A 72,089-nucleotide genomic window follows, 5' to 3' on the forward strand; every position below is an offset into this window, starting at 1 on the left:
GTTCTTTTTGTGCCCTCTTCCTGTCTGTGGCCTCATCATTACCAAGTTTATTCAGTCTAGTACAGAGATTCGTGGAAGGAAGAAACTTGAGCTTGAAGCCAGAAAACCTAGGATCTTGCACCTACCAGCCGTTTTGACCAAGTTCCCTGAGGTTAGGCAGTGCCCTGAATGACCCTGGGCTGCCCCCTTGTGTGATAAACTGGGTGAATTCAGAGCCCTGCACACTCCAGTTCCTTCTTTTGTTCTAGAGCACTGCTAATGTCATGGAGACCCTCGCTGAGGAGTTGCTTAAATGACACACACACACACACACACACACACACACACACAGTTCTTACAGAGTAAAGGTGGGGAGTGGGCTCAACCTGAGAAGCCAATGTGCATCTTACAAATACAGAAATCAGAGCTAAAAGAGACTTGGAGATCTCTCTACACTGAAATAGGAGGAAACTGTGACCCCGAGAAAGAAAGTGACTTGTATTTTGAAGGTAATGGATTTACAACCAGTTTCCCCAACTCTCTCCTCAATAACTTGACTCCTTTCCTTAACGTTGAGTTGACATACTTAATGGAGCCACAAGAGGGAGACAGAGGGCAAGGAAATGTGCTCCGCACGCCCACATTAGCCCCAGGGTCTTGGGGAGGCTCCTGGAGGCTCTCTGGGAAGGCAGACCTACAGCTGTGGTACCTGTGCTAGATCTGGTTGGATCCCATTTCTATCCCATATTACCTGTGGGCTTAGTGGATAAATTAATTCATCTGAGCCTCTGTTTACTCATCTGCTAAGAGGAGACACTGTTCTATAGAAAGATGTTTGTAAGGATAATTGAGATTGCTGACAAAAAATGCAGCACAAAGTTGAATCTTGAGATGGGTGTTAATGATGCTGACAGGTAGAGCGATAATGCTCTCATTTCAAAGAGTGGTTTTTGTCCCTCCATCCCATCTCATCCCCTACACTGTGGGTAAGATGAAAGCACTCATTCGGACTTGGTCTAATTATTATGTGCTCTAGTCTCCTCTTTTCTCCATCTTCACAGTCTGGGAAGTCTGAGCACCTGCCAGATGGAGGAGGGCATGGATTAAGGTAGAGGGAGAGACCAAGATGAAAATCTCACCTGATCTCCTATTCTATATGATTTAGGTTGTGGGTGGAACACCTGAGCCCTTGTCATGTCCTGTTTTCTGTTTTGTGGAAAGGGGACCTTGCTGAAGAAGGTGAGAGTTGGGGAAGGCCCCAGGATGAGTGGCCCGGTGGCACCACCAACGTCTGGCTTCCTTTCGTCCTGGTGGAGACCACTGGCCTCTGGTGTAGATAACAGCCTGACCCAGACCTGGAGGCTCTTGCATACTAGGACTTGAGGATCTGGAACACATATCATGGAAATATGTCAAGGGCAGACATTGGAATAACTCATGATCTCTGGGGCTAGGAATGTCTTGCGGGGGGGTGGATGGAGCCAACCTGGTCATTTCCAGTGAAGCCGACAGATGAGAACAGATGCTCGATGCCGTAGAGTGGATCAGTGGAAGAGCTGAGAGGAACATTAAAAAGGTGAAATGAAACCAGTTCCATCACAGCTGGGCCATTTACCACTATTGGAGACTTTGGTTTGGTTTTGATTCTCTCACTGTGTCACACAGGACAGAGCTTCACTGGTTTGTTCTAACACTTCTCCAGCCCTGTCTCCCCCACAAGAATTTTAAATTACACCCCATCCTAGGCCAGCAATTAAATAACCACCTTGGGTCCCTGTGTACCTCTCAGCGTTCTCACTCTCTATTCAATATGGCTAATAAAGGAATTTTTTTCAGGAGGAATTGAGGTGAATACAGTTTAATCTAACATAATACATAAGTACTATTATTTTTCTGACTAATAATGTTGAACGTGGTGAGTGGAATTGAGCAATTTTCTGGAATTGGATACTACAGATCCCTAGAGCTCACCAGCAATTCTTGGGGCAGAGGAAATGGAAAGAACAAAGTTCTTCAGGCGAGGAAGAGCCTGGCGCTCCTGAGGAGGCATGTGTGTGACACGGAGGGCCGGGGGTGGGAGAGGACCAGACAATGCTGTCTGCCCTGCCTGGGAACTGGATCACAAAAGGGCTTGAGGCCACGCTGCGGACTTGAGCTTTTATTCTGAGTGAGGTGGGCTGCGTTGGGGGATCCTGAACGAAGGAGAGAAAGGATCCGACTTGTGTTTTCTCAGGGTCACTCTGCCACCATGCTGTGTTGAAAAGAGACCACAGGAGGGCAAGGGCAGAAGCGGGGAGAACCGTGAGGAGGCCATGCCCAGGACCGAGGATGGTGGTTCACATCACTGTGAGGGGGCATCACTGCTTTTCAAAACAAACCCCCAGGGGTGGGGTAGGCACTTCCCTGTCCTTCACTCCATCACGTTCAGTCTTGTTGAAGCCCCAGTTATCAGCCAGGATCTCCCCAGGGAACATAACTCACCCCACAGGATTCATTTGAAGGGACTTTAATGAAGGCCTAAGAAGGGATGGAAAGAAGCAAAGATGAGAACCGGCAGGATGCTGCACCCCTTCTAGGTCTAGAGGCATGAGAAGAAGAAAGCGTTCCTTCCTGGAGTCCAACAAGAGCAGGAGTCGGTCAAGGAGCTGCTTTGCTGGCTAGCCGTGAAGGAAGGAGTTCCAGCAGGGGCTGTGCCCATGCAGGGAGAGCATAGGGGAAGGAATACTTTGCTCTTAATCCTCCAAACAACTGCACACGGTTTGCTTTCTGATTCCAAATTTACTGGAGATTTGAGGTTTTCCTTGAGGCACAGCTGGTGAGTGGCCAGATTACATCTAGAGCTCACGTCTGCTGCCCTGGGATCTCTCCATCATGCCACAGGGACACCCCCCTCCCCCATCCTGGGAGAAACGATGAAATGAAACTTGGCTTTGGCTCACAGGCATAGTAAATGTGGAAACTCAAAGTACAGGTGGGTGAGAAGACAAAGTATCTGCTCACTCCCTTCCCTCTCCTCCAGGGAGGAGAAAGAGGTGACAGTGAGTCTACATCCAGTTTTGGATTGAGCAGCTTTCTGGGTCTGCTGGGGTCTCCATGGCTCACCCTGACATTTTAAGTAGCTTTGATACCTAGAGTCACCTTCTAAGAGGATGAAGGCTGCAGCTCACTTAGAGTGGAGGAAGGGGGCGCACGTTCATGACCCTTACCTCCAGGAGCCCCGCCAGGTTCTCAGGGTAAAGACGGGAGAATATTGCCCTGGTGCTTCTGGCCTATCTCAGGCACCATCTGTTCTTGGTGACAGGACACACTGTGACTGGGGCAGACGCTGACCTTGCAGCATGGAGTCCGGCCTGCGTGTGCCACTGCTTGCACGCAGCTCAGGTGAAGGGTGAAGAGCCTGTTCGGTGGCCCCAGCATGGATCAAGGCCTGGGCTTTACGGATCAAGGTGGTCAGGTCTGCAGAAAGAGCAAGCACGAGACACACGTGGAAGGTGGCATTGCCGGCGGGGGAGGAGGTTCAGATCAGCGGGTCCACACTGACAAGGAGGCAGTCAGATAGAGCGAGAAGCCATGGTGGCAGCTAACCAGATGTGGAACCACGGGGGCTCAGGTCAGCTGGTCATTAGAATATGTCTCTTTTGGTTCCTCTCTTGGAGGATGAAGGAAAAAACCTCACTGACGTTGCTTTGAGCTTAGCAGCTGAGCAGAAATGAAAATTTGGGCCACCTCCCTGCGAAGTCCTGTAGCTTCTCGTCTTTGGCCCCGTTGCTCCTGAGTCTTCACAGCAACGAGCTCTGGGACAGAGTCCAGCGGGCGCTTTGCTGGTTTTCCCTTGTTACCCCTGGCCATCTCCGTTTCCTGTTTGCTCCCGCTTGTAGGGTTTTCATACTCTTTTCCTAAAATTCATAGCTAGAGCTCAAATCTTACTGAATCAGTCTTCATGGGCCCATCAAAACGTTCCTATATAGAGCGGATCTTAAAAGTTCCCATCATGAGAAAAAAAATGTTTGTGACTATGTGTGGTGGTGGACATTAACCAGACACCGTGGTGATCATTTTGCAATACATACAGGTGTCAGATCATTCTGCTGTACACCTGGAACTGATATAATGTGGTATGTCAACTATGTCTCAAAAAAAAGGAAGTATTAAACATAGAAATACAACCTCATAATTCACTGGGAGAGCTCTTGTCCTGGGGTGGGGTAGGGAACAAGTTGCAATCAGCTGGCATTTCCATAGCACTTGACAGTGTACTAAATACTTTCACGTCCTTTGTCTCACTTTACCACAGACACCAGAGCCCAGGAGGGCAGACAGATAGATTCCTGATGCTGGGGCTGTGAAGAACTCTTGGGGCTCACCCTGTAAGCTCGGCATAGAAGCAGAGGTCCCTACAGATGAAGCATGAGGGCTCTTCAAAGACCCATCTCTCTAGTTCCAAATCTGGACTTAGCCCTTCTTTGCTGTGTGATCTTAGCTTTGTGTCCCAGCTTCTCTGAGCCTCAGCTGCAACTTGGTGCTAATGATACCTTCCTTGTAGAGTTGTTGTGAGAATTAAAGGAGATATATCTAAAGCATCTTGTCCAGCACCCTGCTCAGAATAGACCCTTAATTCACAGCAGCCAGTCCCAGATTCAGGTACCCCCAGAGTCCGCCTCTCTGTTACTGCAATGGCTCATTCAGCCCCCAGCCCCAGACCCCTTGGCTTAAAGGGAAAAAAAAAAGTGTGTATATAGTTTTAAGTCACCTGCTATTTTATTTATTAAAACAAGTGATAATGAATGGCTGCTGGGAAAGAGCATTTGCTTGGATTAGTGAATATATTAGGGGAAACTTGAGATAACTGATCATTGAAGGTTCAGAATTTAGAGGAAATGACACTGTGAGAAATGTCCTATCAAGCCAGTGAAGTTGGATTTGGAGAAATGCTAAGATCTCGTATTTAGCTCTTTGTGGAATTTATTCTTCCTGCTCCAAGGTTATAAGATAACATCCAGTGTACCAAAAATATGTCTTTAAACTCCTGATAAAACTGAAGTGTTGGGAGAATTACTTACCGCAGATTGTTGGTGTTTATTATTTGCTGGGAAACTCGGTGTTCAAAACAAATGAGATTAGATGTCCCTGAAATTGTAGCCTTTAGAATTCACCTTTGGAAAAAAAAAATAAGAAGCATTGCTTTCGTCTGAAAAACATTTTCTAAGAAGTTCAGGGAAAAACCCAAATTTACTTAGTTGGCAAAATGATTGCAGAGCAGTAAATGAGCAGAGTTGAGGGAGCTGACAATGGTAAAGAAGGGAAGACTAGGGGTACCTGGGTGGCTCAGTGGGTTAAAGCCTCTGCCTTCGGCTCAGGTCATGATCCCAGGGTCCTGGGATTGAGCCCCACATCGGGGTCTCTGCTTGCAGGGAGCCTGCTTCCTCCTCTCTCTCTCTTCCCATCTCTCTGCCTACTTGTGATCTCTGTCTGTCAAATAAATAAATAAAATCTTAAAAAAAAAAGAAGGGAAGACTATAACATGTGTGCCTTGCTTTCATGCTGGGGCAGGTTGATTGAACTACTGTCACGGAACAGACTCTGTGTGTATGGATCTCTAACAGTTACGTATTAGTCACGTACAGGCACAAGTGACTGAGGTTACATAGTAAGCATTTTCAGAGTGATTTCTTAAGAATAATACTTTTCTTTCCTGTGTATTTACTATTTGCAGAATCATTTTGTTCATAATCGTAGAGGAAGCCCACACAGGACAATATGTTATGTTTGTGTTTCCAATTTGGAATTCTACAAACACTAGAAAAAAACCTTTTTTTAAAATTTTGCTTTATTAAAGCAAAGCAATATCCTTCCTAAATTCAACATAATGAAGAACAGTTCATAAATATATCACCTCAACTTTATATGACCCTCAGTTTCTAATATATTTGTCCTCACATTTTTTCCTCTGCTCTAATCTTTAATACCAGATGTCTCAATCTTTTCCTTTGTCTTTTGCTGAAGTTGGAATTTAATTTCCTCTGATGATCTATCTCAATTCCCTCCTAAGGCATCACCTACAGCCACTCCCTCCTTTGACCCAATAACATTCAATAGAAATGTCCCTGTGTGGTATCAGATACCATTAAGTGAAATCAAGAAAAATAAATAAGACACTTTCCCATCCTCACAGGTATAATAGACTGGTAAGAAAACACATCATTTTTAACTGATGGCTAATTTGGTGGATTAAACTAATCTGATTCTGTTGCTTCATGAAACCTAACAAAAATAACAGTAAGAGGTAGGAAGAACGTTATAAACGTACAAATTCAAAAAATAGGAGAGAAAGGGGTGTCACGTTTTTTCCAAATGTTAGTAAGCAAACGGATAAATAGTAAATACCTTAGCAGCCCACAGAAAGTGTGAATCTGACCGGTAGAGCTAGAAGTCTGGAAAAAGGCTGATCCTCATTGGTAGAAGTCAGTAAGTCTCGAGAATTGCAAGTGCCTCTGGCTGGATGTATCACGGGATACGGTGAAGGGCTGGTTCTGACTGAGAAGCTAGTGAATTAGTAAATCAAGTAAATTCACTAAGAAGGGTGAACTAAGATCTCAGAAGGTCTAGAGGGTAATCATTTCTAAGTGGAACAACAGAATACGCAGTTCCAGAAGGAATGTCTCCAGAAAAATTAAATGAAATATTGTCCTCTGAATCTGCAAAGATTGAGGGATTTGCGTTCATGGTGGGGTACTTGGGAAATAATTGCCAAGGTGTAGGAAAAGCTAAGCATATGAAATGTGAGGCAGTTTTAAGTCCTGGAAAAGAAGTGGTTGAAAGAAGATACAATCATAACATGCATAGTAATTTACCTATTCATGACTAAAACACCATATATTGATCCATCTAAAAATTATGATAGAACTCTATTGGGAGAATGAGGGAAAAGAAAGTGTTATTACGGGGAGGGGTATCCAGAGTAAGGGAGGAGGATGTAGGGGTGAGTCTGTTGTCTTCAATAATGGGAAGTTAGTTATAAAAGCCCTGAATTAAAAATAATGTTAAATACATTGTCTTAGGGGCACCTGGGTGGCTCAGTCTGTTAAGCATCTGACTTTAGCTCAGGTCGTGATCTCAGGGTCCTGAGATCCAGCTGCCCCCTTGGGCTCCACGCTTGGCAGGAAATCTGCTTCTCCCTCTTCCTCTGCCTCCCCCATCTCACTTGTGCTCTCTCTTTCTTTCTCTTCCAAATAAATAAAATCTTAAAAATAAATAAATGCATTGGCTTAGAAATATGGAAGTAAACACAAAATGAAACAACTAAAAATTTAAATGCTTGCTTCTAGAGAAAGGAAATTAGTTGAGACGCTGGTAACGGGAGACTAATGGTCTCCTTCAGGCTAAATCTAATGAACATTTTTTTGTTAATGTCTTGCTTCTCTGAACTTTCTGGTATTACTCAGAATATTTCTTTCTGTTGAAATACTGCTGTGTACAGTTTATGTGTATTACCTAAGATAATCCTCTCAATAACCATATGACATATTACCTACATTTTTAAAAAGATTTTATTTATTTATCTATTTTTTTTGACAGAGAGAGACACAGTGAGAGAGGGAACAGAAGCAGGGGGAGTGGGAGAGGGAGAAGCAGGCCTCCTGCTGAGAAGGGAGCCTGATGCAGGGCTCCATCCCAGGACACTGGGATCATGACCTGATCCGAAGGCAGACACTTAATGACTGAGCCACCCAGGCGCCCTGACATATCTACATTTTACAGGTCAATAAACTGAAGCTCAGAGAGCTTATTGGTATCATGCAAGGAATGGGACCCAAACCTAGCTCTGTCTGATTCCGGAATCTACACTCAAGATTACTAGTACTGTGGCCTCTTCTCTTCCTCTAAAGATAATTTGATCTTCAAAATTGCCACATACTATATGTTAGCTAACTTGAACATAACAAATCAGAAAAATGATTGCCATGTGAATTTATTTCAGTTACTATTTTTTGATAGTGCTAATGCAGCTACCTTCTACAGCATCCTCTTGATCCATACGAATTCCATGCATCCAAATGTAGCTCGCCCGACTCTTTAGCTTCCTCTGCCAAGGGCAAGTTCGTCAGTGTCCTGTCTTCAGACTTCTTTGGGGCCAAGTTAGACGAGAATCTTAAGCCATTGCAAACTTAAAGGGTCATCCGCTGGTTAACACATGACCTTGCTTATTCTTTGCTCTAGTGGCAACTTGGGGTTTGCCTATGGTTTTCTAAAGCTCAGCAAGTAAAATTCCAGACTTGCCTTCTAACGATTGCTTCCCCCGAAACCTCCAGAGAGTTCCTTTGCTGACCATGCACTTGTCTGTTTATGAGGACTAATGTGGGAAATGCCAAAAATTTCTGTAGTCCTATAAATTCCCTTCAAAAATCCTCCTTTTTGATGATGAATCTGTAGGCTTTTCTGTAAAGGGCTGCTGGGTTTGATGATCACTGAGTAGTTTTACTAACTTTTTTTAAGTTCTTGAGAAATGGATCCAAAAACTGTCTTTCATTTGGGGGTACTTGTTGGCTATTACTTTCCGAATTGTGTTTCAAATAAACTCCAGGGCCTATAGGAAAAATCACAACCTACCTCCTATTATTTTCATTTTTCTCTTCCGTTCTTCTATGATAGGTGGAATGTGTTAAGATAATGAAATTTACCGTTAGGTAAGAATAAAGAGACTGGGTGCAGTAATGAGTCTATCTGTGCTTTATTCTCCCCCTGGGGGGGGGACAAGTGCATTTTTGTCTCTGGGGGGGTAGTTACATTACATTAGATGTACACATTTAAAAAAAAGAATAGATAATAAATGATGGATAAAGATTTTGATAGATGGTTGTTAAGTTTGTGAACTCGATATTCAAGGAATGGAAGAGTAGACATATGGTCATGACTTGACCAGCCTCTTTTCTAATTTTTCTGAACCGTATTCAGACTTTTTTCCTTTAAGAAATACCCTCAATTATTGCAAAGGATATTAGGATACCTGTATTTTTCCTCCTGTTTCTCATGTGGGAGTCATGTCATTTTTGAGTTCCAGTTGTTATATTTTACATGAAAAATCACTCAGCCTTTAATCTCTTACTGCTTTATCTGTTCAATGCTATTTTGTGTTTTACTCATTATTTCACATTGGCTTTTTGTTTTGCTGGGTTCTATCCTTTAATAATTCAAAACAGCTCTGAGGAGGCCTCCTGTGTCCAGTTGTTCCTTCGATAATACTTTTTTTGCCCTTATTTTTGAGTGTTACTATTCTGTAGGACTTCTCATAGTTGCCGTTCATCATGTCCTTCCAGAAGATAGTGAAGTTTCTGTCCCTTCTCAACTTAATGATCCATGGAATCTACCTATTCCTGTTTTAACCCTTTAGAGTATCTCAAGGGACTAGTTTTCAACTGAAGCACTTTGAGAAACACCAGAATAACCCGTTTTGGAACCAAGTGGTAGTAGTAGAGGTGACCTTTGTGGGTTGGGCTTGGCCAACGGCAGGAATTAGAGAACAGGAAGAGAGACAGGTTGAAGACTTTGTATAGCCAAGAGCAGCTCGCCGTCTTGGGGAATTTTTCCTTAATTATTGAAAATGATAAGGAAACTCAGAGAAGTGAACCCGGTATGGGGGATTCTTTTTATTTAAGAATATTTGCTGATTCTGTTGGGTGTCCATTGGTACCGAAATATGGCTTTAATTTCCATTTCATTTATTTCTAATGAAATTAAACATGTTTTCATATCTTTTTTGACGATTTGGGTGTTCTGTTTTTGTGAAATGCCTGGACGAGTCTCTTAAACAATTTTCTCCTGAGTTGTCTCTTCTTTAGCTAATACTTGTAAGAGTTCTTTGTATTTTCAGGATACATATCCTTTCTTGATTATATATATTTAAAATGCCATCTAAAATTCAGTGGATTTTCAATTTTTGTTGTTATTAGAGGTTTCCTTTTTTTGCATTAAGGACAGCACATGATGTGATGAGCTCTGGGTATTGTATCCAACTGATAAATTATTAAATTCTATATCTGAAATGAATGATGTACTGTATATCGGCTAACTAAATTCAAATTAAAAAAAGAAAATGCTTTCAACACACACAAAATGTATACACACATTTAAAATTGTTCCATCTTAATAAATAAATAAATAAATAAAATTGTTCCATCTTCCTGGAGATTTTGACTGTAATAATAATTTTTAAGTATGTAATGTTCCTCTTTTGTATAAGTAACACTTTCTGCTCTAAGGTTAACTTTGTCTGATATTAATAAGCCTTAGCTTTAGAGTTTGCCTGATACATCTTTTCTCATTCTTTTACTTTAAATTGTGTTATATTTATTAAGATTTGTCTCTTTTAAATAGTAAGTAATGGGTTTTGGCTTTTTTTAATCTAGTCTAAAATCTTTTTCATGTATTACACATAATATATTTACTCGTATATTTGGAATTAAATCTACCATCTTAAGATTGACTTTCCTGGAAGAAATTAAAGTTCTAATTCTTATTAGAATCTGATAAGTCAATTATACGTGCTGTGATTTTTAGAGGTATAAGTAAACACATAGTAAAAGACTGTATAATTAGTAGACTAATTGAAGAGAGAACTATAATAATAAAAAAACTCATTGAAAAAATACTCATATTGAAAATTAAGCAATAAAGGGGAAATAAGAGAATAAAGAGCAGTTGCCAAAAAAAAGAAAACATTTTTTGTTTGTTCATTTGTTTAAGCTGGTTACTCTATTTTATGGTATTGGTTTCCCTAAATGCTCTGTTTCCATTCACACTGCAACTTGGCAGTAGCTTTTTTCATGTCAGTGAATATACATTCTGCTCACCACAGCCTACATCTGATGATTTTGAGGGAGAAGTAAGCATGAAGGCAGGTCATATGTGCAGGAAGATGGTGACGTAGGTGAGGAGAGCACCCACTTCTCTAGACAAAAGTGTCCTCTGACTCTCCATCATCAGAATCCTAGTTCTTGAGGGGATAGTCAGGACTTTTGAGTACCAATTCCATAATACCCTTCTTCCTACTTTTTCTTCTTCTCCTGTTATTTTGAAGGCTTGACATTATTCCTGCCTCTGTTCTGCTTCTTACTGAGATCTGGTACTCACCTATGTATTTGCCTAAAGCAGAAAGGTAATTTTGCTAGAAAAAAGTTCCCAAACCTTGGCTTGGGACTACACCACACTGCTGTGTGGTACCTGGGTGAGGGAGAAATGGACGACTGACCTAGATGTTTCCAACATAATTTTAAAAATGATTTAGCTAAATAGCTGCCCCAGGCTCTGCCCTACTCTCCTATTATTTACAGCTTCTGACACTGAAGCTGAACTCTCTGTGTTTGCTCTTACGTCTGTGGTGGTCCTATCTGCTTTCTTTGGGGTAGAGAGATTCTATTCATGCTTCTCTGTCAAGTCCCATTTCTACTCTTCACTCTGTTTCCGTAATTCTTCAATATCACTTGCCAGTTATGCTGTGTCTAACTTTTTTGTCATTCCATGCAATCTGGAGGAGATGGACACCTGTCCTTAGTCCAGTCTCTCAGCCTCTCCCGTGACATCATGAACTCTCTGTAGCCTTTGGCATTTGTGAGGGCACTTTTTCCTAATACTTTCCATAGCTCTCTTTTTATATCCTTCTGGGAACTCCTACTCCAGCTAATACTGGTTTTATCTTCTCTCAAAGTTTGGTATTCCCTGCCTTCACCTGCAACCCTGGGTGGTCTTATCCTTCCGCTTGTGACAATGGCCTGCTCTCACTCCCTGGCTCCTGACAGGTATCCAATTCCTGACTGCCAACCCTATTTGAAGGTCCTGACACAATCCAAACATGCTTTTAAGCATTTAAACATGCTTAAGATTTTATTATTTGTCCCCGTCATTCTGTCCCTGGCCATGTCTGTTACCCTGGAGAATGGTCCTATCACTCATTCAGTTCCCTGAAGCAGAATCTGAGTGTCATCCTTTCGTGTCCTTGCTGTTTGTCCTACACGTCCATTCTACCACCAAGTACAACCGTTTCTACTTCCTAAACATCTTTCAAACTCATTCACTTCTCTTCACCCTCATTAGCACCAGTGGCCCTTCAAGTAACCATCATCTATTCTGTGTATAACTGTAGCTTCCATGAGCCTAACTCTGTGACTTCTCTCCTTCCTGTTGTTTCTCTACATGGCACCCATGACAATATTTCTGAAAATTTTATTGTTCATTTTGAGAATGATAATTCCAGAGGATTCCAAACAACACAGTCTTTTGAGTAGGCAAAATTGGATTTCAGTCTTACCTACATCAACTCTGCACATCTCTGAGCTTCAATTCCAGCTTTTGTGAAAACCGAAGTAGACATACATCTTAAGTGTATGGACTGACACATAGTAAACATCTAATCAGATTTAGATATAGATACAATTACATTCACTAACGTGAAGACTTTATAAATTCTCACTACTAAAATAAAATCCGAAATCCTGAAGGTCATGGATGCAAAGCCCTGAATTGTCTGAGTGTTTTACAACTTCTTCAAGTGATTCTGAAGCTCTTTGAGTTTCTTGAATGCACCCTGATATCTCTTGCCCTTTGGCTTTTCTTTGTTTTACTGATTCTTTGGAACCCCTCCAACCCCCAACTCTCCTTTCATTGTCCTGGCCGATCATCAGGCCCCCGGTTAGAGGCTCCTTTGGGAAGTTTCTTCTACATCTCCAGAGTTGGATTAACATATCCTTGCATTAGCTCTCTTAGACTACTCTACTTTTCAGGGTGCTGATTGTCCTGGATTATGGTGGTATATTTACTTGTTCGTGTGCCTGGCCGTCTGTAAGCTCCTCAGGGACAGGCCTGTGTATCATTTTTCACCATTTTATCTGCAGAACAGAACACACTGATGGCTCAAAGTAATTTTTCTTTAAGAAAATGTTTACTGAATGAGAACTGAACACCACTTGCTTTCTCCTCCATATAAAGTATTGATTTCATATTACAAATGAGGAATCTTATGTTCAGAGAAAGAATAAGGCCATGAATGAGTGGTTGGAATTGGCTTTGTCTTAGTCAAATCACAGGCTCTTTCTAGGATACCAGATGCCTCTTTGATTTAGAAACGTGTCTTATTAATTATTGCCATGCAATCAACTTGTTGCCACTTTACAGGCCTTCATCCCTAATGCTGGATTTTCATGTAAATAATATGTTTAAATTTTGTATAGAACGGTAACATGTAGTTCTCCAGGGAGATGAAGAGAGCAGGTGAAAATGTGTGAAGCTGTGAAGAGAAGCTTTTCAAATGAGGTTTAAATGTCATTAATTAGTTTGTGTATATAAAGGCCTTTGAGCAGAGTCTGGCCCACAGTAAGTCCTCAACCACTGACTTCCACCGATACACACAGTAATGGCACATTAGAGACTATATACACGGTAATACACATGCTATTATTTTCCTATAAAAGACTGTATGAGGCAGTCACTGCTCGTTCAGCAAATTTCACAACAGACACCCACACCCGTATTAAGGACACTAAATCAGTTAGCACTTCCGACATAAAAAAGGAAGCAGCTGTGTATCTCAGAAATACTCAGCACTGCCTTTGGAGTTCAGAAAAACTGCAGGAGAGGAATGCAGAATTGACCTGAGTGAGGTGTGGAGTGGGGGCAAGTGTTTTATCTGGACTGAAGGCACTTGCCCAGAGTCTCCGGCACTCATAGGACGCACTGCAGACATTGCAGGCCTGAAGAAAGGTAGGGGCATGCCTTCCTAGGCTCTGGGGCTGGTGAGTTTTTCATCCACTGGTTCTAGGGTAACTGGGAGTGGAATGAGAGAGGATCTAGTTACTTCTCACAGCAGGAGCTGGTATTCTGGGTTGGGGGTGGGTCTAGTGCACCTTTAAGTGTATGTTGTGGGTGGGGTGGCTTGGAGAACATTCTTTTTGCAGAGGATGGTGGTAAGGATGGGCTCCTAGAGGCTGAGCCTGGGTGCGGTGGTCATAGTTATGTTTGATCCCTACATCCCTAGGCTCTTAGGAAACCGAAAGCAATATTCTATGTTTTTTCACTAAGTATTTCATGTACTCTTGAGTCTCCTTCTTTCATGGTCTTTATTCTCTGTCTCTGACATCATTTTTATAATTCAGCAGTCAGAAAAGGCCTGCCACGTGAAGAATTTGGTGGAGATGCTGTCAGATGAACATGGGATCCCCAGTCTTATGCAGGCCCTGGGGTACACTGTGGTCTGACCTAGTTCTCCAACCATTCCAGGGCAGGATTCACGAGATGCCAAGCCACAGACTGAAGATACCTGTAAAGAAGTCCAATGAGGAGAGGGATTTTGTAGATTCTTGGCATCTTTGAGATCAGAAAGCTTGAGGCAACTGTGCCTAACGCACTCTTTCCTCAGATGAGGTCAGTGAAACCCACAGAAAAGAAATAACTTACCCAGAGTCACATAGTCAGTAAGAGAACCAGGACTAGAAACCAGACATCTCAATTCCTAGTCCAGACCTTTTCCTTGCCCAGGTCCCTGTTTCTACTGTCTCATCATCATCCTCAACCAACTGTCCAAGGTCAGGCCTCCTTTGGGCCTCTATTCTATTTTTTAAGTTTGACAAAGACCATTGTCATGCTCCCTCATTGGCAGTTGGGACTCAGGAGGGAGCTGGTGATAAAACAGTAGGAAACAAGAGATGGGTGGCAGTACTCACCCCCAAGAAGATTTGACATCAGTAGAAGAAAAGTGGGATGCTTTCTAGGTTTCTCCACATTTGTAGCAGGAACAACAATAACAGGAAGACACTGTACTTGTCAACAGCCCAACACATGTCACAAATAATACGGTAATACTACAGTTCAGAGTCTCCCCTAATCTAGAGGAAATGCTCCTCATACCTATCCAAACTTTTTTGTTGTTTTGGTTTCCTTTGTATTTAAAAACAGGGAAGTCCAGGCCTAGAGGATAAACACGTATTTATCCTTGAGGAATTTATCTTCCCTAGGCAATTAACACATGAATTTCTGTGGTAAGAAAGAAGGAGGCAGTTAAGTAAATTTATAGTCAGAGCTCATTAGAAGGACCAGAGCATCAGCCCCAAATGACCAGGACCAGATATATGTCACCACAGAATATGGAAAGACCATTAGAGACATTTGGAAGTGTTATTTTAATATAGTGTTTGCTTGTGGGAAACTCAAAGTCTTATTAAATATAGAGGACGAACCACCAGGGATGTTTGACAAGATAGGGCCTACATCACCTAAATCCTCAGTCTGAAGATAAGTTGGAGAGGTGAACACAGAAATTTATTTGCATTAAAAAAGAAGTACACTAAAGTACACCTTTATTTGGACTCAGAATTACTAGTAGTTACTTTTACATTACTTTTGGCTTCTATGGTGCAAGAAGGAAATAACCGAGTTTTTTTTTCTTTCTTTTCTAGGTTTATTAAAAAATAATTGGCATATATCATTGTGTAAGTTTAAGGAGTACAGCATGATCATTTCATTTATATATTGTGAAACGATGATCAGTCAGTTAGGCTAACGTCCATCTTCTCCTATTGACACAATAAAAAGAAAAAGACAAAAAGGGGAAAAATTTCTCCTTGTGATGAGAATTACAGGATTTACTCTCTTAACAGCTTTCCTATACATTACATAGCCATGTTCACTATAGTCATCACATTGTACATTGCATCACTAGTACTTAGGGATCTTATAACTGGAAGTTTGCATCTTTTTACCAGCTTCTGCCATTTCTGCCCACCCCGACTCTTCACCTCTAGTGACCATAGTTCTGATCTCTTTCTATGAGTTTGGGATTTTTTAAAAAATAAGATTCGACATGTAAGTGATATTATACAATATTTGTCTTGTCTGACATATTCCACTTAGCATAATGTCTCCAAGGTCCGTCTATGTTGTTGCAAATGGTAGCATTTCCTTGTTGCTGTTTTTATTTTTTCATGGCTGAATAATAAACACAGTGTGTTTGTGTGTTTGTGTGTGTGTGTGTGTGTGTGTGTGTGTGTGTATGTAATGCTGCCATGAATGTGGGGGGATAGATACCTTTTCAAATTAGTGTTTTCATTTCCTTTGCACATATTCTCAAAAGTGTGATTGCTGGATCATATGGTCATTCTATTTTTAATTTCTTGAGGACCCTCCATACTATTTCCCACAGTTACTGCACCAGTCTACATTCCCACCAACTGTGTACAAGGGTTTCTTTTTCTCCACATCCTCTCCAGCATTTGTTCTATCCCTTCTTTTTGAGGATGGCTATTCTAACCAGTGTAAGGTGATTTCTCGTTGTGATTTTGACTTGCATTTCCCTAAGGGCTAGTGATGTTGAGCATCTTTTCATGTATCTATTGGGTTTTTGTATATCTTATTTGGAGAAATTTCTTTTCAAATCCTTTGCCCATTTTTTTCCCTATTGAGTTGTATGAATTCTTTATGTATTTTGGACATTAACCCCTTATCAGATATATGATTTGCAAATATCTTTTTCCCGCTCCATAGGTTGTCTTTTCCCTTTCTTGATGGTTTCTTTTGATATATAGAAGCTTTTTGGTTTAATGCAGTCCTGTTTGTTTATTGTAGAGTTTTTGTTGCTTGTGCTCTAGATGTTGTATCGAAAAATTCATCATCCAGACCCATGTCAAAAGCTTCACTCCTATGTTTCCTTGTAGGAGTTTATGGTTCCAGGTCTTACACTGAAGTCTTTATCCATTTTGAGTTAGTTTTTGTGAGTGGTGTAAGATTCATGTCCAGTGTAATTCTTCAACTTGTGTTCACCCAAATTTCCCAGCACCATTTGTGGAAGAGACTATCTTCTCCATGGAGTGTTCTTGGCTCTCTTGTCAAATAGTAGTTGATCATGTGTGCTTGGGTTTAGTTCTGGGCTCTGAATTCTGTTGTTGGTCTGTCTGTCTTTTTTTTTTTTTTCTTTTAAAGATTTTTTTAATTTATTTGTCAGAGAGAGTGAGCACAAGCAGACAGAGTGGCAGGCAGGGCAGAGGGAGAAGCAGGATCCCTGCTGAGCAAGGAGCCCGATGCAGGACTCGATCCCAGGACGCTGGGATCATGACCTGAGCTGAAGGCAGCCACTTAACCAACTGAGCCACCCAGGCGTCCCTGTCTTGTCTGTTTTTATGGCAGCACCACACTGTTTGGATGACTAAATCCTAATAGTATAACTTGAAATCAGGAAATGTGATGCCTTCTGTTTGTTCTCCTTTTTCAGTTTTTCTTTGGCTAGTTGGAATCTTCTGTGCTTCCATATAAATTTTAGGAGTGTTTTTCTACTTCTATAAAAAATGCCATTAATATCTTGATAAACAATGCATTGCATCTATAGATGGCTTTCAGTAGTATTGACATTTTAACAGGATTAATTTTTCCAATCTCTGAACAGGGAATACTTTTCCATTTATATGTGCTTACAATTTCTTTCATTAATGTCTTGCAGTTTTCAGCATAGATCATTTACCTTCTTAGTTAAATTTATTCATAAGTGTTTTATTGTTTTTCGTGTTATTATAAATGAGATCAATTTTTTCATTTCTTTTTTAAAAATTACATAGTTAGTGTGTAGAAATGCTGCTGATTTTTGTATATATTAATTTTGTATCCTGCAACTTCCCTGAATTCATTGATTAGATCTAATAGGTTTTTAGTTGAGTCTTTAGGATTTTTTAAATATAAAAATCATATCATCTGCAAATAGAGACAATATTACAGCTTCCTTTCCAATTCTGGTATCTTTTATTTCTGTTTCTTGACTGACTGGTCTAGCTAGGACTTCTAGTACCATATTGAATGGAAGTGCTGAGAGTAGACAACCTAGTCTTGTCCCTGATCTTAGAAGAAAAGCCTTCAACCTTTCACCTTTGAGTATGATGTTAGCTGTGGGCTTTTTGTATATGACCTTTATTAAGTTGAGTATGTTCTTCTATGTCTACCAGGTTAACAGTTTTTATCATGAGTGGATGTTGAATTTTGTCAAATACTTTTTCTGTATCTATTGAGATGATCATATGGTTCTTTTCTTTCATTCTGTTACTGTGATATATCATTGATTTGCATATGTTGAACGATTTTTGGTTTCAGGAATAAATTACACTTGATCACAGTGAACAATCCTTTCAATGTGTTGTTGAATTCAGTTTCCTAGTATTTTACTGAGAATTTTAGCATGCATCAGGGATACATTCCTCCAGTATCCCTATTAGTAGTGCCCTTCCTGGTTTTGGTATCAGACTAATGCTGGCCTCATAAAATGAGGTTTGAAATTTCCCCCTTTTTGATTCCTCACAAGAGTTTGAGAAGGATTGGTGTTAATTCTTCAAGTGTTTCTTCAAGGTAAAACCTACCAGTGAATTGATTCGGTGCTGGGCTTTTCTATGTTGGAAGATTTTTTCATTACTGATTCTCTCTCCTTACTACTAGTGGGTCTTTTCAGAGTTTCTGTTTCTTCCTGATTCAGTCTTGGTAAGTTGTAGGTTTCCAAGAATTTTTCCATGTCTTTCCAGGTTGCCCAGTTTTTTAGTGTATAGGTGTTCATAGTAGTCTCTTATGGTCCTTTCAATCTGTGGTATCAGTTGTAGCGTCTCCTTTTTCATGCATAACCTTGATGATTTGGGTTCTCTCTCTTTTTTCCTTGGTTAGCCTAGATAAGGGTTTGTCAGTTTTGTTAGTGTTTTCAAAAAGCCAACTCTTAGTTTGGTTAATCTCTTCTATCACTTTTAGTTTTCTATGTCATTTATTTCTGCTCTAATCTTTATTATTTCCTTTCTTCTGCTAACTTGGGACTCGGTTTATTCTTCCTTTTCTTGTCCTTAACGAGTAGATTTAGCTTGTTTATTTGGGATCTTTCTTACTTCTTAATGTAGGTGTTTATTGTTGTGAAATTCCCTCAGAATTGCTTTTGCTGCATCCCACAAGTTCTGGTAAGCTGTGTTCCCACTTTTGTTTGTCTCAGGAAATTTTAAAATTTCCCCTTTAATTTCTTTATTTGACCCACTTGTTGTTCAGGAATGTTGTTTAATTTCCATATGTTCATGAATTTTCCTGTTTTCTTCTTGTTATTGATTTCTAGCTTCATGCCATTGATGTCAGAGAAGATACTTAGTGTGATTTTAATTTTCTTGAATTTTCTAAGACTTCTTTGTATCCACACCTATGGTCTATCCTAGAATGTGCACTTGAGAAGAACGTTCGTTCTGCTGTTGCTCTAATGTCTTTCTCATCTACAGAATGGGCTGGGGAACACTCAGACCAGGGGACTGAGTGAGATCCATATCTGCCTGAATTGGATCCTTAAACAAGTTTTGTGTCTTTGTTCATAAAGGACATTCATCTGTGGTTTACTTTTTTTATGATGTCTTTTCTTGATTTTGATATCAAGGTAACACTAGCCTTGAACAATAAATTGGGAAGTGTCCTTCCTCTTCCAGTTTTTTTAAAGAGTTTTTGAAGAAAAGTTATTGAATCTTTTGTCTTCCTCTTCCAGTTTTTTTTAAAGAGTTTTTGAAGAGGAGTTATTGAATCTTTTTAAAATGCTTAATATAATCACCAGTGAAACCATATGGGCATGGGCTTTTCTTTATAGGAAATTTTTAATTTCCTAATTTAAATTCCTGTAATAGATCTATACAGCTTTCATGTTTCTTCTTCCATCAGTTTCATTAGTGTCTCTACAAGAATTTAACTGTGTCATCTAAGTTATCTCATTTATTGGCATATAGTTATTCATAGTAGTCTTTTACAATTTTTTTTTTCTGTAAGGTTGGTTATCATGTTGACTTCATTCCTGATTTTGGTAATTTCTTCTTACAATTCTTCTTGTTCAGTCTAGCTAATGATTTTCCAGTTTTGTTGATCTTTTCAAAGAATACCCCATTCCAAGTATTCATTGTTGTTGTGGCTATTGGTCATTGCTGTGTTGTTGTAGTTGTGTAGTGACTGCCAGATCTCTTCTGTGAAATCTATATTCTGTGTAATCTGTGCACATTAGAATTTCTGTTTGATTCAGTTTAGTGGTCAGCTACTGATTTAACAGATATCTTTAAGAGCCTCCTCCCCTCAATAAGTCTCCTTGCATTTTGTCTTAAGTCATGTGTGTGTGCATGCATTGAGCAAACTTTAATTCTCTGGTAGTTTATAACTCTGTATTTCCTTTCTCTATAGCCTTTCCTTCTTCCTTGCACAGAGTCCTGAGATAAGCCATAGTTGAGGAATTAGGAACTTCTCAGGTCTTTCCTGGGCACACATACAACATGCACATATATGGCTTTCTAGATTCCCAGGGATATATTAAGAATTTTTCAAGGTCCTTGCAGAAATCTCTTTCCCGTTTTTTTTCTTTCAACTATTTTTAAAATCCAGCTTTTCTTTTTTATTTAACTCTATCACTGCCTTCGGAAGCTGTGAATTAAACAATTTCTGATAATTGCTTTTGACAAACACCTTGGGGTTAAGGCTGTCATCACTGAATGAGCCTTGAGTTATACATATCAAGTAAAGACAAGATCTATGAGTAGAGCTTTTCCAGATGTTTTCCAAACAGGTCAAGTAGTGACAATTCTCTGGGGATGGGGTTTGTTAAGGATTTCCAATTTCATTTTAACCCCTTCACAGACTGATACATGGCCAGTTTCTGTAGCTTCCATGGTTCTAAGGCTTCTAGTTTTCAGGGCTGCCACAGAATTGGGAGAGGGTAATAGGAATAGGATTAAGTTAAAACAACAATAGAGAGAATTGATGAAACCAAGAGTTTGTTCTTTGAAAAGATCAACAAAATTGACAAACATTTAGCTAGATTATCTAATACAGAAAGATGAGTCAAATAACGAATTTATAAGTGAAAAGGGACATAATACTGATTTTACAGAAATAATAAAAGGATTATAAGAGAGTACTATGAACAATTGGTTCTCAAAAACTTGGATAACCTAAATGAAACAGACAAATTTATAGAAAGATGCAGCCTACCTAGACTTACTCATGAAGAAATTAGAAAGTCTCAAGAGGACTATAACAAGAAAGGATATTAAATAAATAATTGAAAACCTCCCCAAAAAGAAAAACCAAGGACCAGATAACCTCACTGGTGAAATCTACCAAATATTTAAAGAAAAATTAACACCAATTTTTATCAACTTTTCCAAAACATTCAAGATGAGGGAACACCCCATAAGTCATTCCATGAGGTGAGCATTACCTTGTTACCAAAACCAGAAAAGACATGACAAGAAAACTACAGAACACTATCCCTTATAATCATCGACACCAATATCTTCAACAAAGAACTAAAAACCAAATTTGACACCCTATTAAAAGGATTATATACCATGACCAGGTGAGAATTAAACCTAGAATGCAAGGACCGTCCAATATATAAAAATGGATTAGTTAATATGCCACATTAACAGAATGACCTAAATAGTCACACATGATAATCTGAATTGATGCAGAAAAAGCATTTGACAAAATTCAACAGCCTTTCTTGACAAAAACACTCAGAAAACTAGAAATAGAAGGAAGCTCCCTTAACATAATAAAGGCCATATGTAAAAAGTTTACAGTCAGCATTGTACTTAATGTTAAAAGAATGAAACCTTTTCCTCTAAGATTAGGAACAAACCAAGGATGTCTGCTTTTGCCACTTTTATTCAGCATAGAAACAGAAGTCCCTGTCAGAGAAATTAGGCAAGCTAAAGTAATTAGAGGCATCATCAACATTTTAAAGGAAGAAGTAAAATTATCTCTGTTCACAAAATGACATGCTTTTATATATAGAAAACCCTAAAGATCACACACACACAGCTGTTAGAACTAATAAATGAATTCAGGAAAAGTTGCAGGACGCAGAATCAACACACAAAAATCACCTGCATTTCTCTATACTAACAATGGACAACCTGAGAAGAAAATAAAGAAAATCAATTTATAATAGCATTGAAATAATAAAAGATTTCAGCTTAAACTTAATCAAGGAGATGAGACTTTCAATGCTGAAAACTACAAAATATTCCTCAAGGAAATTGAAGATAACACAAATAAATGGAAAGACATTCCATGTTCATGGACTAAAATTGCTAAGATATAAGGATTGAAGAGAATTAATGCAATACTCAGACAAAGAAAATATGGTTTTTACATATAATGGAATACTATTCAGCCTTAAAAGGAAAAGAAGTTTTGGCACCTGGCTACACATGAGTGAAATGAGGCATTTTGTTAAGTGAAATAAGCTAGTCACCAAAGAACAGTATTGCATCATTCCGCTTATATGAGTTTCCTACAGTAGTTCAGTTCATGAAGACAGAAAGTAGAATGTTTGCCAGGAGAGGTGGAAATGGGGAGTTTCAGTACAGAGTTTCAGCTGAGAAAATAGAAAAAGTTTTGGCTTTGTATAGTGGTAATGCTTGCAACAACAATGTGAATGGACTTAAAGCAACTATTACACTTAAAACTAGTTTAAATGGCAAATTATATCCTGTGAATCTTTATGACAAAGAAAAAGTGACAAAGTTCAATATGCTTATCAAAATTCAACAATTGTCTTTGAATAAATGTTTTTGATTGCTACAAGATCTTGGTTAGTGTCTAGAGTTCCAGAAAAGCTGATTTTCACCATTTTCCCAGTGTGATCTCAATGCTTTTAAAGAAGAGTAGATTTTCGGATGTCCTCAAACAACAATTCTGGAGGTGATTAGTCCTCTATGATAGTTTTTGCTTTCTGTTTGTCTCGCTTAGTTTTCTGTTCATTTTATCTCCTTTCTTGCCTTTTTGGTGGATAGATTACATTTTTTTAATCTTCATTTTCTCATAACATTTTCCCTTCTTTGTTGAAAAAAGTTACACAACTCATTTCTTTTTTTTTTATATTTTATTTATTTTATAAAGAGAAATCACAAGTAGGCAAAGAGGCAGGCAGAGAGAGTGAGAGGGAAGCAGGCTCCCTGCTGAGCAGAGAGCCCGATGTGGGACTTGATCCCAGGACCCTGAGATCATGACCTGAGCCGAAGGCAGTGGCCTAACCCACTGAGCCACCCAGGCGCCCCACACAACCCATTTCTTATCTTTATCAGTAACTCTTGGTTTTTTCACCCTTATTGAATGGGTGAGCCTGGTGGTGGGTATTAAGGAAGGCACGTATTGCATGGAGCATTGGGTGTGGTACATAAACAATGAATTTTGGAACACTGAAAAAATAAAAAAGAAAAAGAAAAAGGTTAAAAAAAATGAAAAGAAAAGAAAAGAAAGAAATCTAGTTACTATCTTTACCCATCTTCCAAAGAGCACCAGGACATTAGAAGACCAATTCTTATCATCCCAATCCCAAATTTTGCTTTTGGGGGAGTCCAGTGTTTTCTATTTTGTCCTTCTGTTTCACCTAATGAATCAGATATTGTTGGCCTTATTTTGTACAAACAACATGTATGCATATATGTTTACCAATTCTTTGCTAACCATTCCTTCTTGCATCAAAAAACAGCCTTCTGGGACTCATGTTTCTCATTTTTAAGCACATCATTTGAAAGTTCTATTTAGTGAATGTTCTATTTAATGTGGCTGTTTGCCAGTGCTTATAAACGCCATCAAGAGTTTACTTATCTGAAAATGTCCTCATGTCACCCTTGATCTCAAAGCCCAGTTTTAGTGCATAAAACAAAATTATAGGTCTATAATTGTTTCCTCTCAGGCTTTTGAAAACTATTTTTCTATGGTTTTCTGGCTTACATTGTTGTCAGTCTAATTGCTCTCACTTTGCATGGGATCGGACTTTTCGTTTTTACTATTCTTAAGATCATCTTTGCTCTTTGCTATCTTGTAAGTTTACCATGATGTGTTTGAATATAAATATTTGAAATAAAACTGCTTGGTTTATGTTACATGATCTGTGTCTGTGAGTTTCACATATTGCTAATTTCACCTATCCTCCATTTGTTGTCTCCTCTTTTTATAGGACTCTATACCTATCTCAAACTTTTAGTTCCATACTTCTAATCTTTTCACATCTCTTCTCCTATGTCCATTTCTTTGTCTATGTGACTTTTAGGTCATTTTTCCAGGTTTATCTTCCAGTTCACAGATTCCCTTTTCTGTGTCCATTGCTGTGTAACACATTAACCAATTATTTTTTTTTTAATGTCGACATTGTTTTCTTTACGTTTGAAATTTGTCATGTCAGTTTGGCACTTTACCTGTGTTTTCTCATTTTTGCAATTCGTTTTTATTTGAACACTTCGTCAATACTTATTACACATTCTGTATTTGATTATCATAATATCTGAAGCATTTGTTGTTCCTCATAACTAAATCTCTTAGTTTTTGTACACTTGGTGATCTTTGATTATGATGATATACTCAGATGATGCCAATCTTTAGGATTTCTTGGAGATTTTTGGCAAGAAGACTTGCTGCCTTCTTTGCAGACTCCAGTGTAAAAATTATTCAGAGACAGATGGCTTCCTACAAAAGTGGCTTTTTGATGTGTTTTCTCTGCTATTCCCACCTTTTATGTCTCAGAACTATACTTGTCCAGGGAAGCTGCAGCTGTCAGCTGGTGTGTTCATTCTCCGGTTTATAAATAAGAGCATGTGTTTTATACCTCAGTGAGCCTCTCGCCTTTGGGAAGTGTACTCTGAAATCTGTGGCATAGTGTCTTGCTTCTTTGATACTCCTTCTGCATTTCCCCAAAATTCTTCTTCATGCAGTCTTCATTGCTTTTAAAAATTACTTCATCTGAATTATGGTAATTTTAGTTGTGTCCCAGTTTCAAAATGGAGTTCTAATTTTCTCTGTATTACTTTTGGAAATATTCTAGAACAGAAGAAGAAACACTGACTTTTGGTTATATCCTTTTATTTACTTCCTTATCTTAATTGTTTTATTCTCCTTCATATTGTGTATTCCTTATGAATAACCAATTATATTTTTCTGCCATCTTATTTTTAAAGTTTTTGCTTTACTTATTATTTTATGATTTATTATTTTGTACTTTTCATTTTACTGCTTTCCAGAACTTTGAATACATTTGTTACTAAAATTAAATTAATGTTTTAAAATGATTAATATTTATTTTCATTTGGGTTGTTTACCCTTGCCTGTCTTTGAGATGGATTCATTTTTTTTTCTTATCTTGGTCAGGTTTTTGTTTTGTTTTGTTTTGTTTTGTTTTTGCTAGATAACTAATAATGTAGTTCTCTTAGCCTATGGAGTATAAATACAGGTTAATAATCCTTTCCTGAGAAAAATGAATTCTTTCCCAGTATCAGAAAAATGTGTGTTACTGGAACATTCTTTTTTTTTTTTTTTAAAGATTTTATTTCTTTATTTGACAGAGGGAGAGATCACAAGTAGGCAGAGAGGCAGGCAGAGAGAGGGGGGGAAGCAGGCTCCCTCTTGAGCAGAGAGCCCAATGTGGGACTCGATCCCAGGACCCTGGGATCATGACCTGAGCTGCAGGCAGAGGCTTTAATCCCCTGAGCCACCCAGGCGCCCCTGGAACATTCTTTGATCTTGTGCTACCAATGAAAGAGCACACGTCTCCAAACTGGGGGCTTTTTTTTTTAAAGATTTTATTTATTTATTTGACAGACAGAGATCACAAGTAGGCAGAGAGAGAGGAGGAAGCAGGCTCACCGCTGAGCAGAGATCCTGACCCAGGGCTTAATCCCAGGACCCTGGGTTCATGACCTGAGCCAAAGGTAGAGGCTTTAACCCGGCTGAGCCAACCAGGGGCCCCTCCAAACTGGAGGCTTTGACGGAGCCTCACCGAACCATGAATGGAATCAGAATTGATTGTGGCTTTGCAAAGTCTTAAGGTTCACTTCTCTCAAAATTTATGGATGTGAGCCATGCAACATCTGAACATGGATTCAAATGAGTAGATAAAGTGTTCCGGTGCTTTTTTAAAATTTTATTTATTTTTTATTTTTTCTTATTTTCAGCATAACAGTATTCATTGTTTTTGCACCACACCCAGTGCTCCATGCAATACGTGCCCTCCCTAATACCCACCACCTGGTTCCCCCAACCTCCCACCCTCCACCCCTTCAAAACCCTCAGGTTGTTTTTCAGAGTCCATAGTCTCTCATGGTTCACCTCCCCTTCCAATTTCCCTCAACTCCCTTCTCCTCTCCATCTACCCTTGTCCTCCATATTATTTGTTATGCTCCACAAATAAGTGAAACCATATGATACTTGACTCTCTCTGCTTGACTTATTTCACTCAGCATAATCTCTTCCAGTCCTGTCCATGTTGCTATAAAAGTTGGGTATTCATCTTTTCTGATGGAGGCATAATACTCCATAGTGTATATGGACCACATCTTCCTTATCCATTTGTCCGTGAAGGGCATCTTGGTTCTTTCCACAGTTTGGCGACCGTGGCCATTGCTGCTATAAACACTGGGGTACAGATGGCCCTTCTTTTCACTACATCAGTATCTTTGGGGTAAATACCCAGTAGTGCAATGGCAGGGTCATAGGGAAGCTCTATTTTTAATTTCTTGAGGAATCTCCACACTGTTCTCCAAAGTGGCTGAACCAACTTGCATTCCCACCAACAGTGTAAGAGGGTTCCCCTTTCTCCACATCCTCTCCAACACATGTTGTTTCCTGTCTTGCTAATTTTGGCCATTCTAACTGGTGTAAGGTGGTATCTCAATGTGGTTTTAATTTGAATCTCCCTGATAGCTAGTGATGATGAAAATTTTTCATGTGTTAGCCATTTGTATGTCTTCATTGGAGAAGTGTCTGTTCATATCTTCTGACCATTTTTTTGATATGATTATCTGTTTTGTGTGTGTTGAGTTTGAGGAGTTCTTTATAGATCCTAGATATCAACCTTTTGTCTGTACTGTCATTTGCAAATATCTTCTCCCATTCCGTGGGTTGCCTCTTTGTTTTGTTGACTGTTTCCTTTGCTGTACAGAAGCTTTTGAGCTTGAGGAAGTACCAAAAGTTCATTTTCACTTTTGTTTCCTTTGCCTTTGGAGACATATCTTGAAAGAAGTTGCTGTGGGTGATATTGAAGAGGTTACTGCCTATGTTCTCCTCTAGGATTCTGATGGGTTCCTGTCTCACGTTGAGTTCTTTTATCCATTTAGAGTTTATCTTTGTTTACAGTGTAAGAGAATGGTTGAGTTTCATTCTTCTACATATAGCTGTCCAGTTTTCCCAGCACCATTTATTAAAGAGACTGTCTTTTTCCCACTGTATATTTTATCCGGTTTTGTCGAAGATTATTTGGCCATAGAGTTGAGGGTCCATATCTGGGCTCTCTACTCTGTTCCACTGGTCTATGTGTCTGTTTTTATGCCAGTACCATGCTGTCTCGGTGATCACAGCTTTGTAGTAAAGCTTGAAATCAGGTAAGGTGATGCCGCCAGTTTTATTTTTGTTTTTCAACATTTCCTTAGCAATTCAGGGTCTCTTCTGATTCCATACAAATTTTAGGATTGTTTGCTCCAGCTCTTTGAAACATACCGGTGGAATTTTGGACCAGATGGACCTCACAGATATATACAGAACATTCCACCCTAAAACAACAGAATACTCATTCTTCTCAAGTGCACGTAGTATCTTCTCCAGAATAGACCACATACTGGGTCACAAATCAGGACTCAACTGATACCAAAAGACTGAGTTTATTCCCTACATATTCTCAGATCACAATCTTTTGAAACTGGAGCTCAATCACAAGGAAAAGTTCAGAAGGAACTCAAACACCTGGAAGCTACAGACCGCCTTGCTTAAGAATGCTTGGGTCAACCAGGAGATCAAAGAAGATCTTAAACAATTCATGGAAACCAATGAGAATGAAGACACTTCGGTCCGAAACCTATGGGATAGAGCAAAGGTGGTCCTAAGGGGGAAATACATAGCCATCCAAGCCTCCCTCAAAAAAATTGAAAAATCCAGAATACACCAGCTGTCTCTATACCTTAAAGAACTGGAGAATCAACAGCAAGTCAAACCAACTACACATGTAAAAAGGGAAATAATCAAGATTAGAGCAGAGATCAATGAGGTAGAAACCAAAGATACAGTAGAACGTATCAATGAAACTAGAAGCTGGTTTTTTGAAAGAATCAATAAGATTGATAAACCATTTGCCACACTAATCCAAAAGAAAAGAGAGAAAGCCCAAATTAATAACATTATGAATGAAAAGGGAGAGATCACAACTAACACCAAGGAAGTAGAAACAATCATCAGAAGTTATTATCAACAATTATATGCCAATGAGCTAAGCAACCTAGATGAAATGGATGCATTCCTGGAAAACTATAAACCCCCAAAATTGAACCAGGAAGAAATTGACAACCTGAATAGACCAATATCTAGTAATGAGATTGAAGCAGTGATCAAAAACCTCCCAAAAAACAAGAGCCCAGGACCTGACGGATTCCCTGGGGAATTCTACCAAACTTTCAAAGAAGGAATAACACCTATTCTCCTGAAGCTGTTTCAAAAAATTGAAGCAGAAGGAAAACTTCCAGACTCTTTTTATGAAGCCAGCATTACCCTGATGCCCAAACCAGGCAAAGACCACACCAAAAAGGAGAATTTCAGACCAATATCACTGATGAATATGGATGCTAAGATTCTCAACAAGATCCTAGCAAACAGGATCCAACAGCACATTAAAAAGATTATCCACCATGACCAGGTGGGATTCATCCCTGGGTTACAAGGATGGTTCAACATTCGCAAATCAATCAATGTGATAGAACAAATCAATAAGAGAAGAGAGAAGAACCACATGGTTCTCTTGATGCAGAAAAAGCATTTGACAAAATCCAGCATCCGTTCCTGATTAAAATGCTTCAAAGTATAGAGATAGAGGGAAAATTCCTGAACTGCATCAAATCTATCTATGAAAGATCCACAGCAAATATCATCCTCAATGGGAAAAAGCTTGCAGCCTTCCCGTTGAGATCAGGAACACGACAAGGATGCCCACTCTCACCACTCTTGTTCAAGATAGTATTAGAAGTCCTAGCAACAGCAATCAGACAACAAAGAGAAATAAAAGGTACCCAAATTGGCAAGGAAGAAATCAAACTCTCTCTCTTCACAGATGACATGATTCTTTATACGGAAAACCCAAAAGACTCCACCCCCAAACTACTAGAACTCATGCAGCAATTCAGTAACGCAGCAGGATACAAAGTCAATGTCCAGAAATCAGTGGCTTTCTTATACACTAACAATGAAAATACAGAAAGAGAAATTAGAGAATTGATTCCATTTACTATAGCACCAAGAACCATAAGATACATGGGAATAAACCTAACCAAAGAGGTAAAGGATCTGTACTTGAGGAACTACAGAACACTCATGAAAGAAATTGAAGAAGACACAAAAAGATGGAAGACCATTCCATGCTCTTGGATCGGAAGAATAAACATTGTTAAAATGTCTATACTGCCTAGAGCAACCTATACTTTCAATGCCATTCCGATCAAAATTCCACCGGTATTGTTCCGGTGCTTTAAACTCACTTCCACATAACCTGACTGGGGTTATAAGACTGACAAGAGAAAGTGGCACAAGAGTATTATGTTTGTGCTTTGAGCCTCAGAAAAATAATTTATGTGTCCTTGCCATGCATTGGCAAGTCAGGTTTTAAAATATTTAAATGGGACAAGAGATTTAAATTCTCAGTGCCAGGACTATGACTCAGGATCATAAATTTCATCCACAAAGTCCAAAGTTTATAGGATAAAATCCAAGATTAAAAGAATTTATTAAGATGAGCCCGGAGGAAATTTCCAGCTCTGAGAATATAACTCTGCTCCAACTAGAAAAGGGAGACCATAAAACACTTTTATGATCAATGGGAAGACAGAGGATTCTGTGTAGTTTATTCCTATTATAAAAGTTATCTTTCAAAGGGGAAATGGTGGGATACCTAGGTGGCTCAGTGGGTTAAGCGTAAGCTCAGGTCATAATCCCAGCATCTTGGGATCGAGTCTCTCATGGGGTTCCTTGCTCAGCAGGGAACCTGTTTCTCTCTTCCTCTCCCCCTGCTTGTGCTCTCTCTGGCAAATAAATAAATAAAATCTTAAAAAAAAAAAAACAAACAAAGGGGAAATGTCTATAATCAGAGAGATAAAATCTGAGTACAAACTTCGTATATTTGATGGGCCCAGCATATTCACCTCAATTCTATCTAGATTCCTCTCTCTTCAGTACTTTCTAGCATCTTGATGACACATGGCATTTCTCTCTCTGCTTCTCTCCTTAAGGTGTTTCTTCCACTTTCCTGGCTGATGTCTACAATAACTACATTTTGCAAAGATGTTCTAATAGCTGTTCTAATAAAGCAAGGAAATGTAAACCACAGTTTGTCCTGTCATCCTAAATTACATTTCTTATTGTAGCTCCTTTTCTGCTGCCATGGCAACCACACAAGAACTAGAAGGGACCACAGGGGCTGGCCCTGGTGTGTGCCAGCCAGAGAAGTCTGCTGTTCCATACCCACATCAGTGGAAAGGGATGCCAGAGAAGTTCTTGAAGGGGGAACCTAAAGCCCTCGGGGTAAGTCAGTTGCAGATCCAGAAGTAGACCAGTTGTGTTGTAAACTCACAGCTGATCAGTTTTAATGACCAATACTCTGTCCCATTAACCTTATAACACATCAGCCTGCCCAAGGGACATTGGTATCTGACGCTCAGGCCCATTAGTCAAAAATGGTACAATATTCTATTACATCATGCTTCTAATCTCATTGTATTTAAAACATAGTGACTTGGGATCTATTCTAAGGTTGTGGGTCATCCATGATAACTTTAACTTCAGCAGGGAATAGCAGCAAAAGAAAAGGCCGCATGTACCCTAGCTGGTGTCCATCCAACAGATTTTTCTGAAAGCTGATTACCCCACATTGTTACTGTCTCTGGGAAATTTTCTCAGACTGCTCCTTAGAGGATGAAATTCTTTTATTCTCTGTGCATTTCTGTCAAGAGTCTCAGGTGAGTGTGCCTAAAAGAAAGGGACAGTTTAAAGAAAGACAGATTAGTGCAGGTGGAAGGAGAGTGAATACAGAGGTTGATCTCTAGCCCAACATTTAAACCAATGGGAACAAATCATTATGATTTGTATCCTTATTTGTATCCTTTGTATCCTTTTTATGCCATGGGATAACTATACTCTAATGCCTCTATTTTTAGACCCTAGATGCCAAGAAAAGCTCATATTGCTCTTTTCTTTTTCTTCACCTATACACATGCTCCTTCCTTCACATTATTTTTCCTTGCTTCCTAATTTCTGAGTCACTCCTATCTGAGCAAAGGAGAGCAAGAGCTGTGGTAGAAGTAACACCACAGGGGTCAGTAAAGCACCTCTGGGTAAGTCCTGGTTCATTCTTTTTACCTTGAAAACAACTGGGATATTTGGGATGGATATCCCAAGAGATAATTTTAGTAAGCTAATATACCCATAGTTCTTTATATGAAAGAAAACGACAGGAGAATATCAAGACCATCTATCATATCAGAAGAAGGAGAAGAGGGGTAACTTAGTGGTTGGAAAGGGGGTGGTAGATAATCAGTTTTTACTTTCCTCATCATTTCTAGGTTGTGCAGATCCTGATTGCCCTGATGATCCTCAGCCTGGGAATAATAAACATTATTGTCATGTTTCCATTCAATGAGTATCATTATTTGTTAGAGCATGAGATGTACAAAATTGTGGGGTCACTGATGGTGAGTAGAATACCTTCTTTTTTTTTATTTATTTATTTGACAGAGAGAGATCACAGTAGACAGAGAGGCAGGCAGAGAGAGAGGGAGAGAGGGAAGCAGGCTCCCCGCTGAGCAGAGAGCCCGATGCGGGACTCGATCCCAGGACCCTGAGATCATGACCTGAGCCGAAGGCAGCGGCTTAACCCACTGAGCCACCCAGGCGCCCCAAGTAGAATACCTTCTGATATCGTTGGAGACAACATAACTTCGTTGTTAATATCTTGAGCTTTAGAATCATATCTAACCCTCTTTTGTAGTTCTATAACTTTGGGAAAGGTATCTAATCTCCTTTTGACTCCATTTTCTCACATTTAAAATGGGAATAATAATAAAAGACTCATAGAAAGCTAGGAAGATTAAATATTTAGTATGGTATATTAGACCCAAACAGAATGTATTAAACATTGAAAGCACTGATTGTTTCACAACTAGGAACCCAGTGGCTAGTCATTTCTAGGGTTGGTTAGTTCAGGAGTGCAAGGACTTCAATGAGGATGGCTGGCATATCGTGTCAGACTGGATACATCTCATTGTTCATAAATGTTTTGTGTGCATAAATCCTTTATATTCCCAAACCAAATCTGGGCAATGGATTTGCCATTGTTGGCTTGGACTAATTGAAATTCACTTCTCAGTTAGGCTGGGAAGGGCTCACTGACCTCATGAACAAAATGAGGATTTCATTAACAAGAAAGAAGAGTCATGGCTGGTATGCAGACAATTTATAATCAGCTATCAAATCTTAACAAATGGAGCTGCTATTAGATAAATTTTGTTTCATAAATTTAACAAAAATAACTATAAGATTAAGTGAAACTTTAAGAAAGTTAAATTTTTTCCCTTAACATAAAATGCAAGGGAGTTTCTCTGCAAATTAAGAGTGTAAACAGAATGCAAAGTATCAAGTGACAAGAAGAAAGTAAGTTTATGTTAGAACCAGAAAACCCTATTCAAGTACTGTAGGGTTTCCATTCATCTACAACGTTGAGAATGAGAGAGTTTAGAATTTTATTACAGAGTTGGCTTTTTGTTCCCCTTTGCCTGTTTATAGAAGAAGTGCAAGATTTGAAGAACCGCATACACTGTGTTACTCCTGGGCATTTGCACCATGCTTTACACGTGTGATGATACTAATGTCAATAATGGCTTTTATTCAACACTTACCATAGTCTGGGCACTGTTTTAAGTGATTTATGTATTCAGTTCCATTTGTGCAACCATCACAGACTTCTGAGAAAGGATTTATCATTGTCCTCATTTTGTGGATGAAGAAACTGGGACTTGGAGAAATTAAGTGATTTGCTCAAGATCATGCTTTTATTTGGTACAGGAATCAGGGCCCAAACAGGGTTGTTCTGATTTCAGTCTTGCAGACATCAGCCACTCACAAGTTCTGCTTCCCCTTTACTTTCCTTTTTTTTTTTTTTTAAAGATTTTATTTACTTATTTGACACAGAGAGAGAAATCACAAGTAGGCAGAGAAGCAGGAGCAGGGTTGGGGGGAAGCAGGCTCTCTGCTCAGCAGAGAGCCTGATGTAGGGTTCAGTCCCAGGACCCTGAGATCATGACCTGAGCCAAAGGCAGAGGCTTAACCCACTGAGCCACCCAGGTGCCCCTAATTTCCTTTTCAACACTACTTTGGAAACCAGTTCTCATAATTTATGTCCTCTACAGGTTCCATAGATTTCCAGGAGCTGCAGGAGCTATGTTTGTCAATTGAACTATCACTCAAACCATCATAGGAATCCCACTAGATCAGTCTTTATTTAATTGGTGGAACATTTTTGCTGCAACCTTACGTTATTCTTTCAACCTTATTTCCAAACTTCACCTGTGAAGTGCTTCCCTTTACTCTCTTATACAGTACAACAACCAATACCAAGAACTAATCACAAATATCTCTTATCTTTGACAATCTAGTTTCCAGTACAGCTGTATGTCCTTTTTCAGAATGCTATAAAATTATTCTCTCATGAGTCTATCTGTTCATGTTTTCTTCGATGGACTTTTGGAACACCGTAAAGTTTTACTCATATACACCGTTCAGAGTCCTTGTTAAGTTTTTTTCTCTTGGAAACTTAATATATTTTTTGCTGTGATATTAAATCCTGTGTTTTAAACACAGAAATACAAGGGCACCTGGGGGGCTTAGTCATTTAGGCATCTGACTCCTGATTTCAGCTCAGGTCATGATCTCATAGTCATGAGACTGAGCCCTACATCAGGCTCTGCCTTCAGTGAGGAGTCCACTTGAGATTCTCTCTCTCCCTCTCCCTCTGCCCCTTCCCCCACTCATACACTTTCTCCCTCTTTCTCTCTCAAATAGTTAAACAAATCTTTACACAAATACACACACACACACACACACACACACAAATACATATGTATTTACATATAATTTCTGTATATAATGCTCTTCCCATGTACCTTACTAATTTTTCTTAAAGTTTATAGTAGCCTTTAATTGGTATTCTTGGAGATCCTCAGCATAATGCATTCATATTTAAATAGCAGTAAATGTAAACATTTTCCTCAAATATTTTTCTTACACAGTTATTTTGGTTAATATACTAAGAAGAGTAATATCTGTTCATCTACACTTTTATCTTGATTTTGACTTTAATAGAGATGGCCCTAGTGTTTCCTCATTAAATATGATAAAGACTTCCAGACCAAGACAAATGTTCCATTATGTATGGAAGATGAAACTCTTTATATCTTATAAAGAATGTTTAAGTCGTAATAGTGTTGAATTCTATTAAATGTCTTAACATTATAAACATGAATAATAATTTGATGTGAATTTTCTCCTTAAATTTGTATTTATAAATTATAATACTATTCAATATTTTAAAAACCTGGACATTTAAAGGAATATCCCACATAGTCATGATTCATTTCATATAATATAATGGATGATTCTTGCTGCTATTTTTTTCTGGAGGTGACTTAGTTAACCTTTACCATCTCCATGTCTTTGAATTTATAAACATTTTGAAGAAATTTACCAAGCTGTTTCATTAGATCAGTCTTTGTTTGATATTAAGATACAATTTTTGAAACTCCTGAAATCAAATTGGAAAGCAAACCCAGAAATTCTAACAGTCAAATAGTTTAAGGCAAGGGTGGGGGGGCATCCAATCAACTTGATTCTAGCTGTTTTAGGTAAATGGAAAATAATCACCCAACTGATGGAACCAAATGGAATAGTATATTATTAAAAACTTTAAAAAATAATCAGCATCTGATATGGAATTTTAAAACTTTCATTGCTACTATTTTGTTTATAACTTTTAATAGTCATTTTAAATAAAAACGATCTTTACTTTCTTTTCTTTTCTAAAATCTTATTAAATTTTGGTACCATATTAGGTTTCCTTCATATCAGGAATTTAGGAGCTTTCTTTGTATTTCAAGGACCTCAAATGTTTAAATACCATTGCAATTAGACATTTTTTTTGAAAGGCTTGAAAAATTCTCCTGTGAATCCATCTGGTAGAGTTTCTCTGTTGTTTCTGGGAGAAGAGGAGAGTTATTTACAATCTTTTGTGTTTCTCCCAATATAATTGATCTTTTTAACAAATTTATCACAGTTAGGGGTAAGTTTTAGTAAGTTTTGACTTCAAATATTTGTTTAAAGTTTTTTTATCCAATTTTTTTTCTCTTGTTACTAGTTTATTGTTTCAGGGTCCTTGTCAATTGTTGCAGGGACTAAAACTACAAAAGGTCTGGTGAGTAATATTTCCTTTTTTTTTTCTTTTAATCTGTTTGCTTATTTTTGTCCCAGAAGAAGAAGGACTAATCAAGTATTTGTTCTGCCAGAGTACAAGAGGGGTTTTGTTTTTTAAAAATCAGGAGAGATTGTTTTACATAGTTGCATTGGTCTTTCAGAAATTATAATAAAAAAATTGGCTGCTCATAAAATTACTGATATGACAATGAAGAGTTTGGGAAGGCAGTGTTGAGAGAATCTTTATGAAAATACAGAGAATTCCTGAAAAGGAATCTCCAATGGGACTGGCCAAATAGATGTTGCAGCTTGAGATCCAATCCATAACAGTGACACCAAGTGTTGGTGTGGCATAATCTTTGTTGATTTATTAATTAAAATGTGTATTCTGACTGCTTATGGAAAGGATTTTCATTTGGCTTGCAATGAAAGAAATTCACAATAAGGCTATTAAATAAGGAAAAGCAAACTTACAATACAACTCTCATGCCAATAGGTCTTTCACAAAGCCAAAAAAAGTTAAAAGCTCAGATCTCAACATATGGTTTTGCTCCCTAAAGGCCATATTTGCGTTTTCTTTGCTCAAAGCATAAAGATCAGATTATGGAGCATGACCTTTATGGCTTTTCCAGATCTGACCTTGTGTCTCCATAGCATCTGGTCCAGCTATGACCATTAAAATCCCCCTTGTGCTACAGCCACACTCAACCTGTCATGCTTTCTTGGAGAATTTTCATTCTTGTAATAAGCCTCCAAAGGAAGAGAATGCAGGAAAGGAATACAGAGCAGAGGGAGGTCATACACAAAAGCGTGGAGGCCACATTTGGGAAATAATGCACAGCCAGGCACCCGGCACAGAGCATGGCAGGAGATGGGCACAGACAGAACTGTCTAATTAACATTGAAAAAAGAGTTTATCTTATGTGCGTGGGGGTTGTCTGAAGGATTCAAGCTTGGAAGCCACAGGATCATGTTTGTGTGGGGGCAGCTGTGAGGGGAGAGACCAGTGAGGAAACAGTATGGTAGTCAAGATGGAGCAGCTGGACTGTGGGGACAGAAGTGAGGGGTGTGGAGTGCCTGCTGGTGACACCCCTGGGGATACCACTAGATTGTTGAATTGATTTTCCTTTCGTCCTAGATCAGAAGTAGCCTGGGGTTAAACATCTCCAGCTCTGTCTTGGCTGCATTTGGGACCTATTTCACTGCAAGCCACTTGAATAGTTTCCGATACAATCTCTTTCACTGCAGCACTTTTGAGAAGACAGAGAACTGCTTCATGTCCCTGTATATTTTCATGGTGAGTGCTTCCTCTTTTCCTGGGGTACTGTGATGGAAGCAAGTCACAGGCGCTCTGGCTCTGGCAAAAGAAGGAATCACTTTGGGAAATTGAAAATGATTGGAGAAGAGGAAAATCTTGTATTTGGAGCCAGGCCCATGTCTCATCTCTCTCTTTGTTCCTCCATATGTGATGAGGGAAAGTGGGAAGGAAGCTCATAGTTATGGAACACCTACTCTCACTAGTTAGTACACTAAACACATTGCATATTTTTTTCTGTTTAATTTCAAAACAACAATTCTGTTGTCCAGTCTAAAAAGGGAGCCCAGATGTCAATCCCTCTGTGTCCCCGGAGCTCCCTAGTAGAGTTTCCTGGTTCTCTAATAATAAAATAAAATTGTCTTGAACATTATCCAACAAGTGGCAAATCACCCATTACCCTCCTCCCCCAGCCCCAACATCTCTGAATGATCTTGCAAGATTAAGCACTTTGGGCCTCAATATCTAGCTCCTGGCAAATTCCCAATTTCCATTCTGTATATCACTACTTCTCTGTACCACTTGCCCTCATTTAGATGTTATCCTAATGTCTTTAGTTCTCCAAATTACCACTAACACAAGATATTGTAGGCTCTGGGTAAGTGCAGGGAGGGAACGCTCATGAGGTACAGCCCTGGACAAAATGCAACTGAAACTTTACTCCTAAAGAGTCTAAAAAAAAAAAAAAAAAAAAAAGTCTATTAGCCATTCTCAGCACCACAAAGTTTCCTGTTGTCTCCCCTCCATGCAAGCTTCCTTCTGGCCTTTCTCTGTGCTGCTTGGTTAGTTCTCTGTCTCACCATCTCTTGTCTGCACCCAAACATGGAAACTCAACATTCTTTCAGACTCATTATGGTTTTTCTTCATTCCCAGCTAATCCTTGATAAGTCCTGAGTGATGCATCATCACGCCAATACAACCCCTTGACTGCTTCTGCTAAACTAATTCATACTTCCCTTGAGGTTTCTAACGTGGCTTATAGTAGGCAAAGCTTATTTCTTGCCTGTTACTCAAAATAATAGAGTTTCTTCAGACAACTTTCATTTTTGCCCCAAGATCATACAGTTGGGAATTGGCAGAAGCAAGATGAGATTCTGTGCTTTCCTGCCTCCAATGTCCTTATCCATATCTATATTTTATATTGTTCTGTATTGTTATCCTGAAGAAACCTACTTTCAGTTTCTGCAGTTCTGTCCATTTGCAGTCTGTCAGGGTACAGTGCTAAGGACAAAATGTGGAACAGACCGGCTTCATGGGGCTGGCTACCTGGACATGGGACCTGCGCAGACACACAGGCTTACCAGTTAAAAGAGACCTACACCTGCTTTACTATTCTGCTGTTGCTGTCTTGAAGTCCTTAATGATTTTTTTAACAAGAGGACTTCTAAATAAGGTAGCCAGTTCCATGTTCAATCTCAATCACATTCTCCCAGAGGTAGTCACAGATGCCTATTGTGAACATTTTTTCTGCTTGTCCTTGGGGGGTAAATCCATAAGGGTTACTTGGGATCTGAACTCTCGGGTCTCTTCCTGCCTGGGCACCTGCACAGTCAGTCCACAGGTCTGTGAGCCCATACTATACTCCTGGTCCTAGCATTGGCACTCCAGGAGACTTAAAGAGACCAGGCCTCTACCTTTAGGAGTTCCTTGTAGGAAAGTTTAGAAATATTGGAAAGCAGCTAGCAGTTGATGAAGACCTAAGACCTTACTTTTGAGTATGATTACAAGAAGAGGCTAGAAAAGGTGAGCTCTTTAGAGGAAAGAGGACAGCGCATACTACTTGGAATCATTAGGCAGAACAGTATGAAATTGCCAATGATCAATTCCACTTGGTCTAGAAAGACAATGGTTTTATATGGCTTAAACTCAGATTTTTTGCTCAAACTACTTTTTGCTGGAAATCCAGCCTGACCACTGTTTTTTATAAATTAAGCTTTATTGGAACATAACCACACCCATTTTTTTACATATTGTCTGTGGCTGCTTTGGTACTCTCAGAGCCTGAGTATTTATGACAGAGACCTTATGGCCTGTAAAACCTAAAATATGTGCTAGCTGGCCTCTTACAGAAAAAGGTTTGCCAATTCCTGGGCTACCCCACCAGATGGTGAGATCCTTGAGGTTAGGGAAATCATCTGTTCTATTTGCTGCTCTGTCTTCTGTGCCTACAACAATTCCTGAAACATAAAGTCTACCGTATGTTGAAGAGATAAGTAAATAGATTTTTAAAAATGACGAATGCCAATATTCTCAAGGCCCAGTTGAGTCTGTGTAACTTGTGTCCTGGGCTCTGATCTGTTGACACTTCCACAAGGTCCACAAGGTTAGGGATAGGTACTATGCCCGACCATGGAGAGAGAAAGAGAGAATATTTAGACCAAAGAATCCCAGGCCTCCAATTCAGATTTTTAGGAGTAAGAGTACTGCCCAGTGTTTCTCAAATCTGACCATACGTTTTGGTTAAAGATGAAACCTCAAGCCAGTTCTCTGGGGAGATGGCTTAAAGACTGATTAACTTTGTTTTTATTGTTACGTTAGCTGCTTTAACACAACTATTGCCAACTTAGTGACTCGAGACAACATAAATTTATTATCTTACTATTCTGGAGGTCAGAAGTTTCAAATGGTTGTCCTTGCATTAAAATCAAAGTGTTGGCAGAGCTACATTCCCTTCTGGAGGCTGTAAGGGAGAATCCGTTTCCTTGCCTTTGCCGGCTTCCAGAGGCCACCCTCAGTCCTTGGCTTGTGATCCCATCCTCTGTCTTCAAAGCAAGCAGGGCAACCTCTTCAAATCTCTCTTGAACTTTGACTCTCCTGCCTCCCGCTTCTACTTAGAAGGATTCTTTCATTATTTTGGGCCCACCCAGGTAATCCAGAATAATCTTTCCATCTCAAGGTCAGTTAATAAACAACCTTAATTTAATCTGCAAATTTAATTCTCCCTTGCTATTTAACTTGACATATCCCTTGACATATTCCAGAGGTTAAGATGTGGACCTCTTTGGTCTTTTAATATTCTGCCCACAATTATTACTCTGCATATAACTACCAAGATAGGAGATGATATTATTGTGTCAACTATATGGAATGTCTGGTGGTTGAAAAACCCAAGTTATCTTTATGATCCCTTACCCCCCATTTAAAGAGTTTTCACATTCTGTAACTACAATAGCACTGGAAGGTAGAGGATGGGAAAAAGTGGTTCTTTCATTAATGAAAAAAATGAGAGGGTAAGTGGCATCCAATAGGCCCACCCTGGCCAAGGGCGTATGACTGCCGTGAGGAACCAGTTTTTCTGACAGCAGGCCAGTGCTTCTGGTTTAGCCTTGTAACCAGATGGTCTGTATTTTTCATCTTGTCATCTCCATTTCTCACATTTCCTGGCTATAAATTCATTTCTAGGGTTTGGATGCTATGGTGATCCTGTTAAGTATGCTAGAGTTCTGCGTTGCTGTGTCCCTTTCTGCCTTTGGATGCAAAGTAACCTGCTGCCATCCTGAGGGGGTGAGTATTGGGCTTGCCTCAAAGTCAAGTGTGCTAGTTTTCTGTGGCCGTGTAGTACATTCCAGAAAATTAGAGGTTTCAACAACACACATTTGTCACTTCTCAGTTTCCATGGGTGAAGAGTCTGGGCACACCTCAGCTGGTTCCTCTGCTCAGGGTCTGTTATCAGAAGCTGGCTGGGGCTGTGTTCACAGCTGAGGCCTCTACTCCCCTTCCATGCTCCTGTGGTGGAACTGATTTCCTTTCAGCTGTGCAACTCACAACAACTGACTTCTACTTTTGAGGCCAGCAAGAGAGTGAAAACCTCTGATGCTCTAAGTTTCTTTTAAACAGCTCATAGGATTAGGTCTAATCTACCCAGAATAATGTCCTTTTTTAAACTGAGGTATACCCTTTAGTGATTTGACAGTTCTATTCAGTACCCAGCGCTCACTGTGATGTCACCTGTCACCATGCAAGGTTGTTACAATACAATGAATATATTTCCCACGCTGTACTTTTCATCTTCATGACTGATTCACTTTATAATTGGACATCCATACCTCTTAACCCCCTTCATCTATTTTGTCCATCCCTCCCCCACCTACCTTCCCTCTGGCAACCACTGGTTTGTTCTCTGTATTTAAGAATCTGTTTTCTTTGTTTTGTTTTTTAGATTCCACATGTAAGGGAGATGATATGGTATTTTTCTGTTTCTGCCTTATTTTACTTGGCATAATACCTTCTAAATCCATCCATATTGTCACAAATAATAGAAACTCATTCTTTTTTTTTAATATTTTATTTATTTAACAGACAGAGATCACAAGTAGGCAGAGAGGCAGGCAGAGAGAGGGGGAGGAAGCAGGCTCCCCGCCAAGCAGAGAGCCCGATGTGGGGCTCAATCCCAGGACCCCAGGATCATGACCTGAGCCAAAGGCAGAAGCTTTAACCCACTGAGCCACCCAGGCGCCCCAAGAACTCATTCTTTTTTAAGGCTGAGTTGTATATATCCGTCTTGTTCTCCCATTCATTTATCGATGGATACTACAGTTACTTCCGTATCTTGGCTATTGTAAATAATGCTGCAATAAACATGGGGGAACATATATCTTTTTTTTTTTATTTTTTAAATTTTTTATTTATTTTCAGCGTAACAGTATTCATTGTTTTTGCACCACACCCAGTGCTCCATGCAATCTGTGCCCTCCCTAATACCCACCACGTGGTTCCCCCAACCTCCCACCCCCCGCCCCTTCAAAACCCTCAGGTTGTTTTTCAGAGTCTGTAGTCTCTCATGGTTCACTTCCCCTTCCAATTTCCCTCAACTCCCTTCTCCTCTCCATCTCCTCATGTCCTCCATGTTATTTGTTATGTTCCACAAATAAGTGAAACCATATGATACTTGACTCTCTCTGCTTGACTTATTTCACTCAGCATAATCTCTTCCAGTCCCATCCATGTTGCTACAAAAGTTGGGTATTCATCTTTTCTGATGGAGGCATAATACTCCATAGTGTATATGGACCACATCTTCCTTATCCATTTGTCCGTGAAGGGCATCTTGGTTCTTTCCACAGTTTGGCGACCGTGGCCATTGCTGCTATAAACATTGGGGTACAGATGGCCCTTCTTTTCAGTACATCTGTATCTTTGGGGTAAATACCCAGTAGTGCAATGGCAGGGTCATAGGGAAGCTCTATTTTTAACTTCTTGAGGAATCTCCACACTGTTCTCCAATGAAGACATACAAATGGCTATCAGACACATGAAAAAATGTTCATCATCACTAGCCATCAGGGAGATTCAAATCAAAACCACATTGAGATACCACCTTACACCAGTTAGAATGGCCAAAATTAGCAAGACAGGAAACAACGTGTGTTGGAGAGGATGTGGAGAAAGGGGAACCCTCTTACACTGTTGGTGGGCATGCAAGCTGGTGCAGCCACTTTGGAGAACATATTTCTTTTCAAATCAGTGTTTTCATTTTCTTTGGGTAAATACCAGTCATGGAATTACTGGATCATTAAAAATTACTATTTTTAACTTTTTGAGGAACCTCTATACTGTTTTCTATAGTGACTGCACCAATCTACATTCCCATCAATGATGCAACAGGCTCCACATTCTTGCCAACACTTGTCTCCTGTCTTTTTTGATAGTATCCATTCTGACATGTTTGTGAAGTAGTACCTCGCGGTGGTTTTGATTTGCATTTACCTGATCATGAATGAGGTTAAGCACCTTTTCCTATTGGCCATCTGTATGTCTTTTTTGGAAAAATGTTTACAGAGTAATGTCCTTTTTGATAAACTCAAAGTCAACTGCTCAGTAACCTACTCATAGGAGTGATATCCCATCATATACACAGGTCCCACTCATTTTCAAGCAGTGGGTATCACATAGGGGCATGGGTCACTGGGTGTCTTTTTAGCATCTTGCCTCCCACAATGAATAAAGACAACTTAATTTTCTCCATCCTTACTCCCCCTAAGGGCTTCCTCTCTTAGTCCAGATCAGAAAATACTTCACAATGGAGAGGTCCCTAGAGAGGACCAGATTTTGCTTCATTATCCTATCGTAGCAACCTTCCCTGGGCTACTAAGGAAAGTCAGGGTTTCAAACTTCTTTACCAATGTGTGCATACCTGCCCATTTCTTACCCTGAGACCTGCAGCAGACCCTCCTGGCCACTGAAAGAGCATCACATAGAGACGATTGGTAAATGGGAAGAGAGAAGAGACCAAGAGGCACTGGGAAGAATAGGACAAGGATATCTTCCAAGAATTGAATTAAAATGCCAAGAGTTGCTCATAGTTTTATTGTCCAAAGGCAAATCCTAAAACAGTAATAGTTTGATGAGATTATTTTTCTCTTGCTCTTCTCTGCCATTTTGTGCCTCTTTACTTTCTTTGGGGCTGCCGTGGTACACTGCATCTCCTGCCCCACAGAAGAGAGCTGGACTAACTCTATCTGTGGACTTCTGTGTTATAAGACCCTAGAAGTTAGAGTTTTCAGCAATTCCTGTTGACTTTGTAATTTCATTAAGTGAAAATTTTTTATTTTCATTGACCAAATCATCTGCACAAGGGAGCAAATTCTTTAGTAACCTTCCTACCGTAATGTTTAGGTCTGTGTTCCCTTCTGCTCCTGGAGTTACAGAGCTGGGAAAAGCTGCTCCCACAAATCTCTTGGGGCAAATCCAGAAGAGCAGTGTCTTTGAGGCATTAAGGCCAAAGTTTCATCTCTTCCTGTTTCTATCCTCCCCCAGCCCTCACACACATACATACTCTATTTCACACTTGAGTTTGTGGAAGAAAGACCAGAATTTTCCTTAGTTTGCTGATGGTTCCTGGCTTTCTGGGTCTCTGTGGTTTTTGAAATGATTGAGTCACGGCCAGCAAATCATGATTTGGATATCTTGTTGCCATCAGCATAAAGAACTGGATTTGGAAAAAGAGCTCTAAATTTTCTATAACACTTTGGTCTCCAACTTGCTGTGCACACTCATCCATATGTAAGATCAGTCCACTTACAGAGTCACAAAAACAGCCACGAGCTATCGCTGCATGATTTTCCAAGATCCAGTCTGAGCTCCAGAACGCCAGAGAAACCCCACCAAGTTAATATGGAAACCAAATTCCAAGAAGAAAGAGTAGACTCAGATAGTGATGCCATTGTGTGGACAGGAAGGAGAAGCCCTGTGGTTTTTTTGGCTGACTCACCTATGGCACTCTGATTGACTTCACAGGTTATGTTGATTATGCCATCAAATCCTCACATGGCAGAAACTGCATTTCCTGCACCATTTTCAGGAGGTTTGATGCCACCAACAGACCAACAACAAAATGTTCCAGAAAATCCATCCTGACAGTTGTGCAAGAACCCCATTTGGAAAAGTACCAGAATCCAACTCTGGTATTTTCATGATTCAAAGTGATGTTCTCATTTTTCCCTAAGAACTCGACAGCTCATTTTACTGGCTTTTTATCAACAATAGCAGAAATTAAATAAATAAATCATGCATTTAATGAGTTCATGGTGCTTGAAAGTTTTTATCCATTGGGGCGTCTGGGTGGTTCGGTCGGTTAAGTGCCGACTCTTGATTTCAGCTCAGGTCATGATCTCAAGATCATTAGATCAAGTCATGTCAGTCTCCTTACTGAACCTGGAGCCTGCTTGAGACTCTCTTTCCTTCTCTCTCTGTCCTTCCCCTCTTGTGCTCTTTCTCTCTTAAATAAAATTTTTAACCATCTTCAGAACTTTATATAAGGACATTAAGTTGGTAAATTAAATTCAGCAGAAGGTCAAAAAGACATTGCTGAAATGAGGGCTCCTTAAAGACTACATTTTTCTGCTTCCCTGGCCAGTACTCCTCCTATTTGTTTGACTTTCTTCTCCTGCCTTTGGGAATGCAAGGTGTTTTTACCTTCAGAACATTGAGATGCACAGCTTTCCCCTCTCCTTCCTTTTCCTGTTTTTCTTCTACCGTGGAAATACCTTCTAATAGTATATTCAGTCCTTGTATGTATACAAGGACTCTTTCTCTCTCCTTCCCTACTTTTTCTCTCTCCCCCACTTTTTTTCCCTCTCTTCACCCCATTCTCTCTCTTCCATGGGGCAGGATTATACATTAATCAAATATGTATCCAGTGTGATACCATGCGTGTACATATGTGATTGTGCAGTACATGGTATTTTCTGAATGCTCGTTAAATACACTTGATTTATTACAGAGCAAAAATAAATTAAATTAAATTAGAAACAGTAAGTTCATGCACTGCCTACTTCCTAGACAGATGAAACTTAGAAGAAACTAAATGATGATATCAGGAAATATAGTGTGGTGGTAAACAATGGGGGCTTGTAAACCAGACAACCCTGGGTTTTCATCTCAAAAATTCCGTCTCTTCCAGTTGCCATGGACATACCATGAAATGTCTCTGTGTTTCCTATTTCTCTTCAGTAAAATAGTAATAATATCACATGGCTCGTAGACTTGTGATAAAATAAGTAGAGCAACTACTACTCTGGTTGGCACAGCCTGAACCATAGAAGTTTTAATACACATACACGTGAATACATATGTGCATGTATACGTATTTGTATATATATCCGTTCATTGTTGTTTTATTAAACACATATTTATAAAGTGTCTGCGATGGGCAGGCATCCAGAGAGTGAAGTGCTTCCTCTCATGTAGGTTAAACTGACAGAGCAGGGCATAGTTGAACATGTAAATAATCAGTCAAAATATTTTCATGTGTTGTTAGAAGCTATGATGATGAAGACAGTTAGTGGGCTGACCATGAGGTGGACCTTAGAAACAGTAACCAGGAAAGTTCTTTCTGAGGAAGTAACATTTTCATGATAGAAATACTATCATTGCATTTTTTTAAAATTATGTTCAATTACCCAAGATATAGTACATCATTAGTTTTTTATGTAGTGTTCAACAATTCATTAGTTACATGTAACACCCAGTGCTCATCACACGTGCCCTCCTTAATACCCATCACCTGATTACACCATCCCTCCACCCCCCTTCCCTCTGTAACCCTCAGTTTTGTTCCTGGAGTCCAGAGTGGTTTGTCTCCCTCTCTGATTTCTTCCCATTCAGTTTTACCTCCCTTCCCCTGCGGTCCTTCGTGCTATTCCTTATGTTGATGGACATTTTCTTTCTCCTTTAACTTTTAATTTTTAAGTTTTTCCAGCTTTATTGAGGTATAATGGGCAAATAATAATCACATATATTTAAGGCGTACAATGTGATATTTTGAGATATGTGTATATTGTGGAATGATTATCATATACCCATCACTTGACGAAGTTATCTTCTATTTTTTTTGTGTGTAGTTAGAGCACGTCAGATCAACTCTCTTAGCAAATTTCAAGTGTACATTTTATTAACTGTAGTCAGCATACTGTACATTAGATCACCAGAGCTTAACTCATTCTGCTTAACTGAAACTTTGTCCTGTGACCACCATCTCCTTACTTCCCTCACTCCCCAGTTTCTGACATCTCTCTTTTTACTTTCTGCTTTTATGGGTTTGATTTTTTTTAATTCCACATGTAAGTGAGACATACGACATTTGTCTTTCTCTGTCTGACTTACTTCATTTTACATAACATCCTTCAGGCTCAACCTGTTGTTGTCATTAACGGCAGGATTCCCTTCTAACTCTGAAATTCCGTATGTACACACACACACACACACACACACACACACACACACATTTCTTAATTCATTCATCCACCGGTGGACACCAGTTTCCATACCTTGGCTATTGTGAATAATGTTGCAGTGGACATAGGAGTATAGATATCTCTTTGAGATTGTGATTTCATTTTCTTTGTCTTTATGCCCAGAAGCAAGATTGCTAGATCATACAGTAGTTAATTTTTAATTTTTTGAGGAACCAACATACTCTTCTATAATGGTGTACCAATTCACATTCCAAGCAACAGTACATGAAGGTTCCCTTTTATTCACATCCTCATCAACATGTCTTATGGCTTTTTGATAACAGCCATTCTAACAAGTGTAAGTGATATTGCATTGAGGTTTTGAATGTGCATATCTCTGATGATTAGTGATGTAGAGCATCTTTTCTCATTCCTGTTTGCCTTTTGCATCATAACTTCTTTGGAGAAATGTCTATTTAAGTCCTTTGCCTCTTTTCTAATCAGGTTATTTGAGTTTGGGTTGTTGTTTTGCTTTGTTTTCTGTTTGGGGTATTTTTGCTATGGAGTTGTTTGAGTTTCTTATATGTTTTGGAAATTAACTATCCAATGCATATATCAGATGAATTGCCTTACAGATATTTCTTCCATTTCATAGGTTGTCTTATCATTTTGTTATCTCCTTTGCTGTGCAGAAGCTTTTCAGTTTAGGTATATAAAAAGAATTTGACAAAATTCAACTTTATTTCATGGTAAAAATTGTCAAGAAATTGGGTTTAAAAGAGGGACATCTGGCTAGCTCAGTCTGTAGAGCATTTTACTCTTGATCTGGGGGTTATTAGTTCGAGCCCCACGTTGGGTATAGAGACTATTTAAATAAATAATAAATAAATAAGTAAACTTAAAAAAAAAACAAATTAGGTTTAGAAGAAATGTACCTCAGCATAATAAAGTCCATATATGACAAGCCCACAGCTAATAATGAAAAGCAGAAAACTTTCCTTTTCAGAGCAGAAACAAGACAAGGATGTTACTCTTGACATTTCTATCCAACATAGTACTTGAAATCTTAGAGCACTTAGGCAAGAAACAGAAATTAAAGATATATAAAATGGAAAAGAAGAAGTAAATGATCTGTTTTTAGATATTATGATCTTATTTACAAAAAATTCTAAATACTCTACCAAAAAATTTCTAGAACCAATAAACAAATTTGTTGAAGTTACAGAATACAAAATCAACATACAAAAATCAGCTATATTTGTATATACTAATAATAACAATGCAAAAGAAATTAAGAAAGCAATCAGATTTACAGTAACATCAAAATAAATAATATACTTAGGAATAAATTTAACCAAGGTGTTGAAAGATATGTACTGATGTCATGCCTGGGTAGCTCTCAGTTGGTTAAGCATCCATCTCTTAATTTCAGCTCAGGTCATGATCTCAGGGTCATGAGATCAAGCCCTGTGTTATATTCTCTCTCTCCACCTCTCCCTCTGCCCTTCCACTTCATTGTTCACACACACACACACACTCTCTCTCTCTCTCAAAAAAAATTTGCAAACTGAAAACTATAAGGTATTGATTAAAGAAATTGAAGGAGACACAAGTAAATGGGAAGATACCCTGTGATTGTGGATTGGAATAATTAATGTCTTAATGTCTATACTGCTCAAAATGATCTACAGAACCAATGAAATCCCATCAAAATTTCAATGGTGTTTTTCATGGTTATAGAAAAAAGCAATACAAAAATTGGAACCAGAAAAGATCCCAAATAGTCAAAGCAATACTGAACAAGAAGAACAAAGCTGGAGGCATTTTATCTTCTGATTTCAAAATACATTACGAGACTACAGTAACCAAAGGAGTATAGTACTGACAAAATACACACAGACCAATGGAACAGAATAGAGATCCCAGAAGTAAATCCATGCTTTTATGACCAATTGATCTTTGGCAAGGGTTCCTAGAACACACAAAGGAGAATGGGCATTCATAAAAATGTAAAGCCTCCCTCCCTCTACACCAACCTGTACACTTTCTCCAGCACTACAGATTGACAATAGTTAGAAAAAACCAAGTAAGACATTCCTTTTTCTGGTTAAAGATTGAACAGTGATTTAGCAAGATCCATCAAGGTGGAACCTCAAAAGCTTGCTTTTATGGTAACATAGATATTCTATTTGTATTGCTGGGCATCAGCGTGGATACTGATAACCTGTTTGATTACTGGCATATGTGTTTATCTATAAAGGAACTAACTTTAAGATAAAATTCAATAAAGATAAATAACAAGACATGGAAATAAGATGGGTCTTTGATTCCACAGTTGAAAAGCTATTTCCCAAAGCTTGTTTTAACTATGATTTTTAATAAATAGTTTCTATGGCTTGAGCCATTTCAGTTGAGTTCCTTATTTATTGTAACATGGATTTTTGTCCTTCTTCATCTTGTAGTTATTTGTTTATGTTCTTTGCTTATTTCATTTTTATTTATTATGTATATGTATTTTCATATTAGTTTACTAGTCCATCATCTATATTTATTCTATGATGCAATTATGTTTTCTTAGTCAGCTATTTTTTCTTACATTTGTTTTTGTTGTCTCTTGCCCTAAAGTTATTTTTAGATTTAATGTAGAGTTTTAGGAACCCATCAAAATCCTTGAGGAGAACACAGACAGCAGCCTCTTTGACCTCAGCTGCAGCAACTTCTTCCTAGAAGCATTGCCAAAGGCAAGGGAAGTAAGGGTAAAAATGAACTATTGGGACTTCATCAAGATCAAAAGCTTTTGCACAGCAAAGGAAACAGTCAAAACCAAAAGACAACTGACAGGATGGGAAAAGATATTTGCAAACAACATATCAGATAAAGGGCTAGTATCCAAAATCTATAAAGAACTTATCAAACTCAACACCCAAAGAACAAATAATCCAATCAAGAAATGGGCAGAGGACATGAACAGACATTTCTGCAAAGAAGACATCCAGATGGCCAACAGACACATGAAAAAGTGCTCCACATCACTTGACATTAGGGAAATACAAATCAAAACCACAATGAGATACCACCTCACACTAGTGAGCATAGCTATAATTAATTAGTCAGGAAACAACAGATGTTGGCAAGGATGCAGAGAAAGGGGAACCCTCCTACACTGTTGGTGGGGATGCAAGCTAGTGTAGCCACTCTGGAAAACAGCATGAAGGTTCCTCAAAAAGTTGAAAATAGAGCTACCCTATGACCCATAATCACACTACTGGGTATTTACCCTAAAGATACAAATGTAATGATCTGAAGGAGCACATGCACCCAAATGTTTATAGCAACAATGTCCACAACAGCCAAACTATGGAAAGAACCTAAATGCCCATCAATAGATGAATGGATAAAGAAGATACAGTGTACACACACACACACACACACACACACACACACACACACACACACAATGGAATACTATGCAGCCATCAAAAGAAATGAAATCTTGTCATTTGCAATGACATGGTTGGAACTAGAGGGTATTATGCTGAGTGAAATAAGTCCATCAGAGAAAGACAATAATCATATGATCTCTCTGATATGAGGAATTTGAGAGGCAGTGTTGGGAGTTTGGGGGGTAGGGAAGGGAAAAATGAAACCAGATGGGATCAGGAGGGAGACAAATCATAAGACACTCTTAATCTCACAAAACAAACTGAGGGTTGCTGGGAGGTGGAGTGGTAGGGAGAGGATGGTTGGGTTATGGACATTGGGGAGGGTATGTGCTATGATGAGTGCTGTGAAATTGTAAGCCTGATGATTCACCCCTGGGGTAAATAATACATTATATGTTAATAAAAACAATTTTAAAAAATTTAATGTAGAGTTTTTAAAAGTAATTTTCTTTATAAATTCTCACATTTTAAATTTCTCATTTCAACTTTACAATATATTCTTCAGTATTTTCTTTTCTTGCTTTATAGACTGGTCTCTCACATTTATTTTTATTAGTACTGTTGAATATTATAAAACACTGACATTTCATGTTAGTATTTTACCATGCAATAGAACCATATTTGTCTCTATTTGTACTAGCCACAATCTTCTAATTACTCTATATATGTTGATATTTTAAATGAAATCTCCCTCCCTCTCTTTCTTCTCCCATATTTCATTTACATTTTATATATTTTTAATTAATTTATTTATTTTAATAAACATATAATGTATTTTTATCCCCAGGGGTACAGGTCTGTGAATCGCCAGGTTTACACTTTTCACAGCACTCATCATTTTATATTTTTTGATAGACAGTATTTATTCCCATTTGTTCTGATAGTTGTGACCTGAATTTCTTCTAAGGAACCACCTATCATTCCATTACTCCCAGTTTATCTACAAAGGTGGAGCTGACTCTACCCTCAATTCCTCCTAGATCTGGGCAACGCCAGAATTGTATCAACCCAACTAAAGTGGCTGGTTCTGTCATAGCTTAGGGACCCAAGAAAAACCAATTGTATAAATGATACATTTCCAAGCAATGCTAATTCCAGTATTTTTGCTTCACTGACCAGGAAAGAGAATCTTACTCTTTTCTCTTTCCTGTTGTGTTTAGAACTGTGTTGGTATAAATCTAATGCTATTAGCAGTCATCATGCTACTGTATGAATCCTATCAGAGCAAAAGGTTATAGAAGAGAGAAAAACTGAGACGTTCCAAGTGATAGATCAGTCCCTAACAATGCCCTTTGAATCTCTTGCGTCAAGGTATACCTGGAACTGGGCTAACATCTGGAGTCAAGCCAATCCCTGAAGTTTTAGACATATAAAGGAATTAAAATAGCTCTATTCAAGTAGTGCAGTAACTGGACAAAATCCTACTATGGTTTCCTCTTTAATTCACAATAAAAGCCGAAGTTCTTACTAAGTCCTACAAGACCCCATACCACTTGATTCTTTGCTATTTCTTGGAATTAATAAAATACCTCTACTTGTATTTGCTGAGATGTTGCTTTGCGTTTATATTAAATGGGCAGAGAATGTCTTCCTTTGGCAAGAACTTTCGCATCCCTAAAACTTTCTTTGTTTTTATTTATATAAGCAATCTAAGAATAGTGCTTTTTTACTTGTGTAAAGTTCATACAAACATTCCAGGTTAGTAGAGCAAGATGTTATGATTCTAACTTTTAGAGAAGACTACCTGCATTTCATATCATATCATTTTAAACTTTTCATGAATGTATCAATCTGCTTTTATTGATTGGTTTTTCTCCTGATTTTTGGTTTTTGTCCTTTTTCTGCTTCTTGGCATGTGTAATAATTTTTGATTTGATGATAGATGTAGTCCTTTTTATGTGGTTAATATTCCATATATTCTTAGACAGCGTGGTTGTCTCCGTTGGAAGAGCACGTGACTCTTGTTCTTGGAGTTGTGAGTTCAAGCCCCCTGTGAGGTGTAGAGATCATTTAAATAAATTTAAAAATTAAAAAAAACAATTGTTTTAGTTGACCTAGTGAATGCAGGTTTCATACTTCAAGTACTTTTTTATTTCTCTATCCGCAAGACATCTGGTCCAAAAAGAAAATCGATTCAAATATTGTCTGTAAATATTATCTCTTGTCTGCAAATATCATTTCTTCTTTATTATTAATTAGATTACCTGAATCAGTCTTGTTTCATGAGTTTGGGTATTTGAAAGGGCTCACCAGACTCTAGAGAGTATTCTCACATAAGACTTTTATCTAAAGACAAAAAACACGATGCAGCAAGAGAAAGTACAGGCAAGCACTGGAGACATTCCACAGCACATCTTCCTCATGGACCCAACCAGAGGCACAAACCATGCTAGCTCTGGCTTGAACGGCTCAGATTTGTGCAAGAATCTCTCAATGTCCCATTAAGTACTTAAGTCAGGCTTATGAAACCATTTAGGTTAGTTTTGCAAAGTAGTAGTAAAGAAACTGATAGAAGGGCCAGCTGGGCAGTTTGGGATTCTAGACAGCTCATTGTGAATTCCAATGTTCTTGTCTCAACCAGGAGTCAAAATCCAGACATTCAGCTATCCCCAGCGATAAAGATAGAGCTTCTCCAGTACAGCAGCAAATTAACTCCATCTCTACCATATCTTTATTCAACAAATATTTATTGAGCATCTACTATCTGGCGATGAACTAACCAGGCTGTCCATGACCTCAGAGTCGACATTCTAGTTATTTCCAAAGTTACTCTTCAAAAGGCAGTCCTAACATATTCAATGCAGAATCCTCAGTTAAAGTGACAATAAAAACCTGGCATCATCCCTAAACTTCATTTTCCCCTTATAATTAGCTTCCCTTTACCATACTAAACACCTCTGACCTACAAACTCAAGAGAGTTGATACATATTCAATTTAATTCCTGTTTGGGGGTTACGTGTTACCCAACAACATGACGCAATAATAGTGAAGAGAAGGCTGTTAAACAGCAAAACTCAGCAGAGTAATTTAAAAGACCAAATTGGCTTTATTGAACCAGTCATGAGTTGGGCAGCACACATTCTGGTAGATAGAAAAGAGCTCTGTCAAGCTGCAGGAAAGGAAAGTCTTTTGAAGACAAAGAAGGGCCAGAAACAGAAAATTATTAGCAAAGAATGTGTTGTTTTAGACAAGGTCATCCTCTTAAGGGGATTGGAAGTGGTCTATCAGTAAATTCCCTAGTGCTGACCAGGAAATTCCATGTTGACTGGTTGGAGGTTCCATTTCTGGGGTTGAGGTTGAAACTGCACTTAGATGTTAAGTCTTGGTTTGCTGACATGGGGCCTTAACATAAATGACTGATTCAGGGCCCATGGTTTCGTTTTTTTAAAGATTTTATTTATGTATTTGAGAGAGAGAGAGAGAGAGTATGAGCAGGGAAGGGGCAGTGGGACAAGCAAACTCCCTGCCAAGTGCAGAGCCCGACACAGGGCTTGAAGGGGGGCTCAATTCCAGGACCCTGAGATCATGACCTGAGCCCAAGGTAGACGTTTAACCAACTGAGCCACCCAGGTGCCCCTGTACTTTTCTTCTTTAATGGGGCAAACACAAAAGAGTACATGCTCTATGATTCTATTTATTGGGACACCAAAACCAGAACAAACAAATCAGTGGTATTAAGAAGTCAACAGGATGGTTACCCTGGGGGTGTGATGGCTAGAACAGAGCTCAAGGGTTGTGTGCCTCTGGGTGCCCTCACTTTTCTAACTTTTGACCTAGGAGGGGTTAACAAGCTGTGCTCCCTTTGTGTTTCCCATTAAGCTTTATATTAAGACATGCAATTTTGAGGTTCCTCCAACTAAAATATCCACGTTAAATCCCCGTCTCCAGCTCTGTTTCCTGGAAACTTGGATTAAGACTATTGAAAGTTAATTTTCAAAAGAGGTGCTCCTCATCCTCATGCAGATAGATTACATATGAAGAGGTTTACCTCTACGTAACATACACATAAATTGGTCTGTGCGTAATCATCTTCTCCAGGCTGTCTGTGCAGGAACAAAAAGTCACATAGCATTTAAGTTTTCATTCCTAGCTTAGAAGGAAAGGAAAAAAGCCAAACAAACAAATCAAAAAATCACCAGTGCAGAGCTTCACATAAGGGCTTTGGGGATTCAACATGACACATTTTTTTTTTCCTTAACTTTCTGGTTTCCAAGGAAACGGGACTCTGAATCTATTCCTAACCCAGGTTTGGTGGTAACCCCCATATACACAGCTCTGCTTTGTTTTAAGTCAATCAAAACACCACATCTAAAGTTTACCTAAATTCCACCTTTCCCCAAATCCTAAAATAATCCCATTTTTTCCTCTGATTAGGCGTCTCCTAGTTCTTATGTGTGCACTATCACTTGTGACAATGAGTCAGTAAACCCACTCTGTTGAACAACATATTTGTCCCTGGCACTGTGTACTAGATGGGCATTATCTGTCTACTATAGATAATATTTTATATTATTGACTATACAGGAACACACAGACTGTAATTTGTAGAAATACATTATTTGGTCACTCAGATAACCAAAATATATTTCTCATATATATATTCAGTCTTCATTCACGGTTCCTAAATCACTTTTCCCAAAACCCTAGGAACTTCCTGAGTGATAAGATCAATGGGAGCATCTTTTGTTATAATGTTTGGTGTCTTGTCCTCGGTTCCTAAAATCCCTTCAGAGAGGTAAAGGTGAAATGGGTGTCTTGTGATTTGTAACAAGCCACTTTCCACTGACTGGGTTTATATTAATGGGATGATTTGGAAGTTCTTAGGGAACTTAGGAACTTAGGGAACTTAGGAAGACCTAAGGAAGGGAGCTGATTACCAGAGGAAACAACCACATGATTAGAAGGTTGGAACTTTTAGTCTACCCTTCTGACCTCCAGGAAGAGGAGAGGAGCTGGAGGTTGAATCAATCAATAATGGCCAATCAATCATGTCTGAATAATAAAGACTCCATAAAAATAAAAAATAAAAAAAAGGAAAGGATTAAGATAGCTTCCTGGTTGGTGAACGTGGAGGTCTGGGGAAAGTGGCATGCTCAGAGAAGACAGGGAAGCCCCGAGCCCTTTCCCTTCACCCTGCCCTAGGTGTTTTTTCCATTTGCCTATTCCTGAGTCATGTCCTTTTGTGATAAATCAGTAATCTAGTAAGAACAGGGGCGCCTGGGTGGCTCAGTGGATTGAGGCCTCTGCCTTCAGCTCAGGTCATGATCCCACAGTCCTGGGATTGAGTCTCGCATCACGCTCTCTGCTCAGCAGGGAGCCTGCTTCCTTCCTCTCTCTCTGTCTGCCTCTCTGCCTATCAAATAAATAAATAAATAATCTTAAAAAAAAAATCTAATAAGAACTGTTGTCCCTTGGGCAATGCAGGCTTGAACTGTGTGGGTCTACTTATACACGGCTTTTTAAAATTTTTTTATTTTTTTATTTGAGAGAAAGAGAGAGTGCAAGCAGGTGTGGGGGCAGAGACAGAGGGACAAGCAGACTCATGCTGAGCATAGAGCCCAATGAGGGGTCAATCGCACAATCCTGAGATCATGACCTAAGCTAAAACCAAGAGTTGGATGCTTGACCAACTGAGCCACCCCAGTGCCCCATACATGGAATTTTTTTTTTTTTTAAAGATTTTATTTATTTATTTAATAGCTAGAGATCACAGGTAGGCAGAGGCAGGCAGAGAGAGAGAAGGGGAAACAGGCTCCCTGCTGAGCAGAGAGCCTGATGTGGGGCTCAATCCCAGGACCCCGGGATCATGACCTGAGCCGGAGGCAGAGGCTTTAACCCACTGAGCCACCCAGGCGCCCCTGGAATTTTTTTTTTTTTTAACAAAACATACTGTAAATGTGTTTTCCCTTCCTTATGGTTTTCTTTTTTGTGTGTGGGTGTGTGGGTGTGTGGGTGTGTGGGTTCCTTATGGTTTTCTTAATAACATTTTCTTTTCTCTATTTATTTATTGTAAGAATACAGCACATGACACACATATAAAATATGTGTTAATCCACCATTTTCATTATTGGTAAGGCTTCTGGCCCACAGTAGGCAATTATTAGTTAAGTTTTTGCAGAGGTGAAAGTTATACATCAATTTTCAACTGTGCAGGAGTCAGTGCCCCAATCCCCACATTATCCCGAGTCACCTTGTAAAATACTTCTGAGTTTAATTAATCAAACCCAAGGCGGTTGATTAAATCTCCAAATCTGTAGGTAGTGGGTCAGAAGCACAAGTAACAACCTGGAATTACGACTGGCATCTGAAGTCATACGTTGTGGTGGGGATTGGTTTTGTGAGACTGAGCCCATAACCTATGGAATCTGATGCTGTATCCGAGTAGATAGCGTTAGAATTGAGTTGATTTGAAGGACACCTGCTGGTGTGCAAGAATTGCCTGGTGGTGTGGGAACCCCCTCCCACACACACGTTGAAATGGGGTCAAAACCACTTTACAGATACACACATACATGCATAGAGTGCCGAACCACTTGAAAGCAAGTGCTTGACATCATGATACTTGGTCTCTAAATACCCAGAACCTATCTCCTAAGAATAGCATTCTCCTATATAACTTACTAGCATAATTATATCACCAAATTTGTTCATATAATAATCCAGCATGTAGTTCCACAGAAACTCTGGGATCAAGCTCTAAATGTTTATTTTTTTGAGAAGACAAAACTGTAAGAAGCTCTCAAATACATTAATCCTAATTATGTCTCAATGTTTATTATTTCATGAGAAAATTAGCCTAGATCTTGTGTTAGTTTGACATAGCACAGTTTAAACCATTTGTATATTTCAGGTAAAGCAAGGTTTCCCCCACACTGGGATGTTAAATGCAGATACTGATTTATTCAGAGAGACATAAACCTTGGCATGACTATAAAACTACTATTTCTTTATCAGCTGGCCCACATTAATAATTTGAAGAGAGACCTTTCAAAACATTTTCAGATGTAAGCCATAAAACAAAATACCAATAATAAATGTAGGACACAAATATCTCATTCTTTTTTATGGCTAAGTAATATTCCATTACATAATTACATATTACATATTACATAATATTCCATTATATGTGTGTGTGTGTATATATATGTATATATACATGTATATATATACACACACACACACACACACACCATACCTTCTTTATCTTTATCTTTATCCATTCATCTCTCAATGGACACTTGGGATGCTTCTGTATTTTGGCTATTGTGAATAATGCTGCAAAAAACATTCAGGTGCATATATCTTTTCAAATTATTGTTTTTGTTTCTTTGGTGAGTGCCCAGTAGTGGAATTACTGGATCATATGGTATTTCTATTTTTAATATTTTGAAGAAACTCTATCCTGTTTTCCATAGTGACTGCACCAGTGTGCATTCCCACCAACTGTGTATGAGGGTTCCCTTTTCTCCACATCCCCACCAACACTTGTTTCTTGTGTGTTTACTTTAGCCATTCTGACAGGTATGAGGTGATAGCTCATTGTGGTTTTGAATTACATTTCCCAGATGATTAGTGATGTTGAGCATCTTTTCATGAGCCTGCTGGGCATCTGTAATTCTTCTTTAGAGAAATGTATGTTTGTGTCTTCTGCTCAGTTTTTAATTGGATTATTTGGGATTTTTTGGTGTTGAGTTGTAGAAGTTCTTTACATATGTCGGATACTAACTTTTTATTGGCAATTATATTCTCCCATTCGGTAGATTGTCTTTTTGTTTTGTTGACAATTTCTTTTGCGGTGCAAAAACTTTTTATTTTGATGTCGTTCCAAGAGTTTATTTTTGCTTTTGTTTCTCTTGCCTCTGGGGACCTATCTAGAAAAATACTGTTATAATTGATGTCAGAGAAATTACCGCCTATGTTCTCTTCTAGGATTTTCATGGCTTCGGGTCTCACATTTAGGCCTTTAATCCATTTTGAGTTTGGTTTTGTGTGTGGTGTAAGAGAATGGTCCAGTTTCACTTGTCTGCATGTTGCTCTCCAGTTTTCCCAACACCATTTGAAGAAGTTTTTTCCCATTGCTATTCTGTTGAAGATTAATTGACCATATAAGCATGGATTTATTTCTGGGCTATGTTTTCTGTTCTGTTGATATATGCTTCCGTTTTTGTGCCCATACCATTCTGCTTTGATTAATACTTTATATCTTGAAATCTGGAATTGTGATACTTCCAGCTTTGTTCTTCTTCTTCAAGATTGCTTTGGCTACTCAGGGTCTTTTGTGGTTCCAAACACATTTTAGAATTATTTGTTCCAGTTCTGTGAAACATGCTGTTGCTATTTTGATAGGGACTGCATTAAATATGTTTATTGCTTTGGGTAGTATGGACATTTTAACAATATTTTTTCTCTCAACCCATGAGCATGGAATATCTTTCCATTAGTTTGCATCATCTTCAATTCTTTCACTAGTGTTTTACAGTTTTTAGAGTACAGGTTTTTCACTTGTATAGGTATTTTATTTATTTATTTTTTTGGTGCAATTCTAAACAATGGGATTGTTTTCTTAATTTCTCTTTCTTAATTTCTCTTTCTGTTACTTCATTATTAGTATACAGAAATGCAATAGATTCCTGTATATATGGGACACAAATGGAAAGCAATTGACCTGAGGCTGTTCCTTAGCTATAACAAACAAGATTTTTTTCCCTTTAGAAACACCCTAATGCCCACAGGGATCAAGTCAGGGGCCTGTTTGTTCAAATCAAAAAGATCCTGTACACTTCAGTCTACTTAATTCTCAGTTGGGAAACAGTTTTCCCCTTTCTTGCTGCCCACTGCAAGCTTCTTCTCCATTATGGGAAGAAACTCCTCACGTAGGAGCATCTCGGTCTAGGCCATGAACTAGCCTGTGCTGGGCTCTGGCCCTTCCTTCTCCAAACATCTTGAAGGGCGGAGCAGGTGGTCAGGCTGTGTTTTCAGCTACAGACTTCCTGTTGCCCAACAGCACTTAATCCACAGAATGTGAGCAAGACTAAAATTCTTGCAAGATAATATTTGTTTTTCCTTTCTCAGTCCAAGCATTTTAGGACTTTCTTAGCTTTTTCCTTAAGATAACCTATTAATTGGGGGGCGAGGAAATGGTGGGGGGAAGTACAGGCATATATAAATGGAGGAAGGAAAAGGAGATTCTGCCTACTAGTTTATAGCTTTTGTTTTCCAAAAGTCCAAAGAACCTGATCCCACTAAAGCAGTTATGATAAGTGCTTCAGAAAGCAAAGCGTTCCTATTGTTTAGGAACAAAGGGGGATACGGAATGGAAGGAGTAGTCATGATAATTAAGAGAATAACAGATGTCTTTGGCAACTTTAAGAAGATTCCTATGGTCCTGAGAAGAGAGGGGGCAGAGGGTCAGTGACAAAAGTTGAGACACAGATGGGGACCTGGCTAAAACAATGAAGACCCATTGTTTTAGGTCCAAAGAGTTTGGGCCTTCTTACTTTACAAGTGGATCCCTGGATAACCTGCTTTGATAAATGGTATGATATGATTTTGAAAAATGCTTTGATAAGTGGTATGAAATGATAAAAAAAAATAAATTTTGATAACCAAAATTACTCCCCAATCCAACTCTCCATCATTGTATTAAACACCTGCTTTGCAGATTCTGCCACAGGTAATAGGGAGACTTTCCACCTCTCAGCAGACAGAATAATATCTTATAATAAGAAATTAACTTGAGTGACATCAGCAAGATGGTGGAATGGGAAGCCCCCAAGCCCCCATTCTCCCATGGAGACACCAAATTAACAACATATGGACCAAAATGCCTTGCAAGCCCTCTGGAAACCAGTTAAGAAGTCACAGCACACTAGACAAGCCCATAGCCAAGAAGAGATGCATCTAAATGGATGGGAAAATGTGTGATACTTTCTTTACCCACCTGGCACAGTGTGATATAATGGGGAGGAAACTCCCAACTCCAGCTTTTTCCTCAGGAGGGAAAGAAGAGTAGAGGCCCAGAGGCATGTGTCCAGCATTCTGGATTTTTGAGGGGCTACCAGAAGGATCGGTTTCTGTCTCATGGATTTGGAGTGCTGAGGCAAACTGGCCGAGTTTGGATGTGAGATTGGGGGGTCGCTAAGAACATAGCAAGCACTGTGGCTTGTCACAGCTCCAGAGTGACTGTGGTACCTCAGATGGATGCAGAGGAAGAATGTGTGGGCTTCAGAGAAGAAGCGGGCAGACCTCTTTAACTGGGAGGTTTACACACACTTGCCCAGAGCAGACGCATCTCCAGAAAATGCTGGAAAGGTCCCCAGAATCTCTAGCCATGCTGATTGGCAATGGTCTTCCCCTTTATAAAGCCAGTATGAAAGACTGGAGGAGGTGGTTTTGGTTTTGTTTTGTTTTCAAATGTCCAAATCTCACCAAAAGATCCCAAGACATGGAGAGAAACAGGACAGCGTGGCTCAACCAAGCCAAAATAAATCTTTAGGAACTGACCCGATGGAAAAGGAGAGTTTCACACTCACACTCATGACAACATTATTCACAACAGGCAAAGAAACAACTCAATACCAATGGCAGATGAATGAATTAACCACAAGTGGCACATGCATGCAATGGAATATTATTCAGCCTTCAACAAGGAGATCCTATCACTTGCTACAATGCGGATGAAACTTGAGAACATCATGCTATGTGACATAAGCCAGTCGGAAAAGGACAAACAAGATATGATTCTATGGTTGTGAGGTATCTAAAGTAGTCACATTCATTGGAACAGAGCCAGAATGATGGTTGCCAGGGGCTGAGGGGAGAGGAAATGGGGAATTGTCATTCAATGGGTATAAAGCTTCAGTTTTACAAAAAAAAAACTGAAAAAGTTCTAGAGATCTGTTGCACGATAATGCAAACATACTTAACACTACTCAACTGTATACTTAAAAATGACTAAGGTGATAAATTTTATGCGTTTTTTTTTTTACCACAATTAAAAATAAAAACTAAAGGGGCACCTGGCTGGCTCAGTGGGTTAAACCTCTGCCTTCAGCTTAGGTCATGATCTCAGGGTCCTGGGATTGTGCCCCACATTGGGCACTCTGCTCAGCAGGGAGCCTGCTTCCTCCCCGCCCCGCCTGCCTCTCTGCCTCCTTGTGATCTCTCTCTCTGTGTCAAATAAATAAATAAAAATATTTAAAATAAAAAATATATAAAAAAATAAAAACTAAAGAATTTAAGAGCTAAAGAACAATAATGATTTGTTTCTTGCATGTTTGCCTTTACACAGAAGTCACAGAAAAACTTTATGCTTCTAGATCAGTAGTTCTCAATGAGGAGATTTTGTCCCCTCTCCATCGGGGAACACTTGCCAATATTTGGTGATCTCGCATCTGGGGTGGGCAGCGTTTCTGGCATCTAGTGAGCAGGGGCCAGAGATCTTGTTAAACATCCTACAATGCACAGGACAGGACCCCTTGCTCTGCAACAAAAAATTACCCAAATCAGAAATTCATTAGTGCTTCTTTAGAGAAACCTAAATTATTAACCGCAGGTGTTAACTACTCTGTCATTCCTTTCCCTCCAGGTTGGGTTGACGGAGTTCAGACTCTGGAAACAACAGAGAGTCAAGGTGGGATGGGTCTAATTTGAGAGAATAGAGAGAGAAGCCTCTTGTTCAGATATTACTGAAGCCCCCCCAAAAAAGAAAAAGAAGGAGGAGGGTGCAGAGCGGGAGAGAGAAGCAGGGAGGGAGATTGGAATTTGGAGTTTGAGTGGGGTGGGTGTTGAGGGAAGACTGTTGATAGACCCCTTTTGGGCCACTCGTCTGTATAGTTCTGTAGCAAGCACCTTGAAGTGTCATCTCATGCAATCCTTGTAACTCCTCTGAGATCATTTAAAGTTATACTAGTAAGAGAGGAAGACAGACTGTAGAGGGAATCTTTGCTTGGTCAGTAGATTTAATTGGTTATTACCACATTCCACTGAAGGGAAAGAGGTTGCGGTTGTCCCTTATGGGGCTAGGCTCTTTCTTTGTCAAAGCCTGGGGGAGAGCTGTACCCCACTCTTTTACTGGCTGCTGGGATAGTGATAAGGGCACAGGGCATGATGGGAAAACTCCAGCAGACACCTTGGGAAAGGAGAAGGCACACCAGCAGCTCAGGAGCGAGAGGGTAGAGGTTCTTCTGTGGCTTTTCCACTGCTTCTAGGCGGTTCCGTGCCCTCTCTCTACTCATCTCTAGAATTTAAGAAAAGAGAATTGCATTTAGTAATCTGTGCCATCTGGTCCTGGGAGCTAAGCCAACCTTAATGGTGTTTCTTAATTCTTTTCTTTGAAGTATGGAGTTACGTGCAGAACCCACGTCCCCCTGAGGTGACAGTGATCGTCCTGGGGTGTTCCCAGGCTCCTTCTGGCACTCCCCCAAGGGAAGGAGGACGCTTATGGGACGAGGCTGTTCAGCTTTCTTGACTGGCTTCGGCGTCAGTATCCTCGTCTGGCATATCAAAGTCGGCTTCCAAAGAACACCCACTTGAGGGCTTGAGGGGGCACAGGACCTCTCTGTTTCACAAAACTGTCCCAAGTGTGAGTTTGCCAAATTTATGCACCCCCATCTGGTTTCACCACTTCCTAGAGGTGTCCAACTTTTTCGGAGGACAGAGGTCTACTGTTAGAGACAGAAGCCAGAGAAGAAAGATAATTCTACAGCAGCCAGTCTAGGTAGTGGATGCTGAGAGGCTGGCTCAGCCTGTCCAGAGCCCAGGGAACTGGAAAAAGGAAAACATACATAAGTTACAAAAAAAATTTCTTCCTATATTCTATTACTATTATTCACTCTATATTATTGAGTGCTCCTTGAAAGCAGTGTAGTCAGACTATGGTTAGCTATATATTATTGAATATTACGATTTATCAATATCACTATTTCAGTCAATGTTACTATTATTAGTTATATCTTATCGAATGCTCCTTGGAAGCAGTGAAAGACCTTCTATAAACATTTTCTCGGGGTGGCTGGGTGGCTCAGTGGGTTAGAGCCTCTGCCTTCGGCTTGGGTCATGATCCCGGGGTCCTGGGATCGAGCCCCGCATCGGGCTCTCTGCTCATCGGGGAGCCTGCTTCCCTTCCTTTCTCTCTGCCTGCCTCTCTGCCTGCTTGTGATCTCTGTCTGTCAAGTAAATAAATAAAATCTTTAAAAAAAATTTTCTCTAAACTTTATAACAAATCTCCCGTGTTGATATTGTTTTCCTATCTAAGAGATTTGAAAACGGAGTCACAGAGAACACAGACTTGTCTAATAATAGAGCTAGTAAGTATTGGGCTGACAATGCCCACACAGAGCTCCAGGAATCCCACGTCCTCCCAGCCGTTAGGTGGTTCTACGTGTGACTTTTCTGAAGATGCTAGGAGTTTGGAAAAAAAGGAAGTGCAGACACATTTCACAAATCTACGATCTGTAAGTATCACATCCTGTGTGGCTGGAAACTCTGGACTAAGGAAGGGCTGGTGACTTTCAAAAGATGAAGACAAGTAGAAAATTCTACAGGACTGTGTGACAGCCCAGAGTCACCGCCTCCCGGGAGTTTGTGAGCACTCGGCTGGAATCAGCAGGCCGGTCCACGGGCACAGGTAGGCAGTGCTGAGAGACTGGTTTAAACTTCCCACTCCCCTGCTGTGCCTCCCTGCGGGAGATTTGATTGGAAGCTCCTGGAAAGAAGTTAAGAGGCAGGAGAGTATTTTGGAAACAGAATGAGCAGAGGGAAGGAGTAGCGTGTTGAACACTTTCTGCTGTTTTCTGTGTGATCTCGGGCCCCTTCCCTGAGGTCATGTGATTAATGGGAGCATAGTTCTTACCTCTTTGGGCCCTGTGCAAACCGGACAGTCCCTGGGCTGAGAACGGTGCTGCAAACAGAGATCCAAGCTGAGCTGGCCGCTAAGACGGCTACTAGAGCTAATATCACAGGTACTGGTCCTTGAGGCCGGGAAACCGAGGCCTGACCTTGAACCTGGGTTTCACGGCTCCAGGTCCTGTTTCCATATTTCTGCCTGCTGCTGCTTCTCCACCCTGAATCAGCGCAGGCACAGGCTACTGCTGCAAGGTGGGATGGACGAAGAGGTCGCGTGCTCTCATGAATTGTGCAAAGGCTTCAGATTCAGAGAGACCTGGGGTCCCATCCCAGTTCTTACATCTCCCCAGTTGTGTGAACTTACCTGAGTAACCATTATAACTGCAAATATTTCTTCAGCATTAACTCTTTTTTTTTATTAAATTTTTTATTTATTTTCAGCGTAACAGTATTCATTGTTTTTTCACCACACCCAGTGCTCCATGCAATCTGTGCCCTCCCTAATACCCACCACCTGGTTCCCCCACCCTTATAGGCACATAGGAAAAACGGGTATTATTTCCATTCATAATAAACTTTTTGATTCCAAGTTTCCCTAATTATGACATGGTTTTGCTAACTAAAGAACTAACATACAGAGTTGTTGAAAGATGAAAGGCGCTATTGGATGGGGTGGCCTGGCTCGCTCAGTCAGTAGAACACATGACTCCTGATCTCAGGGTCATGAGTTCAAGTCCCAGATAGGATGTAGAGCTTACTTAAAAAAAAAAAAAAGAAAAAGAAAAAAAAGGCACTACAGGATAATGTCCAATGGAATACAATAAAAAATACCTAGGGTCAGTCCTAGTAAGTATTATTTATTGGACGAGAAAATGAACAGTTAGTGTGAGAGGTGCAGAACCCGAATAGGAAAACATTGACAAAGAGAACCCTTACTGCCTGCATCTCATGACTGGTAGGGAAGTTTGGGGGTGAAATCCACTGAATATTTGGCAATTCAGTTGTTGCAGGTAGAACCAGAAGAAAGGGAGATTTCTACATATTGTAAGTTTTTTGTGACCATTTGCCTCTGGACATTGAGACCTCTCACGATTGGTGCTTCTGCTTCCCTGTGATATGTCTCTTATCTCTAATGAATAGACTGGGCCAAATGCTGTGCAAAAAAATATTCGTGGTACCAAATTTTCGTGCTTTTCATAGCTCTCCATGCTGTCCGTTTCATTCCCGAAAGGATAGATCAAGTCAGGACTAACGGGAAAATACTGGCTCCCAGTTTGGGGAGACTTGAGAGCTCTATACTTTTTAAAGGCTGAATTTATTTTCTTTTCCAGTGCTAGTGGCACCATCATATCACAACCCATGGCCAATCAGACCATCATAGTTCTGACACCAAATGGCCTCAACTTTCCCAAAACGGAGGATCCCAAACCCACCAACCAGAGGCAAGACAGCATAGAGAAACATCTAAAGGCAGATGTCAAAGTTCTTGGGGTAAGTCCATTTCAGAATTTGCTGGACTGGAATGGGGAGGGGGTGCAGAAAAGGAACTGAAGTCTTGGGACTACTTGGTGAGCACAGAGGCTCTCAAACTTTGCCCGAGGAATTCCAGGTTGATGGGCAGACCAATGGAAACCCCCTGGAGGGCGAGCTGAACCTTCCCCAGACATAAGATGATATGAAAAGTGTATTTCTCCTATTCTGAATCTGATCAACCCAATTTTTGTTGATGTTTCTATATTTTTGCAATAGCACGCTTCTCAACATTTTCTTTAAAAAAAAAACAACACTTTACTGAGGAATAATTGGCATACAAAAAGCTGTATATCTATTTTTTTAACAAAAGTAATGGTACCCCTGGAATAATTTATGTTAATAATAATAATAATAATAATAATAATAAAGTAATGGTAAATAATTACGTATTTTAGGTACTTTTTTTTCTGTGTTTACCAACTGCATGCTTAATAATATGATTTTTTTAAGGGAATTTTTCCCTCACCACAAATTACAGGACAAATAAACCTCCTTCCCCTTTTTTCTCCTTCCCTTTTGAGAACAGAGATATTTGCCGGCTTCTCTTCTCTTGTGCATGATTTATTAAAGAAGCTCTGTGGGGACACCTGGGTGGCTCAGTCGGTTAAGCGTCTGCCTTCAGCTCAGGTCATGATCCCAGGCCCCTGGCCCTCCTTTGGGTTCTCTGCTCGGTGAGCAGCCTGCTTCTTCCTCTCCCTCTGCCTACTGCTCCCCTTGCTTGTGCTTGCTCGCTCTCTCTCTCTCTCTCTCCCTGTCAAATAAATAATTAATTAATTTAAAAAAAAGAAGCAGCAGCTCTGTGGAGCAAAGGGAGGACGGTAGGGAGGACTATATCTAGGACTGGGAGGGAACTAAAGAGCTCTGCCTCCTGGAATCATCTCTGCATTTATATGATCTAACTTTGTACAACCCAGTGGGAGCGATTGCCTTGCCCCTAATATACGATCCTGTGGATTACTATGAGGCTTGTGGGACATAATGTTTGGAAAACTTTGGCTTGGTAAATGTTAGCAGAGCCATAAGTGTCTGAGGTGACTTCAAGGAGGAAAACATGGTCACTTGGAAGCCAAGATCCTCAGCTACAGGGACATGGACAGGAGGGGTCACAGAACTCAGAATTGGCCAGAGGGCCAGGCTCTCTGTTGTGTCCAGGGGGGTCTGGGGGATGTAAGGAGGCACGTCCACACCACCAGGGCTAAGACAGCATGAGGGGTTTCAGATATCCCCTGTTCCCATAAGAGGTAGAAAGAGAGTTAATAGCAACAGGTTCAGAGAGCCAGGGGAAACAGTGTCGCAGGGAGCTGGGAGCTGGTGCCACGTGAGCTCACAAGGGCAGAGAGTCAGAGATGCCTGAAGACTTGCTGAACGCTTGCCAGGTGTCCTGAGACAGTAGTCTGTGGCACAGCAACATCTCTTCCAAAGTATATTTGCAGAGTTCTCACTCCGGAGCTTTTCAAAGTCGGTATCCTTGCTGGGGTCCTGCAGAGAGTGATAATGCATGAGCACCCTGGGAAAGAGAAAGATGTCTTGCCTTTCCAAATGCTGATCTTAATTCTCCATCTCCCTTCTTCTTCCAACAGACTATCCAGATCCTGTGTGGGGTGATGGTGTTGAGTTTGGGAATTATTTTGGTATCTGTTCCCTCTTCTCCACAATTTGCTCCGACGCTTTCCATCCTGTTGAAGGCTGCTTACCCATTCATAGGAGCCTTGTGTGTGAGTAGAGATCCTTAGGAGAATGGGGGGAAGTTGGAGCAGAGGGAGAAGGGGGAAGAAATCCTTGAGGATTTCACAAGTTTGTCCTGTTATCTGTTCCAAGGTCCCATCAAAGATACTACATTACATTAATCATTGTGTCTCCTTCAGCTCCTCTATACTTTCTCAGACTTTTCCTTGGGGATGTTGGTGGTCTTGAGTAGCACTGGCCAGGATTTTTTGAATTTTAGCATGTTCCTAAACTGGGGTTCACCTGATACTTTTTTCTCATATTCAGACTAATTGGGATGGATTTCCAGGTGGAAGGGACAGAGGTGAGTTGTCCTATTGAGGACATAATACCGTCAACATGATTTGTCACTGACCATGTTAACCTTAACCCTGAGGCTGAGGTGGAGTTGGCAGGTTCTTCTGCTGTGGAGTCACCTCTTCCCTCCTCTTTCCATACTCTACTCTTCGAGAGCAAGTCATGAAGCACAGCCAATGTTGGTAGAGGCACCTCGTTCAATTTTGAAGACCCAGGCTTTATTTAGGCAGATCTGAAGTACTTAATGCTGGGGCTGTGTGATCTACAACTTTTCTTTCCTCCCTGCTTTGCCATTGTTAAGGATTTTCTATTACTTCACTGCCCCAAATCAATTAGGTCATGAATATTGTAAAATAGTATCTTTGACTTTTGGAATACAGCCTTAACGATTCACTGTGTCCAGCTTTGTCTTCTCTCTGATCTTAGTCACCACTCCACCTAAACTGGGCAGCCACCAACTTAACATGTGTGTCTCTGTCCTCCAATATCTATTAACTGTCCTCACTCTTCTCTTTTTCCGTACCATTGCTTTCATATTTTTCTCTACATAATGTCTAACTCCAAAACTTCCTTCTGCCATTAAAAAAACACCCCCTTTCCTGGCTCGTAAGGCCCTCATTTTGGTTATTGGGATAGATTCTTACTTGTATCTGCCTTTGTTCATGCTTTTCTGAATTCTTACTTGTATCTGCCTTTGTTCATGCTTTTCTGAATACTCTGTGGGAAAAAGAGTCACATCTCTGTAATTAATTGGGCCTTACATTGTTGGTCAATGGTTTCCTAAGACTGTTTCCATAGGAGTTTTCCATAAACACCATGATAATAACATTTTAGCTTCACCTGTACATGGAAACTGACCTCGCCATTGTCTCTCCTTTCTGAACAGTTTGTCATTTCTGGAATTCTATCAATCATCATGGAGAAAAAGTCAACTAAGCCTTTGGTGAGTATGAGAAGCAAAACCCACAACTCATGGATTGAAATGAAATTGAAGGAGAACTCTTCAAGATCAATCTCTTTACCTTGCAGAGTTGGAAACTGAGTTTCAGAGCACGCATGTGGCATAGTCAGGAATTGAACTTGGCTCACTGATATTCCTGTCCATTGCACACTCCTCCAACTGCTGTACCCTTAATCACACTCTTCATTCAGGGTGTTGTATTATGCCCTAGATCAGCTCCCAGGAATCTATTCTAGAAAAAGTCTGTCTCCTTATAATGTCCTTTTCATGGTAACTGGACTTCAATTTTAGATCTTCAATGACAAAGAAGATGACAGCATTATAAAGAGGTCTATTTGTTGTGGATTCACTGTGTAAGCCCATCTGTCCAAACCCTTGAGAACATCCAGTCAAAATGTTATTCATGTGAGGACTTATCTCTCATTCTTTTATCTATCTAATCTAAAAGTTATTACTTTTCTTGGACTTGAGTATGAACTCTCAGGTCCTAAAAGTTGTCATTAGTCATTGGTATTGGTTAAGAAGACAACTTTACCTGCATTTAACTCTTCCAGGAAAACCAGAACTGGGAGTGGCAGGGAGAGGAAAGCTGCGTTATAGGGAGAAGATTTCTAATCTGTAAACATTCACCAAGTCTTCACTCAATCCTAGACCCCTCAAATAGTCTGATGTTGGGGGTCATGGGTGAGAATGACATATAACACAGTTGCACAGAAATTCAATTTGGAAACTCTGCCTACAAACATTTCCTGAAGACGGCAGGAAATTAGAGAGAGTGCTCAAGGACATGTCAATCTATCTCTTTTTTTTTTTTTATAAGAATTTAGAGAGTGGTCACTTGGAACCCTCACTTATCCTTCAAACTGCTGGATCCGTGCTGTCCAGTAGAACTTCTGGTGACGATAGAGAGGAGGGTAGTCTTATCGCCTGGGCTGGTGGTCACACGTTGCAACCGATAGCTTGAAATGTGGCTAGTGAAATCAAGAAACTGAATTTTAAATTTTAAATTTTACTTAAGATTACTTTAAATACAAGGAGCCATGGTGCTAGTGACAACCATGTTGGGTAGCACAATTCAAGAACAATGCTTCTAGATTTTGGTGGGGGAAGCTTATGGGGTTCTTACTTCAGAGAAGAACAAGACCAGAGTGAATAGGGCAGCAAACTCAAGGATATAGGGTGTGGGTTTGGGATATGCTCAGGCCCACCAGAGTCATCTGTCCTGTAGTAAATTCTACTGTGGTCACACATGATGCCAGCCCTTTTGGAGCCTGGGGAAGAATGCTGTCCCAGAGCAAACCTAAATCATTCTAAGAAATATATCCTCCAGAAGTCATGACTGTTGCTGGCTGTCAGGAGGCCCAGGAGCATACACTGTAGTCATTGTTTTAGGAAACTTGGAGTTAGGAGGAGAAAAATACCCTGCCTCTTCTCTTCTGTGCCCCAAAGCTCCAACTGCTGAGTCCCTGGATGGGATTATGTAATATTCTAATTTGTGGTTATTGGGTGTGCCCTGGACTACACTTACCCATAAATAGAGATTTCAGGATAATCCTAGATCAATTCCCCCTTTTGTGAATTGGGATAGGAGGGAACATATTTCTGAGATCATTTTATTTATTCCCCTCACTCATCTTATAAATGTAGAAATGAAACCAGAGAGGGAAGTGAAATTAGGGAACTGAGCACTCCATAAAATGGAGAGGGTCTCAGGCAAAGCTACCACAGGGACCTCAGTTTCCTGACATCCAGTCTGATCCTTTACCTCACACTGCTGCTAACGTGTTACACCACCCTTGGACCGGGGCTAGAAGTCCAGCTACACTCATTCCTATGGAGCCCTGCCTGTGACCACCAGAGCCTGTCCACTCCAGGGCTCACCTAAGCCTAAGGACTATGTTCCCACACTCATCTTTGGGAATATGTGTGCATTTAAGAGAGTCATATACTAGGAAAAATAGCTTGTTTCATCTGCCTCTTTTGTGTGGTTGACGGCTTCCTTGAGGGGTTTCTGAATGAGTCGGGGGAGAGAGAAATAATATCTACCTTTGGTCATACTCTTTTGGGGATTCTGCCAGCACGGCCCCATGGAGCCCTGCTTTCAGTCCCAAATAAAGAATTTAGAAGAGCAATATTCTCTGCCACCTACTGAAGTCCTGCCTAGGGAGAAACATTTCATATATTCACTCACTTAGCCAAGATTCAGAGATGTTTCATATATTCACTCACTTGCTAGATTCAGAGATGTTGCTAAGTACTAGGGAAGATGTCTCCTGGTTTAAGTCTATCGATGCTAGATCCCCCGAGGGACAAAAATAAGAAAAAAAATTTGCAGTACATTGGCAAAGAGGGATAAGAGGCATGTGTTGGTCATTGACGGTGATTCTTACTCAGCTTCTGTCTTTCAGGCTCAGAGCAGCGTGGCTGCAAACATTCTGGGTTCTCTGTTTGCTCTTGTGGGTTTTATTCTCCTCTCGGTCAACCTGGCTGCTTTGGATCCTGCCTTTTGGAAGTGCGAATTGAACAAAGAGGACAAAGCACCTATAGGGGAATACTTTTACCATTATATGCACCCATATATTAAGAATGAATGTTTCATGGCCAAAACTACTCTAGCTGTAAGTATTTTTAGACTGGTTTCCCAATCTTATGAGGTTTCTGAAATCCTTGATTTTTGTTATCCCTTCTTGTGAGGATCTAATTCTTTCTGGTTTGGGCAGCTGGGGGAAGGCTGTGGCTATGTGAATGGGAGGGGACTGCTTGGCTGAGATAAAGGGGTTAAGCTCTGGGGTTACATACCAGTGACAGGGAATGGAAGAGTAAATGTCAAATCAATTTGATGATGAAGAATGAAAACTTACTGTTGATAGAGTTTCTTAATAATCAAAGTAATTCTGTTGTTAGAGGTATAAAATAGGAGTTTGCCCAACCAAAAATCTTGGCACATGGAATGGTAAATTAAGAAAGGCAAAGACACCAGGACCCAAACATGGAAAGTATGTGTGCTGGGCGTTAACTCAGTCTGAGTGAACTCAGTGCTGGGCTAACTCAGCCCAGCACTGGGAAGCAAAGAGTAGGAAATGTGGCTTCAGAGATGAGGCTCCCCTCCTTCCAGGGACCACAGTGATGAACAGGACTGATCAGGGGAGAAGGCAATATCGTTGTTTGTGATAACTTATAGGGGTGGGATTTATTAAATTGGGAAATAAGGATGTAGGAAGGTAGAGAATGGGAACTGACTATGATTGCCATTATTGGAAAAAAGAAAAGAATGAAGTTTGTCTAATAGAAATAATGTCTTCAGTTGGAGCATTAAAGAGTATGTGTATGATCAGAAAACACTGAGAAAGACCCAGGCAACATACGAGTAAAGAGGTTGCTGCCTATCTGTTGTCCCACAATCACAAAAGTGAGTTACATCAAGGCACAGACAGCCAGATGTTAACAGAGCTGGTCAAGCGCACACTTGCACACCGCTCCTTGTGGACCTGGCCCCAGGTGCTTCTCTCCAGGTTCATGATATTACAATGAGAAAAGGTACATGCAAATGACGTTGATAGCAATTGACATAAAGCAACACATGGAGTAGGCAGCCCCACCTTGGGAAAAATTCTGGAGAGAAGTTTGGGAGGGATTTGTGGAATGGATAAAGTATGAATTCATGAGGGATAATTTTGCTTTATAAATAAAGGGATTATACTGTACCTGCTTGCTGAGACAGTTTCTAATTAATGTAAACATGTTGTACTTCCTCTTGAACCATACATAAATAGGCTAGAGGTTTATGCAATCACGTTTTCTCTCCTGTCCTATCAGG

General features: G+C 39.7%; 2 protein-coding genes across 2 annotated transcripts in view; both read left to right on the forward strand.

Moving 5' to 3' along the window:
• Positions 1-13,589: 13,589 nt before the first annotated feature.
• LOC308351012 (membrane-spanning 4-domains subfamily A member 4A-like) lies at positions 13,590-44,309 on the forward strand. The gene is given in 8 exon segments (XM_080816471.1): positions 13,590-13,728; positions 30,387-30,543; positions 31,581-31,709; positions 35,423-35,479; positions 36,617-36,775; positions 40,196-40,297; positions 44,030-44,140; positions 44,142-44,309. Coding segments are annotated over 7 exon segments (795 nt in total). The 5' UTR covers positions 13,590-13,728; positions 30,387-30,402; the 3' UTR covers positions 44,238-44,309.
• A 19,089-nt stretch (positions 44,310-63,398) lies between these two features.
• LOC308350233 (membrane-spanning 4-domains subfamily A member 6A-like) overlaps positions 63,399-72,089 on the forward strand; it is an 11,455-nt gene continuing 2,764 nt past the window's right edge. Inside the window, exons 1-5 of the mRNA XM_080815328.1 lie at positions 63,399-63,538; positions 65,088-65,247; positions 66,870-67,004; positions 68,198-68,254; positions 70,681-70,890. Coding sequence (XP_080671454.1) covers positions 65,116-65,247; positions 66,870-67,004; positions 68,198-68,254; positions 70,681-70,890 — 534 coding nt within the window. The 5' untranslated portion in view covers positions 63,399-63,538; positions 65,088-65,115. The remainder of the gene's footprint in view (positions 63,539-65,087; positions 65,248-66,869; positions 67,005-68,197; positions 68,255-70,680; positions 70,891-72,089) is intronic.

The sequence above is a fragment of the Martes martes genome (assembly GCF_963455335.1).
Source record: "Martes martes genome assembly, chromosome: 10".
Lineage (NCBI taxonomy): Eukaryota > Metazoa > Chordata > Mammalia > Carnivora > Mustelidae > Martes > Martes martes.